The sequence below is a fragment of the Malurus melanocephalus genome, unplaced genomic scaffold (assembly GCF_030028575.1).
Source record: "Malurus melanocephalus ecotype Western Australia unplaced genomic scaffold, MMel_1.1 scaffold_576, whole genome shotgun sequence".
NCBI lineage: Eukaryota > Metazoa > Chordata > Aves > Passeriformes > Maluridae > Malurus > Malurus melanocephalus.
The window spans coordinates 355444-414129 of record NW_026623808.1 but is presented as its reverse complement, the minus strand read 5'-3'; the positions used below and the strand labels follow the sequence as shown (position 1 = coordinate 414129).

Below are 58686 nucleotides of genomic sequence, written 5' to 3'. Positions count from 1 at the left end.
TCCCTGGAGCAGGGACATCACTCATCGCTATTTCACACCTCACTTTGTTCATATTTCTTCTTCCACARTGAGAGGGGCAGGAACACTTTTGTCATCAGCTGGTGGGGAGAAACAATAGCTGTGCTCACGCTGTCACCACCCCGCAGGGGCTGAATCACCGTCACACGGCGAATTAGCCTCTCGCCTGTTGCTCAGCTCCTTCATCACGGTGACTCATTCGGGAACAGGGACRGGAGCGAAAGGAGGGTGCTACAACCTCCTCCCCCTATACCAACCCGTGAACCAAACAGGAATCTGTGGCTGGGATCATCTCGGGGCAGGGGACACGAGCAGAGCTGGCGATGGCAGTCCTGGAGGCAGCGGGGATTCGGCGGGCGGCAGCAGAGCCGCTGCCCCGGCTCCGGGATCGCAGATTTCTGCAGCCCCCCGGGAGTTGGCTTCGTCCTTGCCAAACCCATCAGCCCCTACAGGTCACGAGAATTTGTCTTTCCTTGCTCAGCAAAGGTTCTCCGTAATCTGCAACATTTCTTCTGCCTTCCTTCGATGAAGAAATGGAGATTGTTCGGTTTTCTGTTCCCGAGGTCAGCAGAGTGCCAGATCCTGAGGGATGCTCCGCTCCACAGACCGCTTCAAATAGATTTAAATGGGCTGTAGGTGCCCAAGAGGAGAAATGAGCCCGGTGCTGRTCTAACACAGCTCATTTTGGAGGACAGACAGGACCCGAAGGGATGCGAGCCCCGTGTGCACCTACGGGCTGTGAGCGCCCGGCTGGACCCCGAGCTCAGCCCCGCACATCCCTGGGCACATCCACCCGCACAGAGGCGGAGAGACGGCATCTCACCTGCCGCGGGATGCTTTGKGCGCCCAGGGCTGGTGATGGCAGCTCAAACAGCCTGAAAAGGCGTCTCCAGAACAGGGTACCATATGCGCCTGCCAAGCAGGGCGGTGAGAGGCTCCTCTCGTTACTCATCGGCAGTGAAACGCACTGCCAGGCTGCTGGCGAAGAGACGACGCGTTACCAAGATTAGACACAAAATGTATTTTACAGGAGGGCTAAAACTAGTCTGAGGGTAATGAATTTTACAGCACGCTGCCTTTTGGAACATGCTAGAGGGCAATGCCGCCTTCCCCTGGCTTTGCCATTGCCAAGGGAGCCCCGAGATCGAGCTGCTGCCGGGGCTGTGTGAGCCCCTGGTCAGCCCCAGGGTTCAGGTGAGCAAAAGCGATCAGGGTGAGGAGGGTGCAGCATTCTCTGCCCTGTTTTGAGGGGCAGCAGCACCTCCTCRCCCTGCCTGCCCCAATGGCACTCAGCCAGGGAAACCCTAAAAACATCCCATGGGCACTTGCTGAGCGGTTCACTCTGGGTGACRAATTCACGCTGGCCTAACTCTTCATATCTGTGTCTCTGCCGTGCTGCTGCTTGCCTCCCTGCTCCCCACAGCCACTCCTCCCTCAGGTTTCCTCACCTCCATCACCACCCACAGCACAGCTCTGCAGTCCATGCCATGCCTGGTGGAGGCTCACAGGAGCCGGCAAACGGCCCTTGCTGAGCACATGGTGCTGGTGGAGGCAGCAGGTGACATAAGCTGCTATGGGATAATAATTGTTGAGGCAAGAATTATCTCACTGCTAACAAAAATGTTCAGGCAATTAAGCTTTAAGACACATTGGAGATAGCAGCAGTGATTATAATTGTCAGACAAATATTTTGTGACAATAAATAACACATGGACACAGATTTTTACCAGGCTTTTTTAGCTGGGGAAAAAAGAAAATCTTTTTTTTTTCTTCCTACAAGCCTCCTCTCTGCAAAAGCAGTGTGTAAATCCCATGTAAAAAAGCCTTTGCTGGGGAGAACGATCTCTTCAGCTTGCAGCCCCTGTATGAGTTCCTCTGTGTGTCATCCTATCTCTAATCATGCCTTTTGTGCCTGGAAATGGCCTGTGTTTTCATACAAACCGTATGATATAAGGCACAGGGGGTTCAGAGGAGCAGAGGGAGCCCTGCGGGCAGCATTTCCATTACAAACCGACTGTTCCACGGCTCACGCCATGTGCTCTCCCTGTCAGACAGCTGGTACAGAGCCGTGCAGGACCTGGTGCCAAAGCCAGGACACYCCATGGGTGCCAGGGCAGAGAGGAGCAGCCCCAGAGCCCCGGCTGCTCCCCCAGCAGAGCCCAGGAGCTGGAACAGGGGCTGCAGTGCAGACAGTGCTGCTGTGAAGGAGGGCTCAAGGTGCTACATCCACAAATGTTGGCTGTGACAMCCCTGTGGGGAGCCACAGAGGGTCTGGGAGCTCCCTGAGCACCCAGGGTGAGTGAAGATGGGTTCTCACCTCCCTCTGTACAGCAGAGCATTGCTGCARGGAACAGCTCAATGGCAAAGACTGTCAGGCAAGCGAGGATTCCCACTGCAGGATGGCAGGGATCACAGGAACAGCCCACAGCATGGTCCAGCTCCTGTGCCAYGAGCTGCAGAACCATCCTGTGCCCTCTCAGAGCATTTTCTGAGGCACCCAGGGCAGGGAGAAGCTCTCTATGGCATTGCCAGCATCGCTGCARTGCTCCATCAGGGAATAGCATGTTTGTGAGGCCACCTGCCCCCRCTCCCCTGGGGATTTATGGCACCCACACATGCTGGTGAATCATTAAACCCAGGAGAAGTGGTTCCCCTGCAGTAATTGTCTTTCCCTTGYACAGTGATGTCTGCAAATTGTACTGACAGCCTTCACCTTGGGAAGACTCAGAGTGTCAGAGTTAGAAAAAGGTGTTTGTGCTCCTCCCGACCCTGGGCAGCCTTCAACCGCTCTGGTTAGCCAATTTTATCCCAATAAATAATGTGCTTGGTTAGAAATATTAGAAACATGCTCATAAGTAAGCACAAATGGCAGGGTTATGTTGATGTTACAAACTGATGCTGGAGCTGGGGACATGGGGCTGGGGACAGTGGGTTCCCAGACAGGACATCAGCGGTGCCCATTGCAGAGGTGCACCCTGAGAGGTGCACCCCTCTTTTGGGATGTTTCTGGAATTATTCATAGACAGCTTTCCCAATCTATTTTGAGTACAAACAAAATGCAATGTGCTTTTCATGAAAGATGGCTCCCACTGTTACTGGTGCTGCAAGGATCTGTAAGCCTTTGAGTGCTAAGGGGGGCATTATCAGCATTTCTGAAGGCTGGGAGCAGTCCTGGATGGTGCAGAAGCCTTGGTGAAGGTGGCAGGAGAGCCCGAGGTGCCCAGGTTGCAGCCCGGGGAGGAAGCTCACAGCAGGGTGAGGGGCAGAGCAAAGACAAGGAGGGTTACAAGTCAGAGGATGAGGGATATCTGGGGAGTTGCACAGTCACTGCAAACCCCACGGGCCCAACACAGCCGAGCACACCGCAGGTGAGAGCCCGTGTGGGGCAGATGTCTGTGGGAGCACCAGGATCCATCACAGCCCCCATCACTCGGTGCTCAAACACGAGTCTGTCATGGTTTGGGACACTGGGGCGCACAGGCTGTGTCTGATGGCAGTGCCTGTGCCCTGAGCTGTGAGTACCCAGCGTGGTGCTGCTCCTGCCCTCCCCAAACACAGCACAGCCAAGGCAGCAGGATGTGTCACAGACATGGTGCTCCCTCCCTGCTCTGTGACTGCAGCCCAGCCAGACTTCCCCTCACCTCCCAGGTACTTCGTGACATCTGAACACTGAAACTGCTGCTTCTGTCCCCAGCTGACAGGGAAGGGGCTCCCATCTGGCCCTTGTCCATGTACCCCAGCTGTAACACGCAGTGTGATTCAAAACCTGCCTCTCCTTACAGACCGGGCACTTCAGGAACTCCTGCTAGCAGAGGGGAGCAAGTTGGGCAGGTCTCTGTGCTCCCCAGGAAAGACAAGGAGCTCTGCTTGCCTCAGGGATGGGAAAGGGACCATGGCAGGCACCATTYCCAGCCCACAGGAGCAGATCCCCACACTGAAGATCTCTGGGAAGTCCAGCCTCTCCATCACCCACCTCCAGGGTCATTTTCCCCAATAAAGATGAAATATCTCCAGAATATTTGGGATTCTTAGTGGCTCCCCTGGAGCCTGCTCAGGACTCACACAAAGCTGTCTCCACAAGGAAAGCATTGCAGATCTGCTCCTTGGGGCCGGGAGGCTGATGCTGCCAGCTGACYGCTTTGGCCAGAGAGCCTGGAGCTGCGAGGAGGAAAAAGCCACCAAACCCTCTGTGACTCACACCAAAACCATGCTGTCTGCATTTCCAGCCAGGCCTGTAATCGGGCTGCAGCGGGGCTGATCCTAAAAGGGTAGGAGAGGGACAGATCTGCCTGCCAGAGGGGTCACAGCCCGAGCTGGGGGACACACGGGTTGCTCCCGAGTGCGCAGACCCCCAGACTGGGAGGAGCATCGCCAAGCAGCCGTGCCTGCATTTCCTCCTGGAGGCTCAGGGACTGCTGCAGAAGCTTCAGTAGGTGTTGCTACTGCCAGCACTCATACTCCSTACAAAATTAGGTCTTTTAAGGAATGTGATGTTTTAAAAATTCTGCCGTGGGGGTGCAATGTGTACCGGTACAGTTACAGCTGAAGACACATCCACCACCTGGTTACCAGCTGGCTAAAATCCAGCCCTGCCTGTTTGCTGTCAGAAATCCTCCAGAACAGTTGTGACTGAGCTAATAGCAGCATTGCCAAAGCAAAATCCCCATCTGCCCTCTGCTCACCACTGCAGTGCCTCAGGAGCTCCCACGTGCTCCTCGACCGCACATGGGATCAAAGCCGCCAGCTCAGCTCAAAGCACTGCCGAGAGTGGAGCCTAAAGAATGTTTCAGCCAAGCCCTAAAAAAATTCCATCTGCTTTCATCCTCACTGCAGTCTAACAGACATCCACAGGGCACTGGGTAACTCCTGGTGGATTCCCTTTCTCTCTGCTGTATCAAGCCACAGTGAATCCTGTCAGAAAGCACATTTAAAGATCTCGGTGATCCTGGCAGTGCCATTTCCATGGCTGGGAGCTGGGTGCCTGGGAGGGAGCGGTGCTTTCCAGGGGCAGGASCTCATCCTGGTGGGGATCCCCTGGAGATGCCAGGCTGTATCATGTGTCCCACCTCCTCAGAGACCTAGCTGATAGCTGGGCTGGGAATCTGGGTGCATTTTTTTCATTTCTGGGATGGAATTTGCATGCCTGTTTTTTTTTGTTTTTTTTTAAGGAATTACACAAGACAAGAAACAGCAGTCAGAAGATGAAGTCCTCCAGGGCCCCAACGTTGMCTTGGAATGGGCATGAAGAATGCCTGATGTTATTCTCAGACACCAGGACACCTGCCCACCCCTGGCTCCTCGCTGTGACCCCTGCAYGTGCCAGGCCACACCACTGAGCCCACCTAGGGCCACCCATGGCCTTGTTTGCTCTCCAGGAGCAGCGTTAGCAGCAATCCCATTCCAGGCAGGGACAGAGCAGAAAGGCAAAGCCCCAGTGCTGCTGGGCAGAGCTGTGTGCCAGTGGGCACCCAGAGCCAGGTCAGCCCCTGCACACAGATCTCAGGGCCAAGTGAGAAGCTCTGGCATGAGCCTTTGCTGGGAACAGAGCTGGTGGCCCTCAGTGCCATGTGGGACATGTGGCATTCGGACACAATGAGTGTCCTGGGACAGCATCACAGCTCAGACACTGGCACAGGAGCCTTTCTGCTCAGCACAGCTCAAGAGTGGTCACATCTAGAGGAAMCCCCCAAAATTTAATGCTGCTGCTTCACACTCCACTGAGAGGGATTTCTGAAGGATTTTGGCCCAGGTTTCCACTATGGTACAAAGCAGAGCACAACTCCAGCAGGTAAGAAAGTCACAAATGCAGCTGTGTGCAGGATGCTGCCATGAGAGAGAGGATGGGAGCACGGATTGAGGCACAAGGTCAGGGTGCAGCAGCCAGGGCCACAAAGGGCCTTTCAGGGTGGCGGCTGGGGCTCAGCCCCGTGGTGTGGTACCAGCCCGTGCCTGGCCAGCAGCACCAGGGAGCRGCTCAGCTCTGTCTGTGCTTTGTGCCAGCACTGAATCGTCTCTGGCAGATGTGTCGCCTCTTGTTCTCATCTGCCAGGGMTGAAAGGGACCTTCTCAGGGCCTGGGGACGATTGTTCACCCTCACCCAGCACACAGGRCACCCAGCTGGGGCCACAGCACCCATGGCGGGTGGCTGCGAGGACTGCAGGGGGTTCAGGTCAGGGCAGACACCTCAGGGACAGCCCATCCTCCCAAGCATCACCTCCCGGCCCTCCAGTGGCAGCCGGAGCAGGACACACATGCATCCTTTGGCAGAATCCCTGTAACCTCCTCGAGATGCCACAATGTCCCCCCCTGGCACCCCTGCCACATCGCTGTGTGCCCATCTCACCCCGCAGCACCCCTGTGCCCTGCTGCCCCACGGAMCACCCACCCACCCCTCCCGTCAGCACCGAGTCTGCAAGGGAAACTTGCTTTTAGAAACAACAGCAGAAAATAAAATCAATCTCTTGAAAGCCCGGGAGCCTTTTGCTGCCCCTCCACCCCAACCCTGCCAAGCCACTCRCTCTTTAGTGCTATACTTGGAGCACACTGATCTTGCTGAGAATTAGCCCAAGGGATCTCTCAAGAGCTGAGAAACAATGGAGGAGCTCAGAAGGACTCGAGGGATGGGGAGGAAGGGTTGCACCCCTGGGAATGCTGTCCAGGCTGCATCAATCCAAGTGGTGCCAGGCTTTGGCCTCCTCTGTCCTGTGCAGAACCCAGGTTTCCAGGCAGGCCAGTGTGTTCCTGGTGGGAAGTGCTGCTCCACAGCAGCTGAGCTCCTTGCTGAAGGACTCAGCACTACAGGAAATTCCTGATAACAACACAGATAGGTAGGGCTGTCCCAAAACATCAGCAAAGGCAATGCAAATCCCTGTCTCTGTGGGGTGGAAGGTGATTCCCTCATCTGCAAAGGTSTCTGCCAAGCATAGCTMATCCCCACAGAGCAGGCTGGAGAGRCAAGGAGCAGGGTGGCATCCAGAGGAGCTTCAGAGAAAAGCCAGAGGAAAGCAGCTCCCTCTGCTCCCGCTGATCCAGCACCCTCTGCTGTGCACCAGCAGCCGGCCAGAGGCACATCCTCTACAGCCACATCCACAGGGGACAGCAGAGACCTCTCCACARGGAGAAGCAGCAGCAGGGTCAAGGAGCAGAGGACAAAGAAAGAGGTGGTGACCTCCTGGTGTCACTGGAACCATTCCTAAGTGCAGCAGGCTGAGTGTGAGCAGTGTCAGGGTGCCAGGAGCCTCCCCACGGAAGCAGATCATCCCTTGTCCCTGAGTGCTGCTCTGGGGGGCTGGCAGGGATTGCAGGGGTGAACCCAGCCCAGTGGGGCTGAACACCAGCATCCTCCATCCCCTCTCCAGATGGAATGCACAGAGCTGAAATGGGATCCTGAGCCATGGTCAGGACAGTGAACCCCAGCTGGTGCTGGCAAGGTCCTGATRACACATCAGGGAGTAAGATCTTTCTCTGGTTTTAAACTCATTGCAGATTCAGAGCTGACACATCAAGAATAACCCAAAGTTATACTTTCAGTCTCATGACAACAAATACTCCAGTTTCACTGTGTGGTAGATTGGATGCTGGTAAAAGCTTCCCCCAATACCTCCCAGATCTCAGATACGGGGAGGCACCAAATACTCACCCTGTTTTCATGGACACAATGGAAAGCTCCTGCTTTCTGCACTAGTAATGCCCAGCTCTGGGTGGGCTGGCTTAGATGCTCTGGCAGCATTAAGACTCCTAAGGCCTGAAAAACTGGCTGGAAGTCTCTGTGGCAACATGTTATTCCACAAGATYTATGGTTCATCCTGCTCCAGGCAAAGTCAGAAATACCACCAGTGATCACTCCGGATATTACTGCATTTTTAGGCTACTGCTCTGACATTCACTGCAGGGGAAGAAACCAGGATGGCAACATTTACACTTTCATCCCCAGCTCCAGCAAGGAGCTTTTTGGGRGTTTGCTGTGTGGGTATTCAGAGAGGAGGCGAGCAGGCTCCAGTTGCTTCCCAACTTGCAGTTCTGGCTGGAAAATAAAGTAAGGTTGTGCTCAAGGATGAATGCCTGCACAAGGCCAGAAGGGGATTTTAGTTTTCTATATCCTCTTGGGACACAGAAGATTAAACTCATGGGACTAGACTGTTGGGAAAGACAAGACTTCTCTTCAGTGCTCCGTTTGCTGTGGGAGAGGTGAGCAGTGAGGGGAGCAAACACTCCAGGGACCCGCACACTGAAGCCTGTCAGACAAGCAAAGGGAGAACAGCCCAAAGGCCCTGCCAAGGCCTGCACCTGTCTGGGGTGGCTGCAGAGAGGCTGCAATTCCCAGGCCACAGCTCCTCAGCACCACAGATCCCAACTAGTTTGTGGGTGGGCTGACCTGCTTGCTGCACGGCTGAGAAACCAGAGCACCCCCGCTTTGGGAGAGCTCTGTTTCCCCAGGACTCATGTGGGTGGTGAGGACAGGTCTCCCAAGCTTTTCTGCTAAAGATGTCCCACATCACACAAATAATTGCACAACCTTGTGCTAGGGAAGGGAGGGAGGGGATGACTGGAGGAGGCTGTAGCCAGGTCCACTCCCCCTTCCAGTTCATTATGGTGGCAGAGCCCCAGAAAGTCAAAAATACTCACATGTGAACAGAGGCAGATGCTGACAAAAGGCATCTTCAAATAACCACAAACAAAACACTATGTTAGCAAAAATTACTTAAAGATAACAACCTACATCTTAGCCAGACACCTCACCCCAACACTCCCCACAGACCGCAGGGAGCTGCCTGCTGGCTCTGGAAGCAGAACAGCCTGATTTGTGATTTTCAGACAGACCAGAAGTTCCTGGGATCCTTTGGAAGGCAGAAGATGGTAGGCAACTACCTCCACTCTCCCCATCTGGTTGCAGGAGAGCTGCAGGATGGCACCTGTGCCACTGCACGTCTATGATGGAGGTGGAAGCCCCCAGAAACACAGGCCGAGCTGGCATCCCCGTTTGCCATCACCACTCTCACTGTTGGCAGGGGCAGTGCTGTGACTGCTCCAGGCAGTCCATCCCTCCAGAGCAGAGGGATGCTGCCCCATCTGACTGCTGGCATTGGAGCATATTCACAGCACCCCTTTCACCCCCATCCAGCGAGGGTTGCRATGCTCAGGTGATGGGTGGTGATGAGCAAAGGGTGGCACTGCCAGTGCCACCTGCCAGCCGTGTCACAGGTGCACAGGCTCTCCTGCTTCCTGCACTCRTGCTCAGTGAGGAAGAATTCCCTGCTTGCTGCTTTGGTGGTACCAGGCCAGCCCTTTATCTCACATGAAGCACCAGTTTAAGTCCACAGCACCCCAAGGCAGCAGAGCAAGCCCTGCATCACTGTTGGGAAAGAGGGGAGAGAAACCGATGCAGTGTTCCCAAGTGGTACCTCCCCAGGGGAGTGTCAGATCTGTGAGTTATGCTTATCTTGTTTTCTGGAAAGATACTTTCTTTTCAGAGCCACAGTCCCTGAAGTGCCAGCAGCTGCATGTACACTTTGCAGCAAGGCCCCCTTGGCTTCAGTCCAGCCTCAGAACAGACATGGATTTGACTTTGTAGTTCAGCAACTGAGCCACTTTTATGTTTAATTGAGGACCTATTTAATTGTTGTGTTTAATTCAGCTGGGGAAGACACCTTGTGCTGTGCTGTTTAACAGTGCCTGAACAKGACTGGTCCTTTCCTCTTTCCATTTTCCAGAGCAGGAAATCCCTGCACTTCATCCTGACAATGTGGCAGTAAGGAGTCACTAAATGCTGGTACTAACCACCTTCATCATTGGGAGGAAAAAGTTCTGAAGTGGGTAGGACTTCATGATTTTCACATTAAGGCTCAGAACAAGAYGTAACAGCTGTAGTTAAAATTACTCCATCTCTACTACTTCCCACCACCAAGGGAAAGTTATTTTTAACTCCAGGTTGCCTAAGGGATGCTGCATAGTGAGATCTGTTGCATCATCACCAAGGGTCTTCATCAAGAAATTTGGGGAGCGCCCTTCCTCCAGCCTGCTGGGATGTGACTGGAACCCAGGTGTGGGCACCCCTGCAAACTGATCCCTCCAGCTTYCCCAGCTCCTCCTGAGGAAGCAGAAGCAGAGGAGCTGCCTGGCCAAGTCCTCTTTGCTATTCTTTTGTTCTTTTCAGTTCTCAAATAAACTTGAGCTGAAGCTATTCCAGGAGCAGCAGTGGCACCATGCAGGCAGGACCAGAGTGCTCTGAGTCAAAAGGACAGTCWTGAAAATCCAGAGGGGATTAGCTTTTAATGCGCTTCTCAGGGCAAACCCTGAAATCAGGGGATTGCCAAGATCCCAGCAGAAGTAGCCAGCTTGCTGCCCTCCTGACCACAAATCTGCTCCCAAACTCTCCCAGCATCAGGAAACCTCACACAGAAACATTGCAACAGCTGTGGATGCACAGGGGCACTCCAGCCATTGCCTCCCCATCATATGAAACCACACAGCTTGTGACTTGCACTGCAGGGCAGTGGAATTGTCACACCTGCTCTGGCCCTGGTGTGGGGTCACAGCTTCAGAGCTCCCTGGGGACACCTGATGGCAGCGTTCAGGAGCCTCCAGAGATGCCATGTAGGTATCAGTGCAATTATCCCTGCTCAGCTTTATGCCTCTGGCTGGGAATGTACACTGTCTGTTGAACACCTGCTACATTTGGTCTCAGGGGTCTCTGAGCTAAACTGAGAGAACTTGGCTGTGCATCCAGTTTCCTCCATATCTAACTTCACTGATGTCTCTATTAAAACACAAAAGTAAAATTGGGAGGTAGCATCCCAGGAGGAATTACATGATTTTTTTATGCTACTTAGCATCTCAAGAACCAAATTTTAGACTGCAAGAACTACCCTTGTAAAGGCTTTTCTCTCTCTGTTGTGTCACCTGCCATATTGTTATCCAGGTGTTTTGCTCTGCTTTAAAATTCAGTCTTGGYGCCTGTGGGGTAGTTCATACTCGTGTTTTGTCCCAGAGAAGAGTCCATGTGTTGGAAAACAAGGCAATACGCCCTGCACTCAAGATGCAGCTACCGCTGCTGGGATTCTGGAGAAAATCAGCAAAGTCTGGAAACAAGCAAATCTCTTGTGGGGATTTATTTGGGATCTGTCARTGACCTGTTGTGTGCTACCCTGCTGAATCACTGCCACAATCCTCCCCTCTTCAGAGCTCAGTTTCCCTTCCTGATCCCTTAGGAATAATCCATAATAATCCTTTGTAATCTGCAAGAGTCCACTACAAACGCAGGTTTTAAGAGCTGTGACTACACAGAGTCCAGGGGTTAGGCATTTCTGTCACGAGATGGAGGACACAGCTGGTACTTTCATGAATAGTCCTACAAAAGTATTACACTATCCAGTACTGACATGTAAGGCTCAACACTGCAGATGAGCCTCTGAATGATGTGTGTGTAACAGGCATGAACCTCACCACTACAGAATGAGCCTTCACCTTTTATACTTCAAAAATAAAGAGAGGGAGCCTCTGAATTTTGTTACCATTCATGTATACATTTATTAAGCCAAAGGAGTTTGATCATGTCACAGTATGTTACTAGAGCACATGAGATCTTTTCTTTTTAACTTCACTAACAATGGTTACTGATTACTTTTTATTTTTGCCTTTCAAGCTTAAAAAATTTACTCTTCCTGAATTCCCCATGAAAGGCTCTTTTTTTTTTTCCTTTTCTTTTCTTAAAGTACAAAACAAATGTTTCTCAGATATGTAAACAACCATCATGGAAATGAGCTCCTAAAGTTAACTTTATTGTTATGGATGTTCTGATAGATCTATGTTATGTTGCATGTATTTCAGCTCAGTGACTCCTTCAATGGAAGTTATTATTGTTATCATCACCCGTGCTGCAGTGCTGGAGGCCTGGTCAGGGTTAAGGCCCTTCTGTGCAAGGTGCTGTAAGAATACTTGGCTGTAAATGAGGTCCCTGGCAAGAAGGGTATTTACTGATGTGACTATAACCCTCTGTGCTCCACCTGCTCTGCAGTGCTTCTCACAAACCACAGGAGCTTGAGTGAAACTCCTCYCCAAGCTAGCTCTGGAGTTCACGCTCAGTTACCGGTGAAGAGAAGKGAAATGTCACTGCAGGCCAATCCTGACACCTGCAGTCCTGTGCGTAAAGCTGCTCACAGTCATGGGAATGCTCATACGAGTAAGAAACTCCTGCGGGGAAAGTCTGCAAGGTTGAGTCCCTGGATCATTCAACTCCTTTGCAAAAAAAACGTGTGGGAAAAGCAGACCGGTTCCTTTTCTCTAGTGTTTCATCAGTATAATTCTAAGAGAGAAAGGGATGGGGTCAGTTGCTCAGTTTCAGCACCTTGAGCATTTTGTGTTCTGATCCCCAAATTAAAAAAGTCTCTTCTCTGCCTTGGGCTACTGTGACCAGGCCTGGAAAAGTCAGTCGGACATTCTTTGTCATGAGGAAGCAGTGGTTTGCATTAGAGCATGGAGGGATTCTTTTTTAGAATGGAGGGTGTGAAGGCTGAATCCTAGGCAGGAATTGTGAAGATTGTGTTCGGCCATCAGCAGAAATTATTCTGAAAACACTTCAGAGCAATTGCAGTTTAAATAATGATTATAGCTTCATATTTGAGGTGAAAAAAAGAAAGGACTACATGAAATAAATAGCAAAATAATCACTGTCCCTGCACAAACATAACATATTCCTGCCTATGAAACATTCCTTGCAAATTACTGCCCTTTAGGATAAGTCAGATACTTAAATGAACCCTTTAGAGCTAAAATACAGTACTCTGAAATGAGGTTAGAAAAATTTAAAAAGGACTAATGGGAAGTGTGTACAAAGCTCTCTTTAAAACATATTTCCCACCTGGGTAGCTTATGAGTGTGAGGCCTCAGTAGACGTAGAGCCGGTCTGCGATGGCAGCGGGCATGTGGGTCATGATCTGCATGCGCAGCCACCAGTAGTAATCCATGGGGTGGTAGCGGGTGTAGGGGGCCGTGGCGGTGAGCGCGTGTGCCACGCTCTCGATCACCGGCGACGTGTCCCTCGAGCCGCTGTTGCAGTACGACTCCATCTTGCTGACCTGCTCGTCGAAGTACTTGCGGCCGTAGTCCTTGCGCACGATCTCGGGGAGCTCGTCCCACATTTTGTCRGCGATGGCTTTGATCCGCTCGGGGCTGTACAGGTTGGTGCCGGCGATGAAGTTGCCGGGCTCCACGATGCTGACCATGACTCCCTGGGGCTGCATCTCRTAGCGCAGGCAGTCGGAGAAGGCTTCCACACCAAACTTGGTGATGCAGTAGGGTGACCTGGCAGGGCTGCCCATCCGCCCCATCATGCTGCTGATGTTCACCACACGACCTAGGCAGAGACCAGACAGAGCACAGCTGAGCCGTGTACCTGACCCAGAGCAGGTACCTGGCACACAGCACCCAACACATTCCTGAATGTGCACCCACCCACCCTCSCACTGCACAGCCATGAGGGCTGCCTGGCCGACCTGCTCATGGCTCTACCTGAGCAGTGCTGCCTTCAGGCAGGACAACAAGACCACTGCTTGTGCTCCTTGGCTTATTATACCTGAGACAACAGGCACATGGTGACACAGAAAGCTCAGTGATATGGGGAACACAGGAGAGGCTGAACAGAGCCTGCATGGTGGGAAACAAGATTGCTCAGTRACAATTTGGACTGAGCCCAGGCAAATGAAAGCAGGAGCAAAGAAAGCCTCTGGCACCAAAGCTGAGCTCGTTTATTTGCAAATCAAAAGCACAAAATTAAGCAGCCCAGTGATGGCTCAAAGTGTCTGCTTCTCAAAAGGGAATRGATTGCTCCTGCACCACCAATGGGCAGAGCAGTTGACGTCTGCTGCACCCTTTACCGTGTGACAACTGCATTATGGCGCCTGGCATAGAGCTGGCACCTTTTCTTCCTCAAGAAGCCATCCATTTGGGCTGAGGAAAAAGCCAGTAAGAGGCTGTGGATGCCATGGCTTAGGCAGAGGTTGTAGTTCTCCATATTTACTATCCTTACTCATTACTAAGTGGTGTTAGAAAGAGAAACTTTGACCTCAGAAATGGATAACCTTTCGTGGTGGAAGAAGGGCTGCCCAGGCCACATCCAGCCCATGTCTGCAGCACAGGGCAACATTATTGGTRCCTGTGGATGCTTCAAGCATGAGAAATACTCTAATTTAGTTAGGTAGTAGGCCCTAGCACAGGGAACCTTTTGCCCCTTCATCCTAAGACCCATGCTAGCTCTAGGTCTGCACGTTTTCATTGCACAACCCCCTCTTCTCCCACACCACAGGCTCCCAGAATGACAGTGCAAAACGACAACTTCTCTGCAAGARGCTTTTTACACTGCTGCTGCTCACCCTGCCACAGCTGGTTTTTATACAGCAGGGAGGAATGCTCCTGGCACTGTAATTTATTGTGAACTGCAGCTTCTGAACAGGTAAAAGAAGATTAGATCTTGTGTGGGATGTTGCAGGAGAAGGCAGCAGAGATGGGAAAGAGAAATAATAACTGGTTTTCAGGCCTGCTGCCTTTCTGTGTAACTCAAAGCAGTGAAGCAATCCGTGTCTGGTGGGAGGCACAGTATGTCTGTAAAGGTAGGGAGGTGGCTGATGGTGTGGAGAGAAGTGCCACAGACCTTCTGGCCTCTAACACAGCAAGAGGCAGCGGGATGAGGGACCTGCTCCAGGGAGAGCCAGTCAGGGGACATGTCACTCACCCTTTGACCTCCGGATGAGCGGGAGGAAAGCTTTGGTGGTTCGCACAGTCCCCCACAGGTTCACCTCAGCTACCTCCATGTAGGTGTCCATRCTGGTGAATTCAACTTCCCCAAATGTGGAGATCCCAGCATTGTTCACCAGCCCCCAGAGCCCTGCAAGACAAAACCAAGCACCATTAGCTGTGCTAATAGATTACTGAACCACATAGCACAGCTTTTTGTTATGACCTGTGATGGTGAAGGCCAGAGAGAAGAGAGTTCAGAGCACACTTCAGTCTCCTGAGCAAATATAACAACCGTGGGGATCATGCATGCTTACGCATTCCTACAATCTCCTTCCCAACACTGCAGCCACAAAGCACTGTGAATGAGGCTTCCCAGGAAATTCTGAGCCARCAAACAGAGAACTTCAGTCTTGTCTAAACTGTTGTCACTCTTTTTTTTTATTCAACATGATTTTTCAAAAGAAAAATATGTAATGCAAATGATAAGAAAAGGAATGACCTTGTAARAAACAAAAGAGTAATTCTTTCAAAGTGAAATCCCTTCTGTCACCATAAGAACAAGGGTRTCTGTAGTGCTGGGAAGGAGAATGTAGGCATGGGTGAGCATGCATGCCATGGCCTCTCCCTTTTTTTCCGCGGCAACCTAAATTGCCACAACTCAATCTAACTAATCATTTGGCAATAAAAGATTAAAAAGGATTTTTAAATAAAATGAACGCATTTCATGTAATATTCTAATTGTRTATGACAGAAAGGGCTTTAGTTCACAGGAACAAAGCGCTAGTCCCTGAGCCTTGAGCACCACTTTGGTTTCTGCCAATGTCCCTACAGGAGCTAGTGAAGAACAAAGCAGTTTCCTTTGTAGACATTGTATAAAGTTGCAAGCTCCTTTCTGATATGGCACAATATTCAAACAGCTCTGCATTGCTGCTCCTTAAAGATTTGTGTCCTTCAATCACATACTCAGTTTTTGAAATATGCCCTGACAATGCTCTCACAGCCCAGCTGAGGGAGCTCCTGTCCCCTCTGTCACCTCAGAGCCCATTGCATGCACCCACCTTTCTCTGGGTCCTCRAGGCTGTTTTGCACGTGCTCCACTGCCCGGTCCATTTCTTTGCTGTCACAGACGTTGAGTTGGACAGTTCTCATCCGATCACTCTTCATGTCATCCAGCTCCTTGGAGCCRCCCTCTCCTTTGTCCTAGAGGGAAAGAAAGTGCTGGTCTGAATCTGGCCAAAGAGCCTGTGCACAATATCAAAAGCATGGCAACCACCAAAGCAAGGAAAAAAATGCACAGGGCAGTCACAGAATAATCAGGACAGTCCTCTAGCTCTGAAAGGAAGGGGAGAAGACAGTGCTGGTCCTGCAGAACACCATTCCTTAAGTATYTCCATCTGACCATAAGCCCTGCACCAAGTCAGGTGGTACAAACTGCTTCAACCACCAAGAAAGAGGCCAGAGCTGGAACTGCCCCAGCAAGGCACCCAGCAAACACCACTGCCCAGTACAAGCTCCTGAGGCCAAGCTATGTCCTACTGCTGCAGTGATGGGAACGTGGTGCCATCCTCACTTTGACTTGACAAGGGGCACAGCAACTCACCTGGAGGGCATGGTGTAAAATGGCCTGTGAGGGGCTGCCCACCATTGCATGTGCTGGTTGGCCACACTGCCAGCTCTGTGTGCAGCAGCCCGAGAAGAGGGAGCTCTCTTCCTTCAGCTGATCTCCACACGTGGCTCCCACTACCTGGAAACCCAAATACTGCCTCCAAAGGACTGCTACAGAGTCTGATCATCAAGAGCCTGGCCAGCCTGTTTGCTAGCAATTCACTCTGGCATCTTCTTCAGCATCTTCCTTGCTTCTCTGCCTCCCCCTATCCACTTTTTCTCACTCTCATTTCCCATCTCCACTTCTTTTTCCTCAGAACAGTTCAGAACAACAGTGTCCTCTAATATACACATATTCCCTCATAGCCCAGCAAATTAACTGCAGCCAACCTCTGAGACACTTTCACATGGGCCAGACACTGCTGGCAGCAAGTCTGCCATGCCCAGAGGCTCACCCCTTCAGCGGTGAAGCCTGGCCATGGTGCTTCCAGGACACAGACACAAGATGCACTAGGATGAGACTGGGACTATACCTGAATCATTGCCATGTATAAGCCACTGGACTGTGCTGGTCACTCCAGAGTACTTTTGTAAAGGATGGTGAGATCTAGCTCTGCAAATGATCAGGTTTTGGGAACATATGCGTTTATTGTAAGAAGCTCCTTCAGTATCATCCCTCATTAGAAGTCCATTACACTCCATTAACATGGAGTGTTTCCACAGAATCATCTGAGAGTTCCCCCACTGATCAACCTTCCAGGTAGCCTCATTCACTGTGTCAGAATCTGCAAGCAAGCATCAGAGGGCAAATAAGGGTGTTTGGATAGACAGCTTTTTTTTCCTCTGAGCTGAAACAGGCCAGTACTTCATGGCAGGCCTGTTTTCTGACTGCTGAATGACATTAGATTGCTCTGAACACCTTAAGCCACAGGTGTTCCATGTCAGCTGCCAGCAGGCAGTTGTCAGTGAGATGGTGCTTGTCCAGTCYGAGCCCAGTGTCCCCCAAGTGAGTGTTCCCTTCAGACACCAAGCTTTAGATATCACATGGGGTTGGCCTCATTCTCCAATGTAGATCTTCAGTTACAAAAGCTCAGTAGAAATATCYATCAAAAAAGCATTAATCTTCCCTTTCTCTTGAACCCTTTTGAAAGGCAGCAGATTTTATCAAGTGTCCTGTTCTGCTGTGACACCTGTAGAGGGAGCCCTGGTTAAAAAATAAATCCTTGACCCAACACTAAGACACMACAAGGCACAGAGCTATGGARACAAACACTTYTTGAAAAAATGCAGCAGAAACAAACTACTAATTWRAGCAAAATACAGTAATAATGCAAAAAGKTAAYAGTAGAAAGAGKACTGATAACATTAAATAATAMCTRGAAAATTCCCTTTAAATAKTATCACTATTYGAGATACATTTACAGTTATGAGTAAGCTAAAAGATTAGATCTAAATAACTGATAACCCACCCCAGGATATCCTGAGGAATAAGTTTGTTTCTTTTAGGCTGTGCAGCTAGAAAACCTGCTTCAGAAGAGAGAGAGGCTAAAAGTCTCCCCTGTTCTTCATGACCAACAATGCTATATCACACCAAGTTCTCCTTCAGAGCATATCAAGGCTGTGTCACTAAGCTGTTTGCTGCCTGATTCTTCTCTCATTTGCACTMGTGGGACTCTATCACCTACCCAACTACTCCAGAAGACCCCAAAAACACACCATGACCTGGCTCTTCTCATGAATATAGAAAAATATGCTCATACCACATGCTGTAAAATCTCTGGTGGCTTGGTGTATGTCAAGATTAATCAGAATAAGCCCTGCATAAATATATACAGTCTGAGAGCAAGGCCAAAGGTCCAGACCTAGCCCGACCTCAAACTTTGCTTATGGTTAAGCCTATAAAATTAGATTTGGAGCTCCAGTTCATGAGACATGGAACAGACCCCATCACAATGTTGAGATTTAAATAAGAACCTCCCTACATACTGTTCGGTCCTGGTTCTGCTCTGTGAAATTGAAGAACCTGTGTCTTTCCCTTTGGGTGACCAACCACCCTTCCTCTCCTTGGCAGAAAGCAGTGMAGAGTGGAGGGGGAAGACTGGATTTGCTATGTGCCAGTGTACATGCCACAGGTGAAGAAYAGTTTTTGTTTTCCCTACCTTTTGCAGGCAGCCAGCATAAATAATGAAACCTTTGTCATGCAGGTGCTTGGCCAAGGCAAATCCAAACCCTGAGTCACAGCCTGTTATAAGCACAGCTCTGCTGCCAATCTGCAAAACAAAACGGAACAAAATGCACTGGAATTGAGTATTTGAAATCAGTGTTTTGAAGTACACAGAAAAAAAATCACGTCATTGGCAAGGAGCAGTCTGTTCCAGTGGTGTTCTCTACCCTCACTGTCAGCTACAGCCACCCAGTGCCTCCTGAACATAAGAAATGACAGTTTCATACTGAGTTCACTCCAGTGAGGCAGGATCACTGTCCTCCCAACACAAAGAGGARCTCAGCACCTTTGGCAACGGGATTCCAAGACAAACAGACCAAGCAAACCACCATTCTCTTGGCAGYTCATATCCATCTTGAAATCTGAAAAGTTCCCAAGACTTCCTTCTTCAGGAGCTGCTCCTGTATATCCAAAACAGGCAAGAGTCCATGCCATGCAGCCCACAGGGCATGGAGAAGACAGTTTAACTGGAGAAAGGATATGGGTTAACCTTACTGACATCTTTCTCTCTCTAGCACTTAAACCCGCTAGAGCTGCATTCAAAACCTAAGTAGAATCAAATGGAGTTAATATATGAAATTAAGACCAGTTGCTCATCACTCTGGCTAGGTGTTTTTCCCCAACTTACAATTTAAATGCAAGTACACCTTCTTCCCTCTCCAAATTCCTTTTTTCTAACCCAAAGACAGGCAGCAGTTAAATAACAAGCTAAAAATTGCATGGTGCATCAGACAGTCCAACAGCAACAACTGCACATCCACGGTGCTGCTGTGGGTGGAATTAGCTAATAATTGCCTCCAACTCATCTCTTTTAACAAATTATAAATTTGGCTTTCCCCAGCACACGCAAGTACTGATCAGGGTGGAAGCTGGGTGGAACCAGGGTGGAAGCTGGGTGGAATCAGGGTGGAAGTTGCAAAGGCCACTCGCATTGGAAGCCCAGCAGTGATGCAAGGATCATGTGAGYTCCTCCAAAAGTCTCTTCCAGAGTTATGGAGCAAGCTGTGCATGCTCTAGCACTGCTGCAGTGCTGAGTTCTGTGCCATAAGACAGGCAAGATGACAGAACATCCCCTTCCTTTTCCCTGGCACTGATCCTGGCAAGTCAGCATCTTCAAGGAGAGGGCAGCTAAATAGGGCCACTCTCCAGGGCAAGTGATGAGGGCACACTGATTTATTTACATGTCTTCAAACAACCATACTCCAGAAAGAGTGCTTGATTAAGAATTTGTCATGMAGATTCCCTCCACTCTAAGGTGGAACATTTCATCTGTTGAGTGAGTTCCAAAAATAGAAAAAATCCACGAGTATGATTGTTTATTTCCATCCTTAGCAGCACATACCGTGCTACGTCAATGGAAGCTCGATGCTAGGAAAGAATGTGGAGCATGTTCGAGAGGTCCAGCTTGGAGTCTTTCRGGCAAATCGGAAAGATGAGGCTTCAGGGATTTTAAAACTCCAGCTCAGCAGAACTAGTTCCTGGAAGCTACAGTCACACTCACCTGATCAACTTCATTTGCATARGAGCGGCTGCCACATGGGGACAAGAGCGGGAAGGAAAATCTTTGCACAGGCCTGTTAAAAAAGCCCAAACAACAAAACAGTCAGATGTGGAATATCTTGTTCATACCCTGCTGCAGCAACATACACATGGAAAGGAATGCAGTGCTGCCTGCTCACATGATGTAGACTTTCATTTGGGAAGACATAATCTAGTCTACAGTTCTCCTTAGTCTGAGCCTGCGTGCTTTCTACAGTATGAAACATTTGTTTCCTAAAAGACCTTGATGCTATTTCTAGCTGCAGAAGCTGTCTGGGTATTACAAAGAATTCTAAAATAGCTCCTGGTCTGGAGGCACAGAGCTGCTTCCACCCACAAAATGGGCAGTGCATGTTTGCATTTTCAAAAGCAACAACGCTGTCACTTAAGTGTTGCACAAAGCTGAGGTATGGGAAGTTATTCATTTGTCCAATGAAAGTATTCTGCTGTGGCTGTCTCTGATWCCCAGCCTGAAGCTGAACCTGCTTGCATTTGTCTCAGTCCCTTTATACACAGCGCCATCCTTATTTTATCCTGGATGACACTTCTGCCCCTGCAGTGTTTACCCATTAGATACTCTTAGATTTTACTTCCCCTTTTTGCAACTGTTTAAGCTAAGAAACACTGTCTTTGAGCAATACTTGCCATGCAGATCTGAAGCTCCTCCGCATAGTATGTCTGACTCCCAGAAGACAAAACAYGTTCACAAAGACAGACCAGAGCAAAGCAACAATGCCTTCCAGGGAGTGAGATTCCATTTAGAAAATCTACATTACCCAGCAGCATCACTTTGTCCTTAAGTCTTGCCATCATTCATCAAAAACTGGGCCTGAACAACAAATCAGAGTGACCCCAAGCTCTGTACTTGTCAGTCCCTCTCTGGACTTCAGTAGCTTTTTCATTTTTACCCTGGGCACTGACATTGCCCACCGGGAGCCTTTTGGCCTTCCCTTACATTTGCTGTACTTCATCTACCCTCTGGCTCCTCTAACAGCATCTATCCTTCCCACAGCTTATCTTCCAGGCTGCTTTTCCATCTTCTAAGTGAATTTGCATAATCATTCACAATTCTCTCCAGCTCAGACATCACAGGCGCTCTCTAGGGTGACCTGTGCTACACTGCACAGCAGCCTGAAGACCCTCCRGCCTCTGAGTTGTATCTTGGGAAATCAAGGCTAGAAAAGGGTTCTGTGAAGGCAGAAGCTTCAAACCAGATGGAAAAGGAGATTAATTATATTCAGGCAATGGTGCTCATTTCCCTTACTGAAACAGTTTAGCTGTTTTTCTAACTTAAAGTGTCACACAAGCCAAATCAGCTCTTGAAACAGCTCCAGCCAACCCAATTACTGCAAAGGTCAGTCTCCACGCAAAGTGTGTGTTAACATTACTGATCTGCAATCCTGCATTAACACTTTTGCCTAAACAGTAAGCTTCTCAWTGAGTCCTAAAGTGCCCAGAAATGTTTGTAACACTTCTTTGAGTTGCATGAACTTGGTTTTCATTTTTTTAATGTCATGTTTGGTCCTGTTATTTCACTGCAGAGCACTGATTTGCTGCCCTCAATTCAAAATAATCTGTAGAGAATACCTACTTGACATTTTGCCTACCTTGACCTAAAGGCAAGGGCAAAAACAAAAAAAGATACTGGCTGCTGCTGAGCAGCAATGTCATCAGCAGAAGACAGCCAGGAAGCAATGTGAGTCCCCACATGGTACACTAATGTACCACGAGCCATTTTTGTCATTCTGCATCACTGAATTCCAGAGACCACAACAGAGACTTTTAGAATGCACAGATGGTCCTCAAACGGAATCTGTGCTTGTAACCATGCACTGGCTTTTGTTCAGTTCCACCAAAAACAGAAGTCCTCAGCTTGAAGAATCAAGTACACAAATGCTGTTTCAGTGCTTTAAGACACTGGTATAGTGACAGCACTGCCTTTCAACGAACAGTTGGATTTCCACTGCAAGTTTAGCAACTTGTGGGGACTTGCAGATGCAACACAATTCTGTCCTGAGTACAAGACACACAAAGCACAAATACACAGTAAGCAAAACAGAAGACGGAAGAAAAAAAAACAAGAATATGCTGAAATTTTTTTCCTCAAGTTAATAAAACATTAATTCATATTTTTAAGGCCACAGCAGATTCCTGCGGGTGAACTCTGGTGTATGTGGAGCAAATAGGAGATAAAGACCTATGTCTGTTTGCACAGGAAATCTCTAACAGTTTAGCTATCTGCAACACCCTGCTCCCAGAGCCACCCTTGACCGTGATGATGCTGGACATCACTATCAGCAGCAGTAGGACAACAMTGGAGGTGGCAGTTCTTGTTTAATAGGCCATGGGCCACTTTTAAATTGCTTATGTACAATTTGTGGTACGCTGTTGTTTGGGGMCCCCACTCTAAAGCAAAGGCCGGGAAAGCACTCAACTTGCTCTAAATTTGGATTAGTAGGGTTCCAATCACATAGCAATATAAACGTTGGATATTTTTCAGAGCTAGAAATTAGAAATAGACATTAAATKAGAAATTAGAACTAGATATTAATAACTATAAAACAGAATTTTGTGTTCATTTGCAGAAAAAAAACAGCTTAACTACTCAGCCCACCTCCACTTCTCACCAGAACCTTCCCTCTTAACTTTCTCATTGCCTCTTCCCTGAAGTCACAGAAATAGGTGACAGCTTTTCGCACTGAWGCAGGGCCTACTTGCTGATATTAAAAAATAAATCCTTGCTGGACACTTAATTAATGCTCTACTCCACACCTTTTTTGACTGCAGTCCAAAAAAAAAAACAACATGTTGCCAACCCCTCCTTGCATAGAGAGTCCATCTCCGCTGTGCTCAGCTCAGTGACTGATCCCTGGCACAGGTTGTCCAGACAAGTTCTAGAGTATCCATCCTTGGAGATACTCAAAAGCCACCTGGAGATACTCAAAAGCCACCTGGCACGTTCTGGGCAACCAGCTCAAGGAGGCCCTGCTTCAGCACGGGACCACATGACCTTCAGAAGTCCCTTCCAACCTCAGCCACCTTGTGACTCTGTAAATAAACTGTCCCACTGAAAYCAAGTGAGTCTGTGACTTGTGCTTTGTGCAAAATGTCATTCCTTCTTCTTTTCTATCAAGTTACTTACCTAAAGCCATTCCCTGGGTCCTTGAAATTCAGGGCTTTTACAGAGAAGCTCAGGAGAGGGCGGGACAGCTTGGTGGCCAACATGTTTTCRATTAGCACACTCTACCAACAGCAAGGCTGTTCTTCCTTAGCTCTGCAACACAAGACAGCACCTCTATTTAAGTTGCTCAACTATTTTGTAAGACATGCTGACTCCATGTACTTCAACAAGAAATTGAAGTCCAAAGGAACTCATCTTTTCCCCTTGCAGTCCCTCACACTGAGATAAACAGCTTAACTTTCAACCACCTCAAGATGCTTTTAAATAAGGAAAAGCATTATGAGAAAACTACCAAGCAAGGAGGCATTTGAAGAAAATGTCAATTTCTCCTTTAATGCATCTTTAACTGATTTCTCTGAAACAGGTAAAAATTAAGGTATTTATATGGAATATATTATTTCAAGTGAGGTATATGAAATAATTTTTAACTAAAATAAAATTCAAGTCATAGGTGACGTTATTTTACATGTTTCCAAAACAAACCTGGGCTTTACAGCTAATACAGCCACGCAGTTAAAAATACATTTTTTTTTTGTTATTAAGTAGCTGATTATGTTGGACTAAGCAGAGGGAACCACCAAAAAACCCACTACAGGGTGAAAACAGACTCAGGAACAAGACTTAGGTATGGAAAGTCAACTTCAATCACATCTACCTTGGATAAAACTGACCCAAGGCACAAAAAACATCTCCCAGCTCCCTTTATTGAAGYTGAGAAACGGCATCTAATTGTTAGGGGTGGTTTGCATCTCTGCCGAAGGCTGGGCCCCTGCCGCGGCAGCTCCGGGGCCTGCTGGGAACCAGGCCCGGGCTGAAAAACAGTAAAATTACCGCAGAAAAAGCAGCGGTGGGCAGCCAGCTGGGGAGGGATGGAGCGGACAGGGCTCGGGAGGCTCGCTGGYTCGGCTAATCCTCAGAAATCCTGGTGGTTTGATCAAACTGGGGAGCAGGGTTGGTGTCCCCGCAGGTTTTTGTGAGGTTTGCAGGGAGGGGGCGAGGCGCGGGGTCCGCTGTGGGTCCCTGCGGCCCGGCCCGGCCCATCCCCTCTCCGGGACGCGGCTGCCGTGGCCCCAAAGGCGCTCAGGGCCCGGCCGAGACGGCGGGGGGCGCGGCCCGGCTGCCCAGGCTGCGGGCGGAGGCCGCGCACAGGAGATGCCCGCGCCCCCCGCCCGCCGCGGGCAAGGTCACAGCAGAACCCGGCTGCCAGAGCTCCGCCGGGGCCGCCGCGACCCTCCCCGGCCCGGCCCGCCCCACGGCCACCCGCGCGTTTACCTGGAGCCGGCGGGTGCCGGGCGCTGCTGCCGTTTGAATGAGGCTGGGCCGGGGCCGCGGTGCCGGGCGCGGAGCGGCGCGGGGCTGCTGCTGGCGCTGGGCGCCGCGGGGGTGCTGCTCCTCCGCCTCCTCCTCCTCCTGCCGCGGCGAGCCCGCCGCGCCCTGCCCGTGAGTACCGCGGCGAGGGGCCGGGGCTCGCCGGCAGAGCCCGGGAGGCGCCCCCGGGCCCAAAATGGCGCCGGGCCCGCMTGAGGCGCTGCAGGTGTCGAGGCCGAAGGGGCGCTGCCCGGGCCAGGCTGGGCTGGTGGAGCCGGAGAGACGCTTGTGAGGGGGGCGAAGCGCGGAGCTGGGCACGGCCCGGGACGATGAGGCCCCCGCCGCGGGGCTCGGCCGGGCCGCGGTGCGGTGCGGTGGGCGCTGCCCTCAGACCCCGCGGTGCGGCGGCTGCTCCCCTGCTCCCCCCRCAGTGCTTCACTTGGAGGGGAACATGTTCATATAATCATAGAATGACTTGGGTTGGAAGGGATCTTAAAGATCATCCAGTTCCAACCCCTTGTGCAGGGACACCTTGCACTRGACCGGGTTGCTCAGAGCYCTGTCCACCCTGACCTTGAACACTTCAGGGATAGGGCATCCACAGCTTCTCCGGGCAACCTGCCCCAGTGCTGCACCAYCCTCTCAGTTAAGATTTTTTTACTTAATATCTAATCTAAAGCTACTTTCAATTTGAACCTGTTCCCCCTTGTCCTATCACTACATGCTCTTGTAAACAGTCTACCCTCAGGTAGTGGAAGGCCACAATTAGGTCACCCCAAAGCCTTTTCTTTTCCAGGCTGAACAGTGCGAATTCTGAGCCTTGTCTCATAGGAGAGGTGTTCCATCCCTCTGATCATCTTGGTAGTCTCCTCTGGACTGACTCCAATAAGTTTCGTGTCCTTGCTGTGCTGGGGCCCCAGAGTTGGATGCAGCACTGCAGGTGGGGTGTCTCCAGAGTCACCGCCCTTGACATGCTGTCCATGCTGCTTTGGATGCAGCCCAGGACGTGACCGGCTCTCTGAGCCAATGTTTTTGCTTCAAGACCTCCAGCTCAGTCCTGTCCCCCTGGAATGGTCAGATAACAGTTGTAGCCTGATTGCAGCCTCCCACTTCACTCTTCCATCCACTSTGCTTCTCTTACTTTCCCCATCCCCGTTCAACTGGAGAAAATGCCTTCCCTTTAGTGAACACTTTCAGTTACTTTTCCTGGGATTGAAAACCAACTTTCCCAACCCTGGAAAAAGGAACAAGCCAAGTTTACTTTGTTGCTGCACTTATCTTAAAATCAATCTGTTTGAAAACATGAAGGGATGGTCAATGGAGAGCATAAAAGGGAACAGGATAAAAAAAATGGCACATTAGAAAAAGTCTAGGTAACAATGGTGTATTCCCACATTGTCTAGAGACAGGCTCATAAAGTGGCTTCAATTTCTTCAGTTTGTTCTGCAGTTAAAGTGTATAATTCTCATAAAGTGTTAGTAAAGTAAATTCTATTGTTCATTAAACTGGTCGTATCTCAGTAGGAAAAGCTGTGTGCCGGTTAAATTGAGCTGACTGCAGGTTAAAATGAAGCTGCCCTACTAGGGCTGTCTGAACTGTGAGCAATGTGTATTATTACAGTGTTGAGGATCACATAGCAAGCGTAGATGGTATCACTCTACCCACATGCCACAGCACACCTCTGGTGCACAAGGTGCTTTCCTGTGCTCTTAGCAGGTCCCAGGCACCCTGTTCCAGGCACCCTGTCAGCACTATACAGGAGTGCTCTCTCCCATGCAGTGTTTCTTGGGAACACTGTAGGACCCTGGGTAAGGGAAGCAGCTGAAGTTCCTTRGAACGCTCATTAAGGTCACTGTGCTAATAACTGATTCTCTCTGCTGGTCCCAGCACTCAGTCAAATTAAGCTGCAGACTAGCCTTATCAAACTCCAGGAAAAGGCCYATTAAGCCTTATCTCTGGGCTTTCTAAAGATAAGGGTGATTGGGCTTTTCTGTGTTAAGAAGTTTTTCTGGGATAGGATCCCTTTGGCTGGGGATGGGGTTGATCCTTGCTGTCATCCCTAGGAGCTCTCTGTCCGTCAAGCATGGCACAAGCAGGCACAGGTACAGATGTGAGATCCAGTWCAGCCCTTGGGGTTTTGCATTCATTGGTGCTGCTGGGGAGTCAATCTGTTATAARCCATATTGCTATAGTCATGTGTTTTATTACCAGCAATTAGGGTCATAGCAAATAACAAATAATCACAGGAACCTTTTCATACTGTAAGTTCTCCCTGACTTTCCTTGCTGTTATAGGCAGACGAAAGGATTTTTAAACATCCTCATTTCTGACTATATTTTGGTCATTAGGGGATTTTCAAATTTTTTTTTTTAAGGAGCTATTGATGGTTGAGGATTGGGTCTCTTCTTTGTCCTGTGTTCTAGAAGTGATTATAGCTCCTTATTTCCTGCACACTTCCTGCTCTTTTGGGAAGTCCTCTGCCTTCAGGATTCAGAGGCAAAGGGTCTAGGGAGGTGGGGCAGAGAAAAAAAGTCAAATCCTTTCTTTTTCCATGGGCCAGCTTGTTGCGTTATTGTGGGAGGTGACCTTGACAACTTCTGTGATCTGGGTCATGTTTGATTTTCATCTCTCTTGGAGCTGTGTCAGTCTAAATTAAATTCAGACTGAGCACTATATATTTGATTCTCACTTATTTTTTGTCCTTTAGTTGTAGCTATCTTTAGAGCTTTAATGGAGCTAGACTGTACCTGCGTGCTCTTTGTCTGAGTATAGGTTATAGTATAATGTTAATGTGGGTGTTTGTATAATGAATGCAGGATAGACTTTTGATCAGGTCTTGTTTCAGCTTCGAATCATAATTCCCCTTTGAGAGCAGTTAGTTCAACATGAGTTATAGGACAGGGTTATAGGTTTATTTGCTTATTGTTTTCTGCTGAGGCTCGCCCTGAGTTTGTGCAGTAATGCTCTGATCACTATCACCCTGCAATCATCCCTTATTGCAGCTTCACTACTCCATGTATCAGCAAAGCAAGAGATGAGAGAGCACTGATGATTGACCCATTTCTCTCTGAAAATGTGACTGGACCAGGCAGTGCAATTCATACATAAGTATGTTCATATTCCAGCAGTTGTGAATACAGTAACAAGAAATATTAGTAGCAGATATCTCCGAAGAGATGGAATTTACCTCACTTCCTTATTGCATCCTCTAGATTTTTATTGCTTTATCAYGTTATTGCCTAATGGATATGGTTTCAGTTTGGAGTGGTGTGCAGCACAGCAGCCTTTCCAGCTGGGTTAAGTGTTAGTTCATTGCTTTGCACCTGTGGTCAGGAGATGACTTTCAAGCAAAGACAGAGTCAATGGACAGTGCTTTGCTAGAGGCTTCAGGATCTGAGATTCTACTTTCAGATCTATCTCAAGCCTGTTGTGTCATACCAGATGGAGTATAAAATCTTTCTCAATTTATCCATCAGTCAAAAGATAATAATAATGTAGGAGAGAACTGTAGGATTTGATAAGTTGCTTCTCTTAAGACTATATCGTTTCAGAATGAAGCTCTAAGCTGTAGTCATATTCCTGCGTGCTAAAATACAGCRTGGAAAGTGCCGCATAGAGTGGGAGTAGGTGGGGAACAGACAGTAKTCACTCAGCAGCTAAAAGAGCTGCYGTACAGTTCAAGGCAGTGACATCCTGCCATTTGGATGTTTTCTTATAATACTGATTTTTCTTATAATGTTGCTTTTTCTTATAATGACTATAAACTGGTAGATCATTAAYTTCTTTTGAGGTGTTTTGCTTCTGCTTTGGCCATTGATACTTGAAAGAAAGTTACTGTTCCAGATCAGGTATCAAGGCAACACAAGTGGTTACAGACCAGCAACTGGAAAAACTGAGGATTTCACTGTAGTTGGGAGCGGATTGTGTTTGTGCAGACAGCTGCCACTGTCACTTCCATCTGGAACTCTACTTCCTAAACAGTGGCTGGCCCTGGAGGGCTGTTCTATGGGGCAGGGTGCTGGTGGTGCCTACATTGCAATGTCTGATGGTATCCTATTGTCTTTCCCCACACAGGCTGAAGGGAAGGCGGTGCTAATAACAGGCTGTGACAAAGGTTTTGGACATGCCTTGGCAAAATGCCTTCATGCAAAGGGATTTACTGTTTTTGCTGGATGCTTGCTCATGGTGAGTAGTGAAATTTATCAAAATTCTTCTCTGATTAAAGAAAAATGCTTCTCATGTGAAAGTATCTTCATTTACAGYTTCCATTTACCCTTGTTCAAGACCTGAGTGAGGTGCAGTGGGCGGGGATCATTGCGTCCTCCATTGCTTCATCTGCCTCTTGCATCTTGTCATTCCTGTAATTCTGGTCTCTTTAGGGCAGGTATTGGCTGTCAACTGCATGTCTGTACAGTAGCTTGTACAGTATGGCACTGTTCACTGCTGGAAGCCTCTCAGCAATACCACAATACACTCAATAAATCTGTCAGGCCAAGATTGCTATGGCACTGTGGCTTTCTGTCTTCCCTGGCATCCCTGTTCCTGTCTTTCACGCTGACATTTTTCATGAACCCTCTCCCCAAACTCATCTCCAAGCCTCTCTCATTTTATTAAGGCTCTGTTTCCAAAACATCTTGTAACTGTGCTTCTGCAGCTTCTGTATAAGCTATTCAGTTTATGGGTAGCTGAATAAACAAATTTACCATACATTTCTRACATCTTTAGTCTCACTTCCTGTCACATGAGTTTGGCAGGTGGCATCACTTGTAAGAGATAAGTTTAGACACACTGAATCAGAAGGGGTCATAGACTCCTCATTCCAGTCCCTATTCTTGCAAAGGACTTACAACTCAGTGTTGTAAACCCCTTTTTATAAGTTCCATTTCCATGTCATCTGGGATYTTACCTTTACCATGCATTTTTGCTGTTTTGCTAGTCAAAACTCCTGTAGTTTCTGACCTGAATTGTGAGTTGTTCAAAATCAGTTCATGGCCACTCATTTCTCTATTTGAAGATGGCCATTTCAGCACACGTGCTCGGGGCATGATGACCACAGATTTTTGAGTGCTGTGGAGGGTGAAACAAACAAAGGTGGCCTTCTCTGCCTGTGTGATCACAGCAGAGGTTACGTTCTTCCAGCACACCAGAAGGGAAAGTTATTATCAGCTGACATATTGTGTAACTTGAGAGCAAGAGAGTCCTGTTGGAAAATTGCCASTGTTTGGAAATTTCCAATACGGCGCCTCTGTAATTCCTTCAGTAATCATGTCATATGCTGCTTTGGGATGCCTGTGTCAGTGCTGATAGCAAGTCAGGCACTCTGCAGAGCAGCAGATGTAGGGAATGGAAAGGAGAGGGAAGATAGGGTGGGCTGAGGGAGCTGTTTGGAAGGCGCATGCTCGCGTGGAGCAGAGAGGGACAGGCTCCACTGGAAAACCCATAAAGACACTAAATGCTCTTGAAGTGAGGCCTGTTTGCTTGCTTGCCTCATTGCTTGTGAGCTACTGTAGGTTCCCAGCAGGGTCACAGCAGGTATGGGGGCAGTTGTCATAAAGCAAATGCCAGGCACTTAGTTCACACCTAGTTAATCCATCATCACTTACATGCTTTTATATAGAGAGCTAAAGGATCCCTGATGTATTACACACCACAGAAAGCTCTTGTATTAAATACAGGATAATAGACTTTGAGGTGCATCAGGAGCTTCTTAATGATCAGGCAGTCAAGTATAAAGTTACAGGAATAAAAACAATGCTGCGTGCGGGTTGGGATAGAATTGGAAAGGATCAAATGCAAAAGGGATTACATTTAGCAAAGGCAAGTAAGTCTGCTGAGAAAGTTTGTGTTAATATATTAGGATGAAGATGGAAAGTCACACAGAGACAGATTATAAAATAACCTTAAAAGTAGAAAGTATGGGAAAAGTTGAAATAATCATTGTTTTATTTTCTTTGATCTTACTAAAAAAAGAAAAAAAAAATTTCAGATGCGTACTGCCAGCAGTTGTTATGAGGACTGTAGGCAAGAAAAGGTAAAGAACAAGGGATGTTTATATAATTGAATGTGCTCAAGTTCCCCAGGCCTGATGAAATAYACTGAAGGGCATTTAGAGGATGAGCCATTGGGATTTCTGCCCCATGGTGATATTTTCAAGAGCACCTGGAGGCCAGGGGATTTCCAGAAGGCTGGAAGAGGACAGATATTGTACTTCCCTTCCCAAAGGAGATAGACCTCTGGAATTGCCGGCCAGGCAGCTTACCTTCAGTGCCCTGATGAAATTGCCACACACTGCCCTGTCAGTTTTACACATCACTGGATCATAGTGTGATGCACTCTGTATAARTTTACTGGGAACAGGCTGTGCTGTGTCAATCTAATCTCATTCTGGTGAGGCAGCTGAGTGGCTAAAGGGGAAGGAATAAACGTATCCTGAGTAAGGATTCTGTTACAGTTTGTTATAGTCCCTCATGATAATCAGTAAGTGATTGCTGTTCAGTCCCAGGATCATTTTCTTGGAAGTACCCCMTTGAAGACAGTTTTCACTTRGAAAAGAATATGCACAGAACCAGGCAGAGAAGATTATAGAYCTTTTGGGGAACAGGGGTCAAAATGATCCTGGCAGGTTGGATGGAGTCTGAAATCARTTACATGAAATCCAGTTATAACAAGCACGAGGTGTTCCGCTCCGGAAGCGCAGGAAGGGAGCGGGTGGATCAGCAGCAGCAGGGTGGGGAGGAACTGGCGCACTTGGAGCAAGCTGGCAGGATCCACAGGGGTTCAGCATTGTGTTTGTGGCTTCCTGATTCCCTCTGACATCTCACTGCKGGTGCCCAAATGATTGCCAGGACCTAATCCTGAATCCCACAAGCTTCCCTGGAAAAAGTCATGGCTGTGTGTATTACAGGAGGGCTGTCCACTAAGGAACATCTGTGTGATCTGCCTGTCCCACTGCACYGGGATCCTCCAAACCAGAACTGGGGAGAGGAGCGAGGAGGGGAAGGGGAGGGAGCCAAAAGCTGGAGCAAGTTTCCTCAGCTGGGTAGAGAGGGTTTGTGGAGCTGCCGGGCTTCCCAGCGAGGGGCAGCCCCTGCTAGGCACAGAGTGGAGTGGGCAGGCAGAGTCTGCAGGGCTGTGGGGGCAGGATAACTGGGGCAAAGGAGATAGCTGGAAGGAAATTACAGTGTCCCACTAAAAGCCTCAGGAGAGTACTTGGGCAGCAGGCTGGGCTGGGGCATTATGGCTTTCAATACTGATGGAGCTGGAAAGGGGAAGCTGGGAGATTCTCTGAGAGGATAAAAATCAGACAGCAAAATGAGGGGGAGTGAGGCTTGACAGGAGCAGTTGAGCCATTGCTGCCAGCATCTCATACGATTTGTGGTGCTGCATGGCTCCTTCTGGTGAATCTCAAGGTCACAAAGGTCATCCCTCTTCCCATGGGAATTTCTCCAGGGATTATCCCAGCTAACAAATCTACCATTTAAAAAACAGGAGGAAGTACCATGTGGTACCTAACAAGGAACATGCTTGCAGACCATKAAGACCACAGAACATAAGATGACGTTCACTTGCTTCCATAAAAATACTGTCTGCTGCAGGGAATTTGTGAGGAGGTTTTCTGGATAAAAGAGTTACACATTTTGTTTTACAGTTAAAGAGTGGCTGAAACTACTATGAAAATGGCTGAAATACAACTATGAAAAGTGGTTCCAATTGATACTACGTGTTGAAGTCAGTCTTCCAAAATCAATATGTTTTGTCAATAATGAATGAATTGTAGCTGGGAAGGTAACTTTGCAGATAAAGTTGCATTGGTGATAGGGGAAAATTCATTTCCATATGAACAATACAAACTAYTTTTACTGGATTTTTAAGTCGCCAGCCTATTACTTTGTTTCTCAAAAAGCAGTAGAAATATTTATTATTTTTTTAATATTATGGAAGATTTTTAAAAAATGCAGGGAAAGTTCTGCTTAGTGCTCAAATGACAATTGACATTGAATGCAGATATGGTTTTGGTTTTAGATACAATAAATCTCTCATGTTACAAGCTGAATTAGCTCYATTTTATTCACTGTTAAGTAGCAGACATTTGCTTTATATAACTCAGTGAGATGCAAGAGCACCTTCCAGAAATACAGTGAGATATCATACAACCCTCATCTATTTCAAAGGGAATATSATATTTCGGTGACTGTGTTGTTGACTACTTGTAACACCACTTTGAGAGTGTTTATGTGGCTAGATAAGAGGGCCAACACAGCATGTCACCRTGTTTGATGTGCATGAGAGAAGCTTCAAACTTTATTTGCTGTTCTTGTGGTACTGGGAAATAAGTCAGTTGTGAAATTACTTGCACGAGGCCAAGAACTCATTCCTACTATTGTCATAATGCCAGTGTAACTATATATTGATTTTTAAGAGAGCTGTCCTGTTTTGCTCAAATCTGTGATRGACATTTCAGCTCTTTTCCTTCATTGCATGTCATTGTTCACTGGCCTGAAGGTGGAGATAGGATGTTGTATACTAAATTAATTGAATAGCCTGAGATATTTATAAAAATCTAAGCAGTTACATGTTTTTTATATCTGCCTGGCTGCAGAGGCTGTTGAGCAGGTGACTGTGGGCGGGTTGCTCGCCTTGTTTGCCCTTGTGCTGTGGGAGTTGGTATCAAGTGCTAAAGGAAGAGTGGCAGCCAGGCAYGGTGACTCACCAATTCATAACTTCTTCCTCCCTAATGAGGCAGAGCTTGTGATTCAGGGAATAGTTTTGTGAATTAAATCTCAAGCCTGCTTTGGCTAACCTGTGTTCTTTTCACTTTTATTTGTTATTTACCACCTGAGCAAGACTGTAAGGCTTAGGCAGCCATCCTGCCTGGAAGTGAACAGGTAAAATTTGGTATTTTGACTATGTTTATGTTTGACTAAACAGAAAGAACCACAATAGTAACAGAATCTCTAATGATAACAGTGGGATGAGGAGGAAAGAAAGGAAAAGGGTAGAAAGGAAAGCAGAGCCATGAAGTTCTTACTGCCCATAGAGTGAAAAAAAATATTAAAATAATTCTTTCTTCCGTAGCCAGAAYCTCCTTTCATGCCTCTTGTCTGTAATTGTGCCATTGTAGCAGATCTCCACTAAGTATGTATTCGTGAATATCTGACTCCAATTTCTGCACAAGTTATATTTCCAGTAGAGCACAGAGATTGAGGCAGTGGAGAGTCACCCATGGTTCTCCCCAGTTGGGACAGTATTTCTGGCATGTTATGGATGTGAAACCCATCATGTGAGGAGTCAAGAGCAGGGTGGGCTTCATGGTTCTTCAGTGCAGTGGTCACTGATGCAATTCTGGAAGTGGTGCTGGAGGGAGTAGGGGGTTTGTGCTTGCACCTGTGTGTGCAATGTCAATAGCTTTTATTGCCTGTCCATGTGAACATGCCTAGTTCCAACCTGCATTGCTGTTCTTGGTCCATCTTAGTGGGACACCTTTCTGTTCTGCTGAACAGGACGAGAATGGAGATGGAGCCAGGGAGCTGAAGAACATGAAGTCAGACCGGATGAAAGTGCTACAGCTGGATGTGTGCAGTGATCAGGAGGTGGCTCAGGCCGTGGATTTTGTGAAGAGGACCCTGAAGGAGCCAGAGGAAGGTATGTAGGGATCTTCTGCTCYCAGAACCCCTTCTACAGAGCAGGCCATGTATTGACCAATCTTTCCTTCTGTGCACCACCAAAAGAGGGTTAACAAGCCTGAAGGCCTGTGACAGTGTGTGGCTGGCAGTCAGGCCGTGCTTTACCCGGGTCAGTGAGGACAATTGTCTTGCTATTGATGTGGCAGCCACATGGAAAGAGACCAAGACTGCTGGAGGATTAGGCTTTAACTCTACATCCCATAAAAAGCAAAGAGTGGCAGCAAGCCCACAAGTATCTCTGTCTTTGTCCTTGAATGTCTGTGAAAGGCATAGAGTGGCCAGAGCTTGATCYCTTCCTTGCGCTCCTGCCACATGTGCTCTGAGCTCATTCAGACCTTTCTAGTGACCGTACTAATGAAGGGGTGAATGGCCCTGGTTGCTTACTACTGCTATCCCCTCTGCTGTGTGGGTACAAATGAGTRCTGACCTGGAGCAGATTTGAACTGGATTAATCTTCAGCCAGATCAATCCATGTTTTCAGTTTGCCGTGCAACATCCCAGAGGTGATGTGAAGTGGAATCCAGGGTAGGCTTGGCRCAGATGACCTTAATCCAMATGTCACCTTAAGCATGAGTCCAACTCATGGGCCCTGAAAGCATGTCAAAGGATATAGAAGTTAGGAGTCCTAYATTTCCTTCTTGGAAGTGCTTTTTCAGTGGGATGTGAGTWTACAGTTGGAGCCTGATGTGACAMCACCTTATCTCTTCCCATGTGATGRGTTGTGAGGCTTCTTGCTCTGCATAGGCTTCTGTTCAGCCTCTATGCCAATAGCAAGCTGGACAGCAGCTATAGACACAGGCTGAGGGTGATCTTAAGTTGGACATCAGTGGCTTCAGGACTTCAGGGTTGTGAGTTGAAGCTGGTTTGCTCCTCTTGAAGCTTGGATGAGACTGCCATGGCCCTGTTTTTGTTCACAGCAAGTATTAATCTAGTAAATAACAATAGCGCTAATCTTCATGCAAATTACGTGAGCACACCTTTCCTTCTAAAACAAGCATATGAAATGTAACTGAGTAATGTACAAGCTCTGATCCCACACATGTTCTCTCTGCATGATTTTTCTTCCTACACAATCACCCAGCCCTTGTCACACGTTTCACAGCTTCTTAAGCTTTTCCTGAAGAGCCCAGCAACAGCAGTGGTGGCACAGAGCCTTTTCCACTGAGTGGAAGCTTGGAAGGGAGAAGCTCTGTTGCTTCTATAAATGCAGCAGTGTTTGCAAAACCATGTGTGTAGCAGGGACAGAGAAGTCCTGCGTCCCTGATCAGCAAGTTGGACCGGTTCCTCCTGTAGCTGTTTGCCCCAGCATGGTGTATAAAGCAACAAAGGCTTCCTTTTAGGCTCATCAGGGTGACTGAGGTTTGAGGCTTCCCAATAAATAGTGCTCAACAAATAAAAGCTGGAATATAGGCATTACTGAGACTGAGGTGCTTTGCACAGAGGTGTGGTTGCACACTGAATTGGCTCCAGAGGACCTAGTCCAGAAGAGTTCTTGGGCCATACAGTTCTCTATACCTCTTCTCCCTGTGTACATAAGGCTGAACTCATTTGATAGGAGTGCCCGTTTGTTTTCAGTCTATGCAGTTCCCACTGTGTTGTTGACACTAGAGACGTAATAGTGATAAGGYTCTGCTCAATAAACACACCGCTGTCCAGCAAACAGCCCTGTGACTGGGCTCCCCTCAGCACTTTGTTCTGTTTGTAACGTGCCCTGATCTGTGAGCAATGGAATTCCAACAACAAACTATTGTAAATAATGATTCAGGGACGTTCATGAGAAGTAACATTACAACCCAGGAAATGGGGCATTGCTCTGCAGAAATTTACAGGAATTTGGAAGGAATATTCTGCAGAGGTCGGTTTGTGACCAACAAGTGAAGTCTTTGGTAAATCCCTGCCAAATCTTCCTTGCATTTCTTTTTTTTTTTGTTGCTGGTGAAATTACTCCATCAGGTACCCTGTTTCCATACCCTCTCTGCTAGCACTTAGACCTTGCTTTGCAGCAGTACAGGGACCCCATTCAGGCTGAGATGCTGTGCTGGATGCAGATCAGTGTGATTTTCAGAGTCATCTTGACCCACTAAAATTGGGAGCTTCAGTAAGTGAAGCAGCAACAAGCTGCTGTACACAGCTGGTCAACAGCCTTCAGGGAGAGCAACCTTAGCTGGGAACAGGGCAGGGTTACTGGGGCCCATGTGAGTGTACAGAGTCAGTCTGGCAAGGGCATSTTGGTGTTTTTAAGTGCAATGGGGGATAAATTTCATTGCACAATGGCAGAATATTGCAATTTGCTTAGAGGGCTATGTTTGGTAAAATACATGGTTACTATCTGWCTGAATCAATATAGGGTGGAAGTTAAAAGACTTTCATACATCAAAGTAGGGAAGCTATGGAGCAGAGGCATGGCAAATAGCCCAAAAACTTCTGAGAGAGAGCTTGATAACTTTTATCAACAKGGTGGCATGACATGGGTGCTTTTGATAGCAATGTTGGAACTCCCTGGACATGAAGACTCCTTCTTAGCTCTATGTTAGTTCTTGGTCGTAAGAGGAAGGTCCTGGAGTGGAAAGTGGCTTCAACTTCATTTGAGTTCCCGACAGTCCAGCTCTGACTCCAACACAGTGAAAAATAACCATGGTGTATGGCAGGATATCTAATGAGGAACAACTCTGTTGTCTTGTTCCAGCTCTTCTGTTTGTCCCTCGTGCAGTTTAGGGCTGCATAGTCGCATGCTTCAATAAATCCATGAATATGGATTCAGCCCTACAAATGTTTGCCACTGGGAATCCTGCAGTAATCTCTTTGAAGAGTCAAGTCCTCAGTGACCTGCTAAGTCCTGACATGTAAGGGGTTCAATGCAGAAGTTCTTGGGAAGTGCAGTCAGTTTAATTTTACAGAGCTGCATGCGCAAAAGACATCAATTTTTAAATGCTAATAGTTGTAAGGGTTGGTTGTAAGKTTGCTAACTCCTGATGAAGTTAGAGTTGAAGGAAGCCAAATMCTTGGACTAAAACACAGCAGCTGTTAACCAGGCCATGAACATGCAGATCAATACCATGCACTCTCCAAAACAGTAAGTCAGAGTTGTGAAGGGGATTTAGAAATCCAAAATATTTGTTTTCTTTCCTTTTTTTTCTCCTGATTGCAGGGAAGTCCAGCTCCCTCCAAATTGCAAAATCTATTATAAAGTCACTCAGTGGAGATAAACCTGGGATCAACAGGAGGCTTAAAAGATAGTCAGCCAGATGCAGCCTTATAAAGCCCCAGAAGAGGATTTGACTGTATAGCAGWTATTCAGGGAGGCATTACTTGTGTGGTGGCTCCATCACTTTCCTTGATRTTCCAAACAAGCCCCTGGCATACCAAGAGTGTATTTCATCTCCTTGCTGGGTTTTTCTCTATAGCTTTTTTTCTACGAAAGTGCCCAGTTCTTTGTCAAGGTTTTAGGTTACTGTGACCAACAAGAAAATGTTTCTGTGTGACACTCCTCTTTGTCCCACTCTGTAATCATGTGTTTGTTGCAGGTCTGTGGGGCCTGGTGAACAACGCTGGCATCTCGACCTTTGGAGAGGTGGAATTTGCAAGTTTAGACATCTACAAGAASGTGGCAGAGGTCAACCTGTGGGGCACTGTGAGGGTGACAAAGGCTTTCCTGCCCCTCATTCGCAGAGCTAAAGGTACATGCTGGGCAGTGTGGCAAGGCTCAGAGCTTTTGTAGCACAGCAAAGAGATGTTGCTGGAAATCCAGGCTGTACTTGGGGGAATGCCTGTGCAGTCCAAGAAGCGTTTCTGAGCATGTGTAAGCATTTGGTAGTACAGGCCATTTTTGGGGCAGTCCAGGCACCTACAGAGCAGGTGCTATCTTAAACATCCAGGATATCAGAGACCTTTGTGCAGTGTTGGCAGATATCACACAGACAAGATAATCCAGAGTCCACGGCGTGGTTATGTTTGGATAACTGAATCTTCTCCCTTCATGTTATTCAGTTCACAGATGACTTCAGGTAATGACAGAATAAATGAGTCAATAATAGCTGTTTTAGATACTTTACAAGACAATGGCATTATCAAAACTCTTTGTTTTATATTGAAAAAAGATATATATGGGCAGAACTCTGAAAAGCTTCTTTATTTAGCATGTGTGGGAATGCTGGTGCAGGTGTGTGTTCTGTGAGGACAAAAGAGGCTATATTGAGAGGATTGCTCAGATGCCATTTTCAGACAGCCTGTAACCACCAAACAAGCTCCATCTCACTGCAAAAGGTATCATACCCTTCAGGTCAGCAGGGGGTTCTCACAATCCCTCTAAGTTACACTTGGTTTGGAAAGAGACAGCAGAGCTTCCCACTTGTTCCTCAGCCAAAATATTGAGGTACACAAGGGTGTTGTGCTCCATGGCCGTGWAAGTTCTCTCTGTAAAAATAGCTGGTGGGATTTCAAGGGCTTGTTTGTAAGTGTATCTGAAACCACAGTGCACGTGTCTTGGATAAAGGCTGAGCCACACACACAGAGCAGTGACCCTGCTGTCACTGTCCCAAGGCAGTGCCCTGAAGGCTGCCACAGGCTGCTGGCAGGAGTTAGGACGATTGCTCTCCACTGCCCCATGGACAGCAGCACATCCAGTCTCCTCTTGCTTGTCCCAGGAATGACCACTGTAGGGAYACATGGCTGACCAGCTGGATGAGCSGATTGTGCTGCTCATGCTGCAGGTGCAGAGAAATCTCTACTCATTCTCTGCCATCCARCTCAGGTCTTAAAGTACACAGATGTGTTGGGTAGGTGAGCTGTTGTGCTTACAGAAGGAAACAAGATGCTTGTGTGGCATCACGCAGAGTTGTGAGCTTTGCAGCTCATGACCYTGCTAGCTGGGAGCTTGAGCCCTTCTCTAGCAAGATACATGAGTGGGGCACACTCCTGAGAACACACAGGGTACTTCCCTACTTGGAAATTAGGAGGGAAATGTCTTGTATGCTTTGTAAAATCTTTGCTGCATATGCACCGTCCCTGGAGAAGGTCAGAACAGGGGTTAGTCTTGCTTGAGGCAGGAGAGAAAAGTTCCTTGATGGGGGATGTGTATTTAAGATTCAGATTTTAGAAATCAGCATCATCCAGCCAAGTACCATTTTACTGGGATGTTGTGGCTGCTGCTTCTGCAGCCCAGCCTCTCTCCCTGATCTTTTCTCCCTAGGCCGTGTGGTGAATATCACGAGCATGTTGGGACGCATGGTGAGTCCATCTCGCTCCTGCTATTGCGTTTCCAAGTTTGGGGTGGCAGCCTTCTCCGACTGCCTGAGGCAGGAGATGTACCGCTGGGGGGTCCGTGTCATCCTCATCGAGCCCAGTAACTTYGTGGCAGCCACCGGCATCCTGACAGCAGCCAGCATCGACAGGCAGGCCGAGGCTCTCTGGGCTGGGGCCCCCGACACCGTGCGCGAGGACTATGGCAGCGAGTATTTCACTCGCCACGTGGCCACGATGAAGTCCTTYGTCAACAGTGGCCTGAAGGACATGTCTCTGGTCTTGAATGACATCACCGAAGCGCTCATGTCCCCGTGGCCCAAGAACCGTTATAACCCCATGGAGACCTACTGGTGGCTGAGGCTGCAGGTCATGACCCACCTGCCCACGGCCGTGGCYGACTGGCTTTACATCCCCGGAGCCACCCTGTAAGCAGGCATCCTTCAGGCATCCCTCCAGGCTCCTACTCACACACAGCTCGGGGCTGACCTCTGCACTCCTTGCTGCTGCATCTCCCCTGGACATGCAAGTGCTTCCACTTTGGGTTATGGCTTCAAGACGTGTTGTGTGGTRCTAGAAAAGTATGACCTTTTTGTCTTTCTTTTTTTCCCCCTAATTTTTGTTGTTTGTATTCCTTGCTCTTCTGATTAAAGTTGAAAGGTGTTTTCCTTTTAACTATGGGGAAGGCAGAGGAAGGTAAATATAACATGTCAAATATGTGGCTAATGTRATTAGGTCAGCAGAGTTTCCCCAGTGATAAATTTGGCTTATTAATGGGCTCTTGCTTTTCCTTACAAGGACAAACTGCTAATAGCAGAGCAAAGCTGTTGCTATGAGATGGCTTGAGGGGAGAAACTAAAACGGGAAACAAAAGTGGAGTTTTCCATTTGGTTGAAAATGGGTCAGTCACAGCCTTCCATTGTTTTCCTGATACTGCCAGGAAGCTCTGCTGTGCTGTGACTGTCTGCTCTTTCCAGAGAAACAGCAACACTGCCTCTAAACAGCCTCATTACCTARCTGCAAAGAAGGATTCTTCCCTCCCAGCACTGTGGCCAGGAGATGCTAGAGCCAACAACTRGGCACAGAGAGGACAGGGAAAAGCCCTTCTAATAATGAGGTCTGAGCCAAGCCTCAGCATTCCCTGTGTATGCTGGGACTTGCAGCCTCTCTCCATCTGCTGCTGCTGAGCTTTATGGAACAGGGTTCAATCTGCTGTAGCAAATAAATTTATGTTCTCTGACTGCTACCTTAGGTACCTGAGCTACTCAACTGTGGTACAGACACTGTCCAGCCATCCCCCTGCTTCCCTCTTGCTGGTGAGGGAGCTGCTCTTGGCTTTTCCAAATCAGATTTTTCATTTATCCTCTACATTTGAACAGTGATGGGGCACTGTCCAACCAGTGTGGCCTGACTATGAGCTCTGGAAGGATGCTTTAAGGAACACATTTCTTATTTTTAATATTGCACARTGAAATCTCCATGTCACACAATCATCTCTGAAAACCTCCTGAGAATTGATATGAGCTACTCTTGCCCAGTATCCCCAAGGGTCTCCTCTCTTGGCCTTATGCAGGATTTCAATAATGTTTTCCATGTGCTGGGGCTGCCTGGCCTCATGCCCCATTCCCTCTGTTCCAGTGGTGACCACTGGTGGAGCACCCAGCAAGCTGCAGGTACTGCTGGCCAGGCTGGGGCCTGAGCCTCTTACTCCAGGGACCATTTTTTCCTTCCTGTTTTGCCTTACGTCGGATAAAGTGGCTTTGAAAAGAGCTCATTGATTGCTCTTTCTTCATCTGTCTCTGCTAGCTCTGACTTGGAAACTGTGCCTTAAACTTCTTGTATGCCACTAGCTGCTAATTCTTGGAGTCTGCATACAGCCATGAGTACTGTGATGCCCTGAGGAGGAAAGSAGGTTTCCCTTAGAGATGCTGTCAAGGCAGCTTGTCTTACAAGTAACAACTGCAAGAAATTCTGCTGTGCAGTTTCCCTCTTTTCCAGATCATCGGCACGTGGAAATTTCCTGGGATTCAGGACCCAGAAGGACCCCACTGAACTGCAGCTTAAATGGTCTTGTAATCACTTCTGCCCCCTGCACTGTGAAATGTGATTAATGTTAAGAAGCTCTGATTTGAACACAGAGAGAAAAATAAACTGTGAGATTTGTAAAGCATATGTCTCTGGCTCCAGTGCTCATTTCTACATTCATTTCCCCACTTCTTTTGAATCTGAGGTTGGGATTTAATTAGGTTCAGTAATTAAGGAGGTGACTTAATAATAATAATTAATGATGTTTCAGCAGGTAGTGGGACTGTGGAGGCTCAGTGAGAAGGGCCTGGAGCAGAATGGGCAGCATGGCCCATTTCCTCAGCAGAAGGCAGTTAGAGAGGCCTCTCTGTAAACACAGGCACCGTCAGTGTTTGTATTTTGTGTGGTTTCCCTCGAAGGAGATCATTTAGAGCAGTTCTGTGCATTATTCATTGCCTCAGCACTCTGCGTGTAACTAATCCAAGGACTACAGCTGCCTGGTAATAAGGATTAGCTCTTCTCACAGACAGAACAGAGACTGGCAAGCCAAGAAGCATCTGAGGCCATGCAAGGACCTCRTGGTTGAGCCAGGGTTAGGATTTCACAGCATGTGAGCGAGCTCCAGTCCCCTCCTCTGCCCCCTGAGAAGTGCTCTGGAGGGCTGTTAGTGCCTGATCTGGTTTCTGCCTGGGTGGGGAGCTCTGGGTGTCTGGAGGCAAGAGGACAARAATACATGTCTCACACCATAGAGTTGCCCTAATGTGGTATTGAGGGCAGACTTGTTTGGCTGGTGCGTAGCAGTGGGAAAAAACCCTCAATTCCAGTTTGCCTTCAAAGCCAGAGGACAGAAAAGACAGAAATTGAGTGAAATCTCATTGATTGCTCACACTCAYTGCTGCTGTGGTATCCTACAAGGCATTTTATCCCGTAGCTTTTTATTCCCACAGGCCACCTGCTGAGGCTGTGGCACTGTCCTTTTTCTTCACGTTTCTCACAACGCTTTGGAAAACAGTGATGGTCCAGCTCCTTAGTGCACCTTTTAGCCTTTGTTAAAGTGATCCAGGTTTTCCTTTCACATAGACAGGTTCTCTGCAATGGTACAAGGAACCGAGAGGTGGTCAGTCCTCTGCCATGTTTGCTCTGGTTCACCTTAATACAGCAAGGGCCTCCTGGGGTTTCCCAAGCAATCACTGCAGATTAAGATACTCCAGATGACTGCAGATTCTTTGTATCTGCAGCTCTATCAGTTGGACAAACTTAAACATGTCAAGCAGAGATTAGGAAGCTGTGCTAGAGCTCTTCACAAGAGGCACAACAGGTGAGAACGGCTGCCGAGGTCCTGCCTTGCACAGGGAGGTGCTGGCTCAGCCCTCTGCCAGCGGCTGGGAGTGGGACCTTTACAGGCTTGGGGCTTCTGCAGGGAGCTCTGCCCAGCTCTGCAACACTGCCACCCAGCGCACCCGCACACCGGAGCCCTGCTTAGCCTTCTGGAAACTTGAGGACCTCAGAAACCCAGCCTGGRTTTATCTTTCTAGCTTAGAGAGCCCCCTGAAGATGCTGGTGCTGTGTAAATAGCAACAGCAGCACCTGTGCTTCCGGCTGGGGTTTTGAAACACCAGTTTTCAGCTTGTTGTGTAACCACAATGTTGAAAAATGTCTTATAAACAAACCCAAATGGATACCAGCAGGTTCCTCAGCCAGCAGCCTGAGCCCTGGGGATTGGAGAGATGCTRCAAATAGCATGAGAATTTGTAAGAGAGCCAGCTCCACCTCCGGGCCCTGGCCTGGAGCCAGATACAGTTAATTCATTCCCAACAGTGCTGGAAGGGCCACAGGGATGCTACTGATACAGCCCTATCATCCTCTCCCCTGGTGCTCTTTGAGGCAAGAGCAGACCTGTGTTTTCACCTCAAAACACTGATAAATAATACTTCTGCCCTGACAGCAGCTTATCGGAAGGCACAAAGCAGCTGTGTGTGCAGGTTCCTGCAGCATCCAGTGCCTTCTGCTGGKCTGTCTCGAAGGGAAGAGCTCTCCAGAGCCCTTGGCAGGGTGTGGGGCTGGCCAGCAGYGTGCACTGATCACAGCCTGGTGCAGTGAACATGCTGGAACTCACTGCCTGCAGGGCGGATTAATTTGGTTCCCTGAGGGTGCTTTGTCTCACAGCACTCATTGCCAACAGAGCAGTGACAGAGGGGGATCTCTGCTCTCCCACTTGCTTTTGGGTGTGCAGTAATCCTTTCCTCTGCCATTAACAGAGAAGCTGATGGTGGTTTGCTCCAACAGCGGTGGTCAGGGAGGCATTTTTTTTGATGAAGCATATCATTATCAGGTTATCCTTAACGAAAGAACTCCCTCCATCAGACAGCTTCAATCCTGAAGGAATCAATATGGTGAAAGATTCTGAAGTTTTCTGGCTTTTTGGAGCAACAACTGTATTTTTAAGAGTGACGGTTTCTAAGACTCTGTGGAACTGCTGCACCACTGCTAGATTTGCACTTTCCCATAGCATCATGAAACTGGCCCCAACACCATGAGTTTTACGGATTTGCTTTGAAGAGCACATGGAGACATTTGGTCTGCCTACCAGCTCCTGGTTCTTGCCTTCCCCTGTGCCTGCCTGTTCCCAGCCAGGCACAAGATTGTCCATCCTCCTGAGCATGGTCCCTGGTAGGAAAGCTTTCTTGTGCAGGACCTGGCAGATGATATTGCAAAGGGCAGTGATGTTTCCCTGTTGTCAGCTCCAGCATACAGATGGAACAGATCTGGTCACCTGAAATCTTCCTTCACTTATTTGCCAAGGCATCAATAAAAGCAGAAAAAGGAAAAAGGAAAGAATTATTGCTTTGGTTGCAGAAAGGGTGTTCAGCAGAGGAACCAGGTTTAATGGAAGAACTTCTTGTGCCTGGGACTGAGCACTTCTGAGCCACTGCTTTGGGCTCACTAAATGTCCTGAACAAATCACTCTACCATCCCAGCTGCCTCTGCCACCACCCTGCCCATGCTGGAAAGCAGAAAACCGCTGCAATGTAATGCATGTGGTTTGACTCATTTTGTTGTTGTAACTGATGCCAGAAGAGGTATTATCCCCCTTCCCATAGGCTGAATTACTTTTTGTGGCAGAATAATAACTGTGGTGTCTCCAGTTTTCTACGTGAAAGCTGCTACAAGTGGTTTCTAAATTCCTGTGAGCTGTTAGAGCTGCAGAGGGGAAGGTGCCAGGGGTGAGGGCAGGCATTAACACCATTGTGCTGCTCTTGAACGGGCACCAAGGTTAACCATCACCCCACAGGCACCTCGCCCAGGGACCTTGAACTGCAGCTCGGGAGAAAACTCTGCATGGTCTGTTACTGCAGAGCTCCAGGGCCTCTCTGCCAGAGCAATCGTGCTCTCAGGGGTGTGGGTGGTACCTGCCACCTTGCGGGGTCAAGTGCTGCAGGAGAAGTCATTTTCCTGGTGAGACTTTAACCAGGGTTAGTTACTATGACAATCTGTCAGCAGGCTGTCCTTGTGTCTCCTTCCTGGTTTCTGCCTGCTCAGAGGTGTTGAAGCATTCAGAGCACAGCAAAGAACCTTCCCTTTCCAGCTCTAATGAGAGACAAATGCTGCTCCAGGAAGCATGACTAAGGAGGGAGCTGTTGGGAGAGGAAATGCTCCCTGGTAAGGCCCCAAGGCACCCTCATTCACTGCAGGGAGGGATGTGGCAGTCCCTGTGTCCCACTGGAGACATCCAGTGGGTGTCTGGAGTATGGCTGYACAGCTTCCCTCCCTATAGAAACCCTGTGCAGGTATTTACTCTGGCAGAGCTCCAAAGAAGAGATGAGGATCAAGTACTCCAATAGGGCTAAGGTGAACTTTGATAATGGGGAAGTGCCTGCAGGAAATCTGCCTGGAGACTCAGAAAAGGTTTCGACGTGGCAAAGGGCATCTTTAAGGAGGGTGAAATGGTGTGGTGGCTTGGCTCTTGACACGAGGTCACCCAGTGGGTGCAGTGGTCTGAGCATCCCAACAAGGGACTCCAGCATGGAATTTTCTCAGGGCCAGCCCTGGTGTGGGGATGGAGCCGKTGCTTTTACTGGGAGCTGCTGCCACACCATGTGCACACACAGGAAATGCTTCTCTCTCCATCCTCCTCCCATACCCTTGACCCCCACACCATGTCCCAACCTCTCCCCTCCCTGCACCTGTGTTTTTGCTGCACACCTTTATCAACAAGCAAGTCCCTAAGACTCCATAGCCCCAGAGCACACCTGGACTTTCTTTTTGCACCACTGGTACTTTTCCAGCCCTGAACCACACATGAGCTGCCTGGTTCCCTCATGTTTTGGGGACACCCATGGCTGGTGTCTGCTCCCTCCCTGCAGCACTGACAGGCACTAACAGGAGCAGGAAGCCCCCAGCTCTCTGTGGGCAGGGATGGCACCTGGCCCAGCTCCTGCTTCAGGCAGCTTTCCCTCCTGCAGGCATGAGCCAGGAACTGGCTTCCAGCTCTGTCTGTGCACCTACAGACTCAAAACCAGTCCCAGGCTGACCCATTGCATCCCAGGGAAGTTCCTACACTCCTGTACATCTGCCCTGGTGTAAGAAGCTTTTGTTCTAGTTTATGGGTAACAACCATTTCTCAAGAATAATTATGGCAGGGAATGCATGTGGATAATGCATCCATGTCCTCAGATCCAGAATCTCTTTGTACTGAATACATGCCTGACTAGTATTCCTGGGTGTAGTACAGATAAAAGCATTTTTAATACTATCTAAACTAATAATTCCTAAAATCTCTCAACTTGTTTGAATGAAACTCACCRTGAATGGTATCTCTGTGCCATTTCACAATGCCACCATGTATTGCACCAAAGTCAGAGCACTGACCATTGAATTTATGTTATTTATTTTCTATACAATGTAAATTCCAGTCTAGCAAACACTTAGGCCTGTGTTTCAATGCAAGCTGTGTGTGCTTGGGCTTGCTGGCCTCAATGCAGCTATTCACAGGCAAAGCCAAACACATATGCCACTGTCTTTGTGTCCTGCAGCCTGTGTGGAGRGATGAGATTTGCTTTTTCAGAAAGGGTATTCTTAAAATTCTCTAACCTGTGGTATGAGATTGAGGGCTGAGATATGGGATGGAAATGCTGTGCTGGTGGAGAAGTCAATCAGGGCCAAAGTGCCACCCTCAGATCTTCCTCATGCATATATAAAACATGTATAAAACAGCCTTGAGGGCTATGAGTGGGGCATATCTGAGGGGCTGAGGCCACCTCGGAACTCCCTRTGGGTCTGAGGCCACCCCTGCACTCCCTGTGGGATTCCTGGGCTCCTGGTAGCTGATTTGAAGCTGGCTCTGAAGTGCTCCGGCAGCAGGAGAGCCCACGTCCCTGCCAAAGGGCTGCTCACTCGGCTGGCAGGGCAGCATCATCTGCAGGAGATTTCTTAATTGCATTTCTTAATGTAAGAGGGGCTGTTCTCTCTTTCCGTGAGTGGAGCTGCAATTACCCACACTCTGTAAATCCGTGTGGTGAGGAAGATGTAGGTTGTATATAGGTCATAGAAAACATAATTGTGTAACTGCATTAACGCATGCCTGAGCTAAAGGCTGAAATATGGCTTAGCTGCAGAAAATAGGGCTGCAGGCTTTAAATAGCCTTACTTGGGCATCTCTTGGACAGAGATGGTRGGGCTGTGAACAGATCACTGTGCCTCCTCTGGATGAACAGAAAATCCCTTCACAGAAAACCCTCTCTAAACGTGCTTAATGACATTTTTTAGAGCATTTAAAGTATGTTTCAGTTGGATGTTGCTGGTTAGGAAAAAACACATAATGAATCCACTGGGGAATGTGTGAGCTCTCCTCTGAGGAGGGGATGCAGAGCAGGGCAGCTGGGGGATTCTTTGAGCTGGGCACAGTGGGGCACAGAGGATGGGATGGGATGGGATGGGATGGGATGGGATGGGATGGGATGGGATGGGATGGGATGGGATGGGATGGGATGGGATGGGATGGGAGAGCACCCTATGCTGAGCTGAGTCTCACAGCAGGGCCTGGCAGTGCCTCACACTCTGATCTGAGCAGGCACTCACAGACAGGGCTCACGGGAGTCTGGAAAGTGCCCGTGGGATCTGCTCCACATCCCCTGGAGAAGTCCTACTCTGCCCCCTTCTGCTGGGCACTCGCTCCTCTCTGTGAGGACAAGACCTGCCTGAATGCCTGCCCTGCCCATACCCTGCTCTGAGAACCCAGCAGCAAATGCATCAATAAAACCTTTTACCTTATTTAGCAGCATAAGGCAGCCCTTCRTGTGGGGCACTGGAATGTACCAAAACCCCAGGATTGTGGGCACTGCTGAAACTCTGGTTTTTATGGTGAGCACATCCACAGGGGTGAGATGGCACCCAGCCAAAGCTTTGTCACTGGTCCAACTCTGCAATGTATTTCTGTATACAGAGACCTTGTTTTCCTTCTCTCTGCTTTGTTTTTTCTACTTTCTGAAGAGTAAATATCCCTCTGGCTTCTCTCTCTACAGGGCTGAGGAGCCTTCCTTCTGGCACAGCCAGAAACACTGCTTATCCTGCATGATAGGGTTTGTCCCTTAAATAATAATACCCTTTAAAGTTTTTTTTAACTTCCTAAAATCTCTCTCCTTGGTTTCCTGTGTTTTGAATAAATAATTGAGTAGCTTCCAAGGTGGATAACTACTCACTAATTGTATATGGAGGAATCACGATATCTTTTGTGCACTTGCATGGGATCAAGTTCCCATATCCCAGAGGCCAGTTCACACTTTCAGAGTCTGTTTGCTTCCTTTGCTGTCCTAAGTGTAATTAAAAATTTTACACCATTTTGCATAAAAGGATTTCAAAGCACTTTTTGCCACTCCTGTAAACAGGAAAATTCCCACCTGCTTTTTTTACCTCTGTCTTGTCTTCTACATGTTCATTTTTGTTTCYATATACATGTTGCAACTTGTTGGCCCACCCTAAGCCCCATTTCCCTCAGAGGAGGAAGAAAAACACCAAAAAAAGGAAGGGAGGGCATCTCCTGAGTCAGGAGAAGGTCTTCATGCAAGAAAAGTTGTCTCCATGGTGGGACTCTCAGCACTCCCGGGTTGTACTGGGTTCCAAGCTGCTGGAGGCTCCTCTGCAGSTGCTGAAATCCCAGCTGGAGATGCAGAGTGGTGCGGCAGCTTTTCCCTGGGGAGCCAGGTCCACACAGGCCAGTTTGGCTGAACCTGCTCTGTTCCAGGGGAGCTGTGTCTGGGGTGYGCAATGGGATGGTCTCACTCCTGCACTAAGGTTGGCTACAGCCACAATGTCCCAGAGGGAGTGGCGCTGCCCTGTCCCAGCCCTCTGCTGGCCGAGCTTTGTTTGCAGCTCCAGCTTGCCCTGACGAGGGGGTTTTCTTTGCTGGCAGCTCTCAGCGCTGTCGCATCCTGTCCCCTGTCTCTGAAATGGACAGCTGGCAGCATGGGGATATCCCAGCCAGAGGGATATGTGCAGCCTGTCCGTGTGTCCCCCCTCTCCTGTCACCCTGGACGTGCTGTGTGGCTCATGCCACCTCACCCCAGGTGTGCTGTGCCACTCCTGCGTCCCAGTGCCACCCACAGCCCCGCTGCCCTGCCCTGCCCTGCCCTGTCCTCCTGCAGCCCCCGTGGTACCCCACTGTCCCTGTCCTGTGCACAAGCCCTGCACGCCTGCCCTGCAGCTGCCTCAYCGCCCAGAAATGTGGGGGAGGTTTCATTCTTGCATGAAGCATTCTGAGCRTGCCTGGTGCTCCCCCCTTTTGCCCTGGTTTCTCCAGAGCTTTCCTCCTTCCCTTGCTCCCTCCCCTGCTCCAGCTTCCTGCMCTTTGATGTGTGTCCCCTCCTCTGCTCCAGGGTACAAACTGCTTACCAGGCGGAGATGGCTGCTCCCACCCTCAATTAGGTGCAATTTTAGGGTTATGCTTTTCCCCAAAGCCTTGCTCTGGAGTGGCTCTGGAGTCCTGCTGTGGGCTAATGACAGATGTGACACGGAGCAGGCTCTGCTCTGTGCAGGTGAGCAGTGCTGGTGGCGCTGGAGGTGCAATGACAGGCGGGTTCTGGGGTGGCCACTGACCATGTCCTGGCCAGCTGGCCCTGAGCAGGACTCAGCTGCMGCATCCCAATCCTGCTCCTCTCCAAGACAGGAGCAGCAGATACTCGGGTGCTTTCTGCTGTGGTCAGGCAGGGCCCAGAAATGTGCCCCTGGGGAAGGCACAGCCCGTGCTTGTGCAGAGATGTCCCAGCTCGGCTGTCAGCTCTCCCCATCTGTGCTTGGAGCTGTGCAAAGCCTTGGCACCCGTGGGGTGCTCCTTGGCTGGCAGTGGCCAGCGCAGGAATAAAGCTCCAGTGCAGGCCCTGCACTTCTGAGGGGCTGCCTTTGGCTGGATATGCACACAGATGATCCTTCACATACAGATGTTCCACTGTGGCTAAGCTGGCCCTTTTGCAGGACCTTGTCTGGTTACTCTGCAGGATGGGGSCAGACAAGCTTAGGAGAAGAACTGCCCCTGCTGCTGTTCTGCATGTGGGGAATCCCACCCGTGCACTGCAGCATGACAGCACTCATCCATTCAGGACAGGGGCTGTGCAGGCATTTCCTCACTCCTAACCTGTTCGCTTTACAAGAGGTGAACGTGGGGCTTGCAGAAAGTCTGCAGGATATCACTGACTGTGACCTGGGCAGTCAGAGCATCCCCATCAGGGACGTGGGTGGCTGCCAAAGCACCAATGGAGCTGTGTAAGGCAGGGAGAGCCACTGCGTGCTGCTCTGCCCAGCTCTGTGGCAGACCTTGGGTGAGCCAGGCACAGCTGTGGTGCTCACTGGGCCCTGGGAGCACCTTGGCTGTGGCTGGGTTTCAGGGCACAGCTCAGCTGCACGGCCCCAGGAAGGGACAGGGCTGAGCCATCTGTGGCTCTTGGGGTGGCATTTGGGCAGTCAGGAGCTCCAGAGTGTGTGTGTGCATGTGTGAGTAAGGCATGCAGGGCAACATGTAAAAACACACCCGGAGAGAAAGTCTCAACAGAAATTAGGTTAAAATRAAATGTAATTAAACACAGAGAACTTCCTGTCAATTACTCAACTCTTCTTGCATAACTCTTGGGACCGGCTGCCTTCACAGATRGCTGCTCTGCTGTCAAAGGCATTTGCTGGGCACCTGTTGGAAAAAGTGCCAGGTCAGCATGAATTAATTTCACCGGCATCTTTCCTTGTAATAAGATTTAAAAGTCTAGAGGATAACTGCTGAAAGGTCTTACTGTTCCTCAGACAAACCTGTGATGCCTCCTGATGCTTCATCCTCCTCGGGCACTCCTTCAGGTGACTGTGAAGGGGACATTGCAGTGGCCTGAAGCATCTCCAGGGCTCGAGTGGCTGTGGCAGAGGAGGCTGCACGTCCCTGCTGGGAGCATGGCAGTGGCTGCTGCCAGAGCAGGGGAGCAGGATGGAGCTGCTGCTGTCCCCAGCCCTCTCAAAGGCTGTGACACTTCTCCCCTTCCCCTGCCACTTGCCCCGAGCCCCGAGGCTTTAGAGAGTGGCTGCAAGGCAGAGAGCTCGGCAGCTGCAGGGCCATACCAGACACGTGGGGTGTTTGCCTTTGTTTGCCTGGCTGAGCAGCCAAGTTGCAGCCCATCTCCAGCTTCACACCAGCTGCAGATCCAAGGCAGCTGACTGGGCTGCCAGAAACCCGAAACACGTCGAGGACCAGGGAGTGGCTTGTGCCAGAGCTGAATAATGATGATCCTGGCACACTTATAAAGAGAAGCAGAGAGCTCACAGAGCTGTTCCTTGCCGCCCTGGTCCTCTGCAGAGCATCCCTGYGCCTCATCCTCCAAGGTATGTCTGAACTGAGAGATTCAAAATGGGAATTGTGTCTGCAGCAGGGCCTGTGCCTGCAGCTGCAGACAGACTGGGCTTTTCTTTTGAACTTGGGGAAAACGTTACCATTGCTCCTGCGGAGGAGTTTCCAGGCAGCGAAGCAGAGCAGCCCTGTGCTGCGGGGTCTGTATGTGCCAACCTGCCCCAAGCAGAGCCCAAAGCACGTGAGCAGCATCCTGGCTCCATTGGGTGTGAACAGCACCGCTCCTGCTTCTGCTCTGCAGGAAAATCTGTCCTTTCCTCCTCACACTGTGTTTTTGAGGGTCAGTTCATGTTGTATTTGGTGCTGATTTGAATCTCTACTGGCTTCCCCACCTTGCAGTGCTGTGTATGTCCCAGTACACAGAGACCCCTCTGGAGCCAGCTGCACTGTCTCTCCCATCGTGTTGTGGTGTCAGGCAGCCCTGGCATAGCTGGGGGTGTCCCTGCTGCCCTGCAGGTGTCCACTGCTGGCTTCCATGTCCCAGGGCCCCAGTTCTGCCCTGGCTCTGGAGCGTGCTCCYTGTGCTCCAGCATTGCAAGCAAACATTCCTGCATTTCCCCTCRCTCTAGCTTTGGACAAGCAATGATGCTCCTGGGGGCCCTTGGACATTTGTCACCCTGCCTCTTGCCAGGTGTCAGATGTGGGTGCCGAGTACAAGTGCTTTCACCAGGCACTGCCTGGCTTTTCATGGAGCTGCTGGGCACAGCCTGAGCACAGGCAGGGCTTAAGGCTGTTTTGGGCTTGGGACTTTGTTGGCACCATGCCTTTGTGTTCTTCTCATGATCCTTTCCTCCTTGCAGTACCCCTGAGGTGCCCTCCTGTTTTTCACACAGAGTTGTGCTCCGGGCAGACCCCAGCTCAGCTCTTTTCTCTCTTGCCAGGTCCTTTTCCCGCCTGCATCCCAGTGCAGCCATGCTGGGTACGGCAGTGCGGCTCTCGGTCCTGCTCAGCCTCTTCAACGTTGGGAAAGGCCAGATATTTCAYATGGGACCGTGCCCAGATCCATCAGTTCAAGAAGAATTCGATATCCACAAGGTCTGAAAAGTTTTTTTAAAATCTCCTAGGGTTTAGTGAGTTAATCTAAGGGGGCATAGGAGGGGCAGCAACCTGCCTGGGTGCAGGGGGTGGCAGCAGGTCTGGTCACTCTTTGTGCCACCACAGGTCTGCAGCTCTGCTCACCCCCCAGCCCCTGCACCACCAAGGGGAAAAAACTGTGCTGACAAAGGAGCCAGGCTGCTCTTCAGCCCACTCATGTTATAAACATCTCTTTAAACTTTCTTCTGTCAGTATTTGGGGAAATGGTACGAGATAGAGAAGCTGCCCTCAACTTTTGAGAAAGGAAGCTGCATCCAGGCAAATTACTCATTGAAGGAGAACGGGAAGTTCATGGTGATCAACAAGGAGATGCTGTAAGTGTTTGTGTTTGGTCCACGTCCTCACTGTGGMAGTGGCACTCCTGTCACCTCTCTTGCTGTCCTGGGTGTTCGTTTTTCTCTAAATATCCATGTCTGGGGGAGGCACCCTGTGGTTTCAGTAGTTTTTCTGAGACATATGGGTCTCTGGTTTCTACCAGTGACCTGGGGATTACCAGGTCTCATTGCCCATGAGTGATGAGAAAATAGATCAGAAGTTCTTGGTCACTTCAGTATAAAATAGCCTGGCTCTCCCCCATGATTTGTCAGCCCCACGATGGCTGTGAAGCTGAATGCTCCGGGTCCTGTTCTGGGGGTGTCATGGGGCCGGTTAGCTGCAGCACTACCTTGTGCCCCTGCATGCTCAGAGGTGACTGTGTCCTCTGCTCCTCTCTGCTCCAGAGTAGAGACAGAAGGAAAAGGGGCAGGCAAGGTGAAGCATATGGGTAATATTTACTAAAATATATTTGTCAGCCTTTTTCTGGAACATTTACCTTGCACAGGAAGCAACTGCTGTGCAAGGGGATTGGAAATAATTGTCAGTTTAAATCAGTGGCAAAGTGAATGCTTCTTCCTTTAGTAGGGCATTAGGACAGCTCACAGTTTTCCTGAGACCTGCTGGATTTCTGCACAGACCCATGCAGATGTTAATTCATCTATTTCCATCACCAGCCTGGGCTGTTATGGGCTGTGGATGTGAGGGGCTGAGCAGATGAAAGGGAGAGAGCAGCAAACACCACGCTGTCCCCTGTGCTCCTGGCATGGCATGGGGACTTTGTTCAGGCTCACAATGACAGCAGTGTGGGCACACATCCCTTGTGTCCGGAGCAGAGCAGYGTTCCTGCCACTCCCTGAGTGCCCAGCACTGTCTCAGCAGCTCCACGCCTCGGGCTGCGCCTGGCAAACAGCTGGACATTCATTTGTGCTTCATTGATCTCTGTGAGATTAATCCAACCATTGCTGTCACTACTGCAGCACCTCAGGACCCCGAAATATCAGGAGTATTTCGGGTCAGATGTGAGCTGTGCATGGCTCCARCATCAGCCCCTTGACCTCTGCTGCTGGCAGCATTCACTTCTGCTTCCTTGGCTGTTCCTGTTTTCCAGGGAAGCGTGAACCTTTCCTGCCTGATAGGCAGCGTCCAGGTCTTAAGGCATCCGTGGAAAAATACAATTATGAGATGGGTAGCTCAAGTGTTAGGGCTTGCTGCCAGCAGGGCAGTGCTCTGAACCAGCAGAAACCCTGGCTCACCGTGCAGGCACAGGTAATTTGTGTGTGGAGGAATGTGCAGCGACCTGGAAAAAGCGACAGGTGAATAAACAACAYGAACACGTGCCTTCCACAACTACCAGGAGCTGAGCTGCCCCCTGGCACATCCAAGATCATGGATGGGATCCTCCCAGCCTCCCACGCTGGGTTCCTCCCATCCAGTGCAGAGGGGTCTTGCTTTCTTTCTTCCCTGTCATTGTCCTCTGGAACCAAAGAGCATCCTGCTGGCAGGGGTACTTGGAGAGAGGCAGCCTGGGGTGCTGGGGTGGTTTAACCTGGGAGAACATGTACCCASCTGCTCCTGGCCCAGGACCTGCTGTGCCCTGAGTGCTGCTGAAACCTCCCTTAAGGGCAAGGTGTCTCTCCAGGGGTGCTGGGCTTCACTGGTACCTGTTTCAGCCACCTCTGACAGATTCRTGTGTCAGGAGAGATGATTTAGTGGAAGTGAAAAAAAAAAAAATCTCCCACTTCCCTGACTTTATTTCTCACCTTTGTCATTCTCCCCTTAGTGCCAACGGCAAAATCAATGAGGCTGAAGGAGAGCTCATGCACATGGATGTAAAGCAGCCGGCCAAGCTGGGTGTTCGCTTCAACTGGTGTAAGTGTGCGGTGGGGAGGCTCCCCAGTGCCCATGGCCCCGCAGTGCTGTGCTCTGAGCATTATTGTGCCACAGCACCAGGGGCAGAGCCTGCAAAGCAAGGGGGGAAGCTCCCCTGCTCACCTCAGGGCTGAAATAGGTGCTGTGACCAGCAGGCAGTGGTTTGGTGATACTGATATGCCATTTACAGCAACAGCCCCTTCAGTGGTGGAGCACTCTTCACCGGCTGATCTCAAAGCAAGAACGATCAGCAGCCTTGCTGTCCCTCCAGGTCACTTCACAGATGGGGACAGGGAGGTGGGGAGGTGGGGGAGGCAGCCCCACAGTGCTGTGAGAGCCAAGAATAAACTTGTTTCTGTGCACACAGCAGTACAGCTACTTGCCCACGCTGCCTCTACGTACAAGCCTCTACGTGGCTTTTAATAACCATTAATAATATGGTTTTGTTTGCTTGTTCCTTCCCTTGTCACTGTAACACCCAACAGGGGCCTGCTGAGGTGCAGTGCTGCATTGCACAATACTTTTCTGTCTTCAGCAGTTTCCCCTTGGATCACTTTTTATGCTGCTCCCTCACACCTTTTCTTTGGCTGTTTCATAGCTCTCTTTCACAGAGGGGTTATTTGGAGAAATGGGTGGAGGAAGGATACTTGCAGAGGAGGTACAATGACTGTTCTTGAGCAGAGCCAGATTTTATTCTGCTCTGCTGTGGTTTCACCAGCAGCCATTTCACCTGCAGCCACCTCCACCAGGCACGAGTCCCAGAGAACAGTGCTGGGCTCAGCTGGCTCCCCGAGACAGGTTCCTCATGGCAGCGGGTGATGGTTTGTGCCCCTCCTGTCACCAATGTCAGCCCCCAGCCCTGCAGCTCCTTCCCAGCAGCCAGCACCCTCACACTGGTGAGGCTGGGCTGGCTTTTGTCAGCCCAGGAGAGCTGTTCAGGTCATGGTGTTAACTTTCCAGCAAGAACTTCCTAGTCAGGGCTTTGTGTCTTTCTCAGGTTCCTCTGGGCAGAACAAGGAGTCCTGGTAGGCTTTTATAAATTATAGCTGCCTGTACTGACCACAGGTATGCAGCAGCCAAAGTGGGAACAGTCCCAGGAGTTGTGGCTGCAGTGCTGCTGGGCTGTCCAGAGCTGCTCACTCATGGCAGTCCCAGGAGCTGTGGTGCTGCAGGGCTGTCCAGAGCTGCTCACTCATGGCACTCACAATGCCCTCCTCTCTCTTAGTCATGCCTGCAGCCCCTTACTGGGTCATCTCCACCGACTATGAAAACTACTCCCTGGTTTACTCCTGCACTAACATCCTCTGGCTCTTCCACATGGACTACGCCTGGATTATGTCAAGAACTCCTGATATGCACCCAGAAACCGTGGAGCACCTGAAGAGTGTTCTGCAGTCCTACAAGATCGACACCGATAAGATGATGCCCACTGACCAAGCCAACTGCCCTGCTGAGATGTAACTCCTGGCATGCAGTGATGCAGCACYGCACCAGAGAGGAACTTTGCTGCTTGCTTTATTATCCATTAGAATTTCTCKATGTACCTGAGAAATTTAATAACCTCTTTGCTAACTATAGTTTGCCAGCCCAAAGTTACTCCTTGCTGTCATTCCCCCATTGCTCTTCCCCCTCTTTTTGTCTCGCTCTTTTGCAACTTAATTGACTGAGTCAGTGCTAATGGGCGAAAGAAAGAAACCCTGAAAGGCAGACACAAAACTCTGCTGYTGCTGTGAGCCCTCCAGTTCGTGGGTGGGAAAGGGTGAGATGTGATGTGCAAGAATCAGTCCTGGGGAAAAATTGTTCATCACAYTGCCCCAGGTTTGTTTCCAAATTTTGTCTTGATGCTTCTGGGCCTGCCAGGAATCTACGGTGTCTTAGCTATGCTGTGGGCAGTGCCTTAGCAGCAGCAACATCCAGACGTGGTGGGTCAGTCCTGGAGCCTGGGAATTTAGGCTGGAGGTCTTGAAAGTTTTTCAGTGCAGGACTTCTGTAGGCAAATGTTGCTGCTAAGTCAGCAKACCTCCTTGCTAAAAATACACCCTTTGTATTTTAAATCTAAAAATGTCCAGAGATTCAGCATCACTCCATCCCCAGTGTCTATATGTGTCCTCTTGCCTCTAATGAGACTGGTCCTGCCCTCCCAAGGGGCCAGCTCTGACTGTACTTGYAAGCAGACATAAAGAGATGGGGCTGCTCCCTTGTTCTGTCTTCCAGAGGCTTTTCCCTGAACACCAACAGACAGCAGGCTCTGCCATCCTGCCCGCTGCTGGTGCACGTGCCGGGTGCCCGCTGGCACYGCATCTGCCCTGGCAGGTGTTCAGCAGGCACCGCAACAGCTCTGCTTCARTAGCACTCATGCAACTCATTAAAAATGAAATAAAAATAACTGCCTCAGGCCTTTTGTACCTCCCCAGCTGCACAGCCTTTGTCAGCAGGCTGGGGGGCTCRGTGTGTGGGATCTGCCTCTCCTCTGAGGGCACAGCACTGCCGGAGCAGGGCTGCAATGAACGTAAGAACCATGGCTGAAGGGAAATGGTTTGCACCAGGAGCCTGGAGCTCTTTCCAGCTCTCTGCTGTTGGATGTGTGGGCACCCCMCATTGTCTGAGCCATGCCAGCAAATCTGTGTTGTGGCTTTGGCTGACAGTGCCCCCATCTCCTGCTGCTTTTGTTGACAGGAACAAATAATGATGTGGATGTAGATCTGCAGGGAACATTCTACACTTATTTTGGTGGGACCCTGGGGATGTGGGTGTGCTGCAGAGCACTTTCTTTTCCCAGGAGGGCTACAKGAGCTGAGCAGGGAGCCAGAATGTCACTGATCTTTACCAGTAGGAGGAGGCCAGGATGGGAGGGACCACAAACAAGTGCCATGTTTAAGTCATTATCACTTTAAACCTTCAAATCCTAATGCCACAGTTCCTGTGACACAGAATCGAACACTCCACCCGACTCTTCATGCCCTAAAGATGATGGATGTGCCAGGATACAAACAACTGCACAGGGGCTCCCAAGTGTGTCAGATTTTGGGTGTAATCATTTCATCACTGCTTCATCAGGTTCCCATTCTCCTCCTCACATGGATGGTGTTGCTGTAGTCCCCATTCCCTGTGCTGCAAGCCCATGGCACGGTGGCCATGCAGGAGTTGGAACCTGCCAGTCCACCGTCTGGGCAGCCACTGCCCCTGGATCTGGCTGGGAACYGGGATCTGCAGGTGCTGCTGAGAAACGGGAGTGTTTCACTCAGTGACAAAACCCTGTSATGCCTGAGCCCTGTGGAGACCGCAGTGGCTCCTTTGTTGTGCCACAGACACCGTGACAAACCCAGGCTGCAAACACATTGTGCCAGGGCCATCTCCGCATGGTGGCACAGAGAGCTTTGGAGCCCAACTGCACGGCTGTGGCCTGTCCTGCCACGTGCCAGCCCATGTCCCCAGCATGACAGCACACATGTGAGACATCCTGCACGTGCAAAACCCTGGTGTGCATTGGGAGTGCCACACATGCACGTGCCCCAAGCATTCCCGAGAGCTCTGCAGACACCCCAAGGGCAGCACACCCCTCCTGCTGTGTGGGATCCCTGCATGGGCACCAGGGTGTGCACATTGCAGGGTATGTCATGTGCCCTCATCAATGTACATGTGTATCTGATGGGGAGATGCCAAGAAGATAGAGYCAGGCTCTTCTMGGTGATGCCAACCACCAGGATGAGAGGCAATGGACAGAGACGGATGCACAGCAAGTTCCACCTGAACACAAGGAAAAGCCTCCTTAYTGTGCAGGTGACAGAACACAGGGACAGATTGCCCMGAGAGGCTGGAGWCTCCCTCACTGGACATATTCAAGAACCATCTGGACCATCCTGTGCCATGTGGTCCCTTCCAACCTGACTGATTCTGTGATTCTGTGTCCGTGGGCCCATATGTGCCTGTGTCTGTGTGTCTGCATATCTCCTTGCCCATGCGTTCCCGTGTCCGTGTGTCC

At 49.3% G+C, this 58686-nt stretch overlaps 3 protein-coding genes across 4 annotated transcripts; 2 read left to right on the top strand and 1 right to left on the bottom strand.

The window, feature by feature from the left end:
* Positions 1-12803: 12803 nt before the first annotated feature.
* Positions 12804-24646, bottom strand: BDH1 (3-hydroxybutyrate dehydrogenase 1). 2 transcript variants are annotated; one of them, XM_057382590.1, is made up of 7 exons: positions 24570-24646; positions 23259-23390; positions 20079-20151; positions 18513-18623; positions 15807-15948; positions 14744-14896; positions 12804-13369 (listed from the first exon to the last, which is right to left on the bottom strand). In XM_057382590.1, the coding sequence occupies exons 2-7, from the start codon at positions 23339-23341 to the stop codon at positions 12900-12902; spliced, it is 1032 nt and encodes a 343-aa protein (XP_057238573.1). In that variant the 5' UTR covers positions 23342-23390; positions 24570-24646; the 3' UTR covers positions 12804-12899. The 2 variants fall into 2 exon arrangements, with proteins under 2 accessions (XP_057238573.1, XP_057238574.1); XM_057382591.1 differs by lacking the exon at positions 24570-24646 and adding an exon at positions 24129-24362.
* Positions 24450-41691, top strand: LOC130583314 (D-beta-hydroxybutyrate dehydrogenase, mitochondrial-like). The gene is made up of 5 exons (XM_057382594.1): positions 24450-24737; positions 28680-28790; positions 34106-34247; positions 37813-37965; positions 39477-41691. Exons 1-5 carry the CDS (start codon positions 24450-24452, stop codon positions 39956-39958), a joined length of 1176 nt encoding a protein of 391 aa, XP_057238577.1. The 3' UTR covers positions 39959-41691.
* A 9523-nt stretch (positions 41692-51214) lies between these two features.
* On the top strand, positions 51215-57060 carry APOD (apolipoprotein D). Its single transcript, XM_057382598.1, has 5 exons — positions 51215-51400; positions 52307-52460; positions 52713-52834; positions 54616-54704; positions 55930-57060. Exons 2-5 carry the CDS (start codon positions 52338-52340, stop codon positions 56163-56165), a joined length of 570 nt encoding a protein of 189 aa, XP_057238581.1. The 5' UTR covers positions 51215-51400; positions 52307-52337; the 3' UTR covers positions 56166-57060.
* The last annotated feature ends 1626 nt before the right edge of the window (positions 57061-58686 follow it).